Source organism: Podarcis melisellensis (genome assembly GCF_964234715.1).
Source record: "Podarcis melisellensis genome assembly, chromosome: 14".
NCBI lineage: Eukaryota > Metazoa > Chordata > Lepidosauria > Squamata > Lacertidae > Podarcis > Podarcis melisellensis.
This window is the reverse complement of record NC_138546.1, coordinates 26,395,283-26,456,230: the sequence shown is the minus strand read 5'-3', so window position 1 is coordinate 26,456,230 and position 60,948 is coordinate 26,395,283. Positions and strand designations below refer to the sequence as shown.

Sequence of the window (60,948 nt, the reverse complement as noted above, 5' to 3'; positions counted from 1 at the left end):
TTCTACCCTAGGCCCGCCTCTCCCTCTCCCTCTCTTTCCTCCCCTCTTTTGCCCTGGCAGAGGCGGAGCAATTTGTGATTGGCCAAGCGGTTGGCGTGTTGTGATTGGGCTTCCGTGCCGAAGAGCCGGAGGGAAGGAGTAAACAGCAATCCCGGCCTCCGTCCTTCCCATCCTTGCACACGTCAAATAGACGGGTGCCTTGGTTTGATTGACGGCGCGAGAGCTCTCGCTTGCGGCCCCGCCCCCTCATTCCTTGCCTGTGTGGCTCTCGCGGGAAGTTGGAAGGGGGCGGCGTCTCCTCGCCGAGGCTGCTGCTGCTGCTGCTGCTGCTCTCCGCGCGCGCTCATTCACTCTCTTTCTCTCCTGCTGAGTGGCTGCTTGGGCCGGGCTGCCCCAGAGGAGAACGGAGGGGAGCGGAAAAAACCCTGTGTTTCAAGGACCCGTCCGCGCAGGTAAGAGGGTGAGGCGGTAGGGCAGCCAGTCAAAAGTGGGGTGCTGTGTTTGTGGGTGCGGCGCCCTTTTCTCCCCTGGAAGAGCCAAATGGGGTGGGTGGGTTGGAAGAAGGAAAGGGGTGGGTCTCTCTCTTTTGCCTCCTGGGGAGGGGTGTCTCCTCATTTGGGGGTGTTTGGGGAGGAAGGTCTTCTCAGTATTTGGGGAGGGGGTTAGAGGAGGCCAGCAAGTCTAGGAAAGGATTGTGGGGTGGCTTGCTCTCTCCCAGTAACTTTCCTACCTTATGTATTTGAGGGACAGTCCCCCCTTTTTACTATAGGTGGAAGTTGAGGGGGGTCCTCTTTCCATTCCCTCCCCTAAAATTATACAAATGAGGGAGAGAGAGAGAGAGAGGAGGTACCTTTTTCTGAGAAAAAGGGCTTTTGTTTTCATGGAGGGTTGCTCTGCCCACCCCCTTCATAACAGAAATGGTTAGGGTCTGGCCTTCCTTCTGGGACTGGGCTGGACCCATGGCTGCTCCCCAATGCACAACAATCACAGCTGACCTTTGTTGAGCTCTTCCCTTTCCTTGCCCCAGGAGTCAGAGGTTTGGGGTTTTTTTGGGTGCTTCTGGATAACTCTTTTTCTTCCCCTCAGGATACATGGTGGGTAACAGCTGTGTTAGTGTTGGCTGTGTCAATGTGCAGGTAGCCCTTTGCAAAGTGAGGCAGGAGTCTGCCCCAAGAGCCTTACAATGTAAAAAAACAAAACAACCCTCAAAATATGTTTCTTTCAGTGCTCTGCCTGACTAGTGCTAGGGCACCCCAGCTTTCCTCAACCTGTTGCCCGTTAGCAGTCTTGGACTACAACTCCCATCAGACGCTGTGTCATACGGCTGTGCTGGCGTAGAACTTATGGCTGTGCTGGCTGACACTGATGGGAGTTGTAGTCTACAACAGTTGGACAGCACCAGGTTGGGGAAGACTCCTCTAGTTGTGATTGTTCTGAGAAGGTTATCAGTGGCTACTAGCCATGATGGCTATGCTGTGCCTCCAAGGTTGGAGGCAGGAATGCTTCTGAATACAGTTGCTGGAAACCATAGAAGGGGACAGTGCTCATGTGCTCAGGTCTTGCTTGCTGGTTTCCCTTTGGGCCGTCTGGTTGGCCACAGGATGCTGGACTAGAAGGGGCATTGGCCTGATCTAGCAAAACTCTTACATTCTTAAGATGACTGCAGAGATAACAGTTTTGGTGCTGGTAACAGCCAAAAACTTGCAGGTTTTTTGTGGTGTGTAGGAGAAGGAGATATGTCAGGGTTCAATATGTCTGAATGGGCAAATCCAGTGGCTAGCAAGATTTCCACTGTGTCCTGGCCTTGTATGATTCTAGCTAGAGGGACACTTTGAATTTTGGGGTTGCCTGAGACTTTATTTTTTTGGTAGTCTCAGTTGCACCCGTTGCACTGTCTTTGAGTCTTTTAGTGGATACTCTATCTGTTCCTTTCCTTTTCCATGTGAAGTTCACATTTTTTTGGCTGCAGTCTCTGAGAATCTAGATTTGAAATGGAGAGCAGAGCGTTTGGAATTTCACTGAAAAAAGATGTTGTCCACTTGGGATGTTGATGCTCGCATCATTGTTAAACAGTTGGGTTTGTTGCTGGTGCATTGTGTGGCCTAAAGGATGAAAATTTAGCAACCCTGAGAAAGGTAATTAGCAAAGCATATGGAAGAATTAATGGTGCATTAGTAAACTGGAGTGTAGATAATTTGCAAGCCTGACTTAACTAGGTATGAAGTGATGCGCACTTTCTGGGGGTTGTGTTAACTTGCAATCTCCAAGGTTGCCCACCTGGCCAAAAAAGCTGCGCCTTTGTGTTTGTTTCACTGCTGTGCAGGTGTAGTCTGGGCTTGGGATCAAGTTTGTGAATAGCTCTTTGTGTGGTGCCAGCACCTGCACTCTCAGGACCTAGGCAGCAAAGTGAACCTTGTGGAAAAAATGGTGTTGCATGAGTTAGCTGGAGAGGAGCTGTTTGAAAAACAAAGGCAGCTCTCCTGGTCTTAATTTAGCACCTATTACCAAAAACGATGCCAAGTATTCTTTGGGGAGCCGTGGGTGTCACAATGGAGGGGGGAATATGTGGTTTTATAAAGTGGCGCTGCTGTCATTTGACGTAACCAGTGTTGGAAATGCTGTGAATGGTCTGTATTGTAGGTGACGGCAAGGTGTGCTTAGGTCTTGCGTCTTTCCAGACTCGTATGGGGAAAGTATTTCCGTGTAGGAATAAGAATTCCTAGAACTGGTATAGTGTGGCACAGTCTTCATCAACCTGCAGCCTTCCAGATGTTTTGGATGACAACTCCCATCAGATGCAGCTCAGCACATCCATATTCCCTTCAGATGCAGCATCATACAGCTATGCTGACTAGCAGTGTTAGAAGCTCAGATATATAAGCTAATTGCCAAATGGCACCTTAAACTTAAGTTATGGTCACCACAATGAAATGCCCAGGCACCTTTTTTCCTGTGGAATTTGTTATTATTTTTATACCACTTTGTATTTTAAAGAAGAAAATCTCGAAGCAAATAAAACAAATTCAAGCTTCAAGGAAAATATTTTAGACCCTTTTAAAAGTGACATTTTGCTTTCCCCATATTTATTTACCTAATTTATATAGCTTCCCCATAGCGGGAGTACTCCAGGAAGCCAGTGTGGTGTAGTGGTTATGAGTGTTGGACTAGGATATTGGAGATCAGGTTTAAATCTCAATTCAGTCAGGAAGCTCACTGGGTGACCTTGGGCCAGTCATAGCCTCTTAACCTACCTCACAGGGTCGTTATAGGGATTAACTGAGGGGGGGGGGGAGAAACCATGTACTCCTTGGAGAAAAAGATGGGATATAAATGCAGTAAATAAGCTCTGCTTACCTAGGGTTGCCATATTTCAAAAAGTGAAAATCTGGACACAAAAGTTTTTGTTTTTATTTTATTTTGAGCCAAAGTTGCTTTTTTTCCTTTCCTTTTTCAAAATCTCAATTTCAAATTTCTGACTTCTGTACTTCGGCTATGTCTGGATGTACGGCAGCCTTAGCTAAAAGGGCCAGCTAGATGGAGATGTCTGTCGCCAGCCAAGCATCCAGAGATCCAGTTGCACCCATGCCCATTGCAAAATGTGCCTGGCGCCTAGCTAATTTCTTACATTGGTAATAACCAAGATGCTGACAGGGGAACCTTAAGAATCCCTAGTTGAAATCTTGCCTCTTGCATGTGCTTACTAGGTTTGAGAATAGTAATTCCTACAGTAATTTTGTGGTCACATTGAACATGTTCAACTGCTATATAAATGCTAAGTACTATTAATAATGTGGCACCTATGTGTTGATGGCAGCGCATTATCATTCTGTACCAGAGAATCTCTGAATTTGGGCATTTGTGGCTTCTCAACACATGTGTACACAGCAAGACTAATCAGAGGCAGTATCATTAATATTTCTTACGCGAAATTGCCTTTGCAATTTGAGAGCCAGTGTGGTGTAGTGGTTGCAGTGTTAGACTATGACCTGGCAGACCAGAGTTCAAATCCCTGCTTAGCCACGAAGCTCACTGGGTGACCCTGGGCCAGTCACTGCCTCTCAGCCTCACCTACCTCACAGGGGGGTTGTGCGGATCAAATGAGGACTTGGAGAAAGAACCATGTATGCCACCTTGAGCTCCTTGGAGAAGAAGGTGGGATATAAATGCAGTCAATAAATTTGCTTAAGCAGTTTGCTCACATATTGAGCAGCGCCCGAATACTTATCCTGGATGGTGGGAAGCACCGCCTGAGGAATTCAGGTTTCCTCTTCCTCCAGCCAAAATGGGTCAGTATTTCTGGAAATACTTGCTGCTGTGCTTTTCTTGCACAGCTGATTGATAAATGCAGGGCTTTGTCCTGGAGAGAACTGACAGCAAGCAGTCTATTTTCTTGTTGCTGGTTGATGCTGGCTTGAGAACTGAACAAAGCACTTTAAGAAATATATAAAATTTTGTGCTAGGTGTGATGTCGTTTGCCATGATGCTAGAATCCTGGCCGAAAAAGACAATCTCCTTTAACTAGGCATGATGTGAACAGTGGTTTGATGACTGATTTAGCCATTGATTGGCAGCAAATCATGCTTTTTATAGGATGAAGAAACAGCGCCACAATACCTGCATTATGATAAATGTGTTGTGATAGAATTGCACTGCCTTGTGGTACCCAACATTAACTCCAAGGTTCTCACCCCTGATGTTACAGCCCATCGTCCCCTATATTTCTGATTCAAGTCTTCCTGTGTTCATGTTGCAGCGCAGCCAAACCTCATCACCCTAACACAAGGGAGGCAGCACTGAAGACTCTGGTTAACCTCAAGGTTTCCATAATAAGGAAAGTTTATAAGGGGGAACTCCAAAACAGCAGCATATGGCAGGGTAGACAATATGAAGCCCTCCAGGTTGTTTGGACAACAGCGCTCATCAGGCTCAAGCAGCACAGCCAATGGGCAAGGATGATGGGAGATGTAGTCCAAAATCTCTGGAGGGCAGGACCACCTATGGCATAAGGACTCCATGGCATGGAACATTGGCTGACTGAGAGGGGAAAATATGGGAACTGGGTGGCAGGGGGATGCAGTGGAGTAGGTTGGAAAAAGGAGGAGACAAGTTACCTGGATATTAAAAGGATAAAATAGACCCCCTTTATTGTCTAGGTAGGTGAACTCTTCCAGAGGTGGAAGTGAGAGCTACCTATAGACATGAGTGGACAAATCTAAATATTTTAATATAGCTTGGGCTGGGCAGAGGGGTCAACCTCACAACTCAGAGCCTCCCGCTGACCAATAAGAACCAGCTCTGTTCCATGGGTATAGAATACTGACTGACTGTGGATGCAATGAGGCAACTGGGTCTCTGAACAAAATCAACGTTTTGTTGCAGGATCCAGCTTCACTTCTGTTGCCCCAGTGTATGTGGTGCAGAGTCACTCCTTAGCAACCCTCCTTGTTCCCTCTGCTGCACACAGACTCCATGACTGCCTTTTGACATTGTTGTTGTTGTTGTTATGCATTTGTTTCCAAGGAGTTCAAGGTGGCATACATGGTTCTCTGCCTCCTGTTTTAATCCCCACAGCAACCCTGTGAGGTAGGTTAGGCTGAGAGGCAGTGACTGGCCCCCAAATCAGCCAAGTATGGCTTTGAACCTTGGTCTCCTAGGTTCTAGTCCAGCACTCTGACTACTGCACCACACCAGATCTCATTCTGCCTCTCATTCTGACCTGGTTGCTTGTATTTGAGTCACCCCCCCCCCAATAGCTCCAAAACTGCTTCTTTTTCCCTCTCACATCTTGAACCAATCCTTTTATGAGCCACACTCTCACTTCTGTTTCTTGGCCTCCTGTGACACCTGATTCCCTCTTACCATTGTGGACCGCTCTCACCATTCATCTCTTTGTCTGGCTAACATAGACTGTGAGCTCTCCTCCACCCTCCACTGCAAGGCTTGTGTGTGTCTTATGTACAGTGTCTAGCACACGGTGCTGTATAAATGTTAAACTGCGGCAGCACCAGAAGGTTAGCAAATGGGCTTCTTAGTCTTTTAATCTGCACTCCGTTTTCTGCCCTTGGCATGAGATGCGAGACAAAATTAATGTACCGGCTTCCGTTTTTCAGGAGGAAAATACACACCAGTCGTGTTAACAGGTGTGTCTGGTGAAGCTTCAGTGGCTCCCTGATGTTTGCATTAATATTGCAGCCTCTGTGGACAAGCTGTAGGTTAGCTAAAGCACACAGCAGGGTTTAATAAGACGTGGTAGGAGAGAACTTTGCGCAGGCCATGGTGTTGTGCAGTTTATTTGCAGAGCTCAAAATTAGCCGGGGCCCTATAATGATTAGCAGCTGGCCGATAGCCCAGAAAGACGCACAGAGCCTGGATCTGGCAGCCCTTGGCAGTAATTTTCTGCAAGACAATTGTCCCTTAGCTCTTTTTATTATCGGATCGATTCTTTGACAATAGCACTTCTGTTTACAATGCTGATTCTATCAGGGTGCTTTCCGTAGTGTGGCCGGGTGTGACCTGGTTGCTCTCGTAGCTGCACATCTGTTTTCAAACCTGGCCACTTACCTTTCTCTTATTAGACTCCCCTTTCTCAACAGTCCCCACCCCCACCCCCTACAACCCATCTGAGCTGAACGGAGTGTGGAGCTGTGTCAGTTTGCTATGTTCCACATCCACTTGCAGGCAGACGTTCTCTAGGTCATCCACTCTGCTGCAAACAGTGCGCTGCCCCCTCTAATCAATTTGGAGTCCTCTAGGCGCTGGTGCAAACAAAGCCTTGCATGATGCAAAACAAGCAGAAGGGTTGGCTATACTGGACTGGATGAAGTGTCCATCAGGTTCAGCACTCTGCTTCCCAACAGTGTCTAGCTAAGGATACTCCTGGAGAACTCTCAAGGAGAGCATGATGGAGATAGGCACTTACTGTGAGTCCCTAATAAGGCTGGGCGATACCTGGTTTTCAACAGCATGATATATCACCAGCTAAATACCACGATATACTGATATATCTCCATGTCTGAAATAAGGATGAAACGATGTAGAGGCATTGGCTGGCTTCACAGTTTTTCCCCACATTGTGATTTTTGCACCGCGCGTGCACGCACAAACACCCATGTTTCACAATATATTGCCAGGTCAAAAACAATGAAACCGATACCACGTTTTGGGATGATACCCAGCCTTAGTCCCTAGCATCCATTGTGCAGGAGTGTACTACCTTGTATCTGGGATTTCTGCCTTGCTATAGTGGCTAATTACTAGACTGCTCTTGTGCTTGAATCCTGCTTATTGGTTTCCTGCAGGCAGCTGGTCTGCAATTGTGAGAACATGATGCTGGACTAGATGGGCCGTTGGCTTGGTTGTAAAAAAAACCCCTCAAAGCGGTTTACAAAAGATAAAATAATAAATCAAGACAGAATCACAACCCTGCTTTAGACTGATAAACTCACAGAGGAATCGGTTTGCTAGCTTCAGTTTTGTCCAGTAGCCAGTCAAGAGAACCTGTGACCAACCAGATGTTGTTTTTCAAGGTACCAGGTGTGTTTTGCTGCTAGAGGGCTGTGTTCGGTTGGCGGTCTCAAGTTGTGTCAACCTGTTCTGCAGTAACTCTTCTTTTTGTAGTCATTATTATTTCTGCAGGAATAATAAGGTCAAATGAAAATCTGTGCAGAGAATGGAATTACAAACTAAGCCAAGTAGCAGAAATAATAAGTGATTACTTTTCTGGTGGATTTTCCTTTAGTGCAGTAAGCATGCCTAAGAATCTGTGCTAAAGATAGCCTTCCACAATCCTTTTGGATGGAGATAATACATATATTAATGATTGCAAGGATTATGTATGTGAGGAGCTGGGGGGGAATACAGGGAAACCAAATAAATTGGATATACAGTGCGATCACAATTTATGCACATTTAACTTGTTCGATTGCAACCTTGCACGGTAGAAGGCCATCTGGTTGAAATTGTGCAAATTGGGAGACCTTAAGAGCTGTTTTGTGTTGGGTGCAGAAAGAGCTTTTAAGCTCTATGGAGGTTCCAAGGGGAAGGGCCCTCTCTACAGGTTAGATGGCTTCCAATTGCTTCCTCTCCTCTCCTCTAGAGGAAACGAACCAGCAACAGAAGGGGACGGTGCTGGTGCAGTAGACAATGTTGATAAGCCCTCTTCCTCAGTCTTCTGGAAGTTCCAATCCTTCTAAACAAAGACAGTTTTTGGCACCTAACCAAACTCCCCAAAACAGCTTTAGCAAATAGCTTCTTGGTTATAATGCCTTAATGCTTCCCTTTCCCACTTCCCCTTTCTCCTTTCTGTTTAGTCCTATCCGGAAGTCCGTGTTATCCATCCTCCACATCTCAATCTATGGGACTAATCTCCTCCTGCTCTCTGCCCAGCATTGTCTTTGAATTGTAAGAAGCTTTTCTCCTTTTTAAGGCATAAATCTCCTCTTTATGTTACCTTCTCAGATGAGGATGCTTTTCCAAACAACATGCAAGGAGAATAAAATACGAGAACCATTTTCTTACCTCTGCGTTTTCCGCTCTCTTGCCAACAGAGAAGCGAAACCACTTTATTTCACAAGGAACAACTAGGCTTCATGGAATTGTAGAGTTGGGAGGGACCCCAAGGGTCATCTAGTTCAACCCCCTTCAATGCAGGAATCTTGATTAAAGCATCCAAGACAGATGACCATCCAACCTCTGCTTGAACACCTCCAGTGAAGGAGAGTCCACAGCCTCCCGAGGGAGTTGGCTCCACTGTTGAACAGCTCTTACTGTTCTTCAGGTTAACTGTCTCTGAATTGTAATCAAGGGCTGAACCTGCCCTCTTTCCCTGCCACAGATATTAAGGGACACCAACTCGCCTGGCTAAGGATAGGTGAGTCTGTGTAGATTTGTCATAATGAATGTGAATCTTGGCCAGACTGAACACTTTACGAATCTGCTTTCTTCCATGTAAGTATTCTCAGAGCCTTTGAAAGAAGTGGTAAAAAGCACCACTCTTCCAGCAATCTCCTTCATTCCCACATACAGTTCAAGGGATAATAATGTAACTACCTCCCCACCTCAAGACCAAGAGGGTTAGGGGGAGAGAGCGAGTAGGGGGAGCTTAGAGGCTTCTTGGACATCAAAAGGAGACTTCAAAGGTGCTGTTGCACCTGCAGAATCCACAGTTGTGGCCTTGGGCTCTGGATTTGAAGCAAGCAAAGATCATGCATTAGTCAGCTCTTGCAATTTCTCTTCATCTCTGTGCAACCAAGTGGTGACTGTTAGAAAGAGCTGCCTTGTTAGTGGAGCTTTGCTAGAGCCTTTCATTGAGGCTGGGTGACTTGTGGAAATTTCTTTGGGCCAGCCTTGATGGTGGCATGTCCTGCTGTCACACTTGCCCAAGCCCTGATTTTTAATTGTAGATGTTTGGGACACCTTCACACTTGGACAAAATTCATAATGCTAAACCTATTTGATATCTTATGAAACTGTACGCCAGAAGATCCAAGGCAGACAAAATTCATGCAGCACATAGTTAAACTATGAAACTCACTTTCTCAGGAGACAGTGATGGCCACCAACTTGGATGGCTTTGAAAGAGGATTAGACAAATTCACAGGAAGAGAAAGGCTATCACTGGCGACTAGCTATGATGGCTATGCTCTGCCCACAGCCATACTTCTGAATAGCAGTTGTTGGAAACCACTATAGGGGAGAGTGTTCTTGTGCTCAAATTCTCATGCCAGTGAGAACTGGATGCCTAACCAGATGAGCAGTCTGCAGCAGGCCCCAATTATATTCTTACAAGCGTGTGTTTCTGACTTCTATATGCCTGGAGTTGCCACCTCATTATTATTAATATTAATTATTAGTATTTCTAACAGGTAAGATTCAAACTCCTAATCTGCAGCAACCTCTTCTTTAGTATCCTGGAAATTCTTCACCGTGTTCTTGCCCCTCTAGCTACGGCAAACCCGAGAAGCTCCCTGGCTGGTACTCAAAAGAAGCGCTAAGCTCCATTCCAACACAGATGCTGCTGCAGCTTTTTATGAATTAAATAGTAACATGTCTGCGACGGGCTCGGACAGCTGGCTCCGGGCTTTAGTTGGGTTTGTGAAGCTGCCTTAGCAAGTGAGGAGGAGCGAACTCCCAGCCTGCCACGGGGGGCATGTCCTGTTGGTGCAATGATTAATGCACGATGGTGGATGCCAGCGCATCTTGAGTCCTGGGTGGCTGTGTAAAGTAGGTCAGCTATTTTTTAAGTCATGATTATTTTATCAATGTTCCTTTGTAAGGAGGGGGGGATAATGTGTGTGTGTGTGTTTATTTGAAAATGGCAACTTCATTAGCGATCAGCACAAATGGGAAATGGGTGCTTTCCTGTCGCTCAGTTTCCACCTGTGCTACCCAAGCATTTATTTTTTTATTTGCTGCATTTAAAGCCCACCTATTCCTCTTAGGGGTGCAAAGTGGCATACCTGTTTTCCACACCCATGCACCCCACAACAACACTGAGAGGCAGTGACTGGCCCAAGGCCACAAAGTGAGCTTCATGGCTGAGTAGGGGTTTGAACCCTGGTCTCCCAGGTCCTAGTCCATTACTCTAACCTGTACAGTGGTACCTCGGGTTACATACGCTTCAGGTTACAGACTCCGCTAACCCAGAAATATTACCTCGGGTTAAGAACTTTGCTTCAGGATGAGAACAGAAATTGTGCAGTGGTGGCGCAGCGGCAGCAGGAGGTTCCATTAGCTAAAGTGGTGCTTCAGGTTAAGAACAGTTTCAGGTTAAGAACAGACCTCCAGAACGAATTAAGTACAGTGGTACCTCGCAAGACGAATGCCTCGTAAGACGAAAAACTCGCAAGACGAAAGAGTTTTTCGTTTTTTGAGTTGCTGCGCAAGACGAATTTCCCTATGGGCTTGCTTTGCAAGACGAAAACGTCTTGCAAGTTTGTTTCCTTTTTCTTTTTCAATGCATTCCTATGGGAACCCGTGCTTCGCAAGACGAAAAATTCGCAAGATGAAAAAACTCGCAGAACGAATTAATTTTGTCTTGCGAGGTACCACTGTACTTAACCCGAGGTACAACTGTACGCCATACTGGCTTTCCAGCATTGTCCTGTTGTGATTGCAAGCACTGGCAGCATTGGGGAGCTTGGCACTGAAGTCTTAGAATCACAGAATCATTCTTCTAGAGTTGGAAGGCACCACAAGGGTCATCTAGCCCCACCCCTTGCAGTGCAGGAATCTTTTGCCCAACATGGGGCTCAAACCCACGACCATTAGGAGTCTCATGCTCTGACTGAGCTATCAATCATGAGCCATCTTACGCCTGTTTACTCAGAACCACTGTGCACAGCATCAGTCACAGCAAACATGGCCAATGGCTAGGGATGATGGGAGCTATAGTCCAACAATACATGGAGGACCAAAGGTTCCCCACACCTGGTGCGTAGGATTGCAGCCTTAACCTCCAAAAGCCTTTGAACAATTCAGTATTTATTATTATTAGTTAGAGCCTCTTCTTCAGCCAGAAAAGTGGCTCCTTGTATGATTTACATGCATAGTTTGTGAAAACAATACAGTCTCTACGCACCAGCTTAACAGTCTAAAAGACACGGCATGCAAGGGAAGAGGGACAGGGAGGGAAGAGGGGAAGAAAAGCAAACTCTGGTATCCGTCCTTAAAAGCTAAATGGTTCTTATAATCAGCAGGAATGGAAACAGTTCAGTGGCAAGAAGCCCAGCATGATTGAGCGGGCCTTTCAGGGGCACAGATGGAGGTCAGCCCTGCTTCCCATCAAAGGTAGCCTGCTGGGATGGCAGCTACCAGCTCCTTCCACCACAACCCTCTGCCTCCGATTTCGGGAGGCTTTCTCGATTTCGGGAGACTTTCTTGCTGAATTTTCAGCAGGCAATTTCATTCTCTCACCCTGCCCTGAAATCATCTCCTCCTGGGCTATGTTTAGAGGAGTGGTCCCCCTCCCCTCCATTTGAGGCAGAGGACTCATTAAAAATGCAGCGTTTTCTAGGCCACGAAACTCGCTGTTTTACTCTGGAATTAGGCTTCTCAAAGCAAATCCTTTTATCTGTTCCAGCTCAGCAGAACAAGGAATGTTGGATGCTCTCACATTTTGGGAGTGCTCAGGACTCTCTCCCCCCGCCCCTCCGCTTTTTCAGATGGCAATGAGATTTGCTCAGCTTGGAGATCAGCTGATGCCTTGTCAGGCTTGGTATTTAAACTAGACAGCAGCCTGGCATCTGACTGGCTTCCACACCTCCTGCTTCTGTCTGTCATGTGCGAACCTGGACACATATCCTGTTTAATGGATGCACTGCTTAAGTGATTAATTCTCGGAAGTGATTGGGTATGTTTCCATTCGTTTTCTTTCCCCAGACTCTGGAGGAAACAGACTTTTCGGTTCTCTGCTCAAAACCTTATAGTCAGGGCTCAGTGCAGAGTTCTACATTTTATTCAAGAGCTCTCGGTTCTTGTGGCTGTACCAGGGGGCCGAGGCATCTGCTTCATGGAGGAAGAGGGCTATCAATGGCTACTAGTGACAATCGCTATCCTCTGCCTCCACAGTTGGAGGCAGCCATGCTTCTGAATAGCAGTTGCTAGAAACCGCAGGAGAGAAGGGTGCTCTTCTGCTCCAATCCAAAATGAGCCACCTAGTCCACCATCCTGCCCTTGAGACTGACCTAGAAACTCCAGCGGGTGCAGAATGCCGCAGTGAGACTCCTTACGGGGTCCTCGCCGCAGGATCACATTCACCCGGTGCTATACCAGCTGCACTGGCTCCCGGTGGAGTACAGGATCAGGTTTAAGGTTCTGGTTTTAACCTTTAAAGCCCTATACGGCCTAGGACCCTTGTACCTACGGGACCGCCTCTCCTGGTATGTCCCACGGAGGACTTTACGGTCTTCAAACAAAAACATCTTGGCGGTCCCGGGCCACAGGGAGGTTAGGTTGGCCTCAACCAGAGCCAGGGCTTTCTCGGCTGTGGTCCCGATCTGGTGGAACGCTCTGTCACAAGAGACTAGGGCTTTAAGTACGCAGTGACTGGGTTTTAAGTAGGCAGTGTTCGTCAGCTGTGAGGATCTTTCTCCACGTACTTTTATCGACTACGTTGTACAGAATTTGTTGGGAGTGTGCACACAAACAAACACCCTCTTTAACTCTGTTGGCGGCCTCTTTATTTTAATACGTAAGATGCCTTGGAGGAATTCTAATCTGGAAAGGTAGGTGGCATAGGATTGTATTAGATCTGAGCCACGAGTATTTGTACAGGGTTTTGCAGGAAATTCTGGAGATGGGCTTTATGGCTTATTTGAATGCATAATCCTGGGCTGCAGATGTAAACTCTCCCCCCGTCCCCACCTCCTCTGTTCTAGAAGACATTAATGTGCTGGCCTTTAGCCTCTGCTAGCTTTTAAGAAGTTAGGAAGGTATTAGCTCCTCCAGTTCTTCTTAATTGTGTTACACTTTGAATTACAAAAAAAAGTGCATTCTTTAAGTCTTAACTGAGACCCCACGTTTCCATTTTAAAAAGTAAGTCTCTAGTCCTAGGAAGGAAGTTGTGGGGTTTTTTTGTTAGTGCTTTTTATGGTGCATTCTTACTACATTTGTTTTTTGATGAATTTTCTGTTGGAATGGCAGGATATAAATATTCTAAATAATCCATTGTGTGCCCTTGCATGCTGGCACGGAGCTTGGTAGATTCTACATTTTACTTCCTAGAAATAGCCTAGATGCATTTTCATGGCTAACGTCATTACTGAGTGTTAGCTCACGCGTACTAATTTAAAGCAGGTTGTATTTCAGTTGATTGCTTGAACAACCAGATAACTCTGCTGTGCTATACTGCCCTGTTACAATTCTGGAGCCTTTCCAATCTGGGTTCAGGCCCAATTTTGAGACTGAGACAGCCTTGGACAGGTGGAGTGTACCAGTTTCTGCTGGACCCTTCGATAGCTTGTTTTTTAAATGGCTCTTCGGTTGGCAACGGGGGTGTGTGTGTGCAATGGCCCTGAGAAATGGGGAAGCAAATTTTGGACCCACACTAGAAACTATAGCTGGTGCAAAATCTAGTTGCTTCATAGACCATTGCATTCCAGATCTGTATCATTTGCAATGGCTTCCTGTTCGTTTCTGGGTTCTATTAAAGGCACTAGGACAAGGAAATTTGGAGCACCTGCTTCCTCCCACGTTGCTGTGTGCGGCCCTTATTCACGTAATGTTTTACTTTGAAGATCAGTGGGGGGCACAGTGAGAGCCTGACCAGCCATGGGTGCCCTGCCGCCTCCACCAATCGTGAAGAAGTGCCACCCATTTTGGGCATGTTCATTTGGGGCAAGGTGTCACCCCAAATCTGTGCAATTTACCCAAAATGTGTTCTGATGGCAGTGCCTCTTCTCCAGTGATGGGTGCAGCAAGGGCTCACAGCAATGGCAGGAGTAGGTAGGTGGCAGCACTTTTTGTTCCACTTCAAGTGGTAAAATGGGAAACACTGCTCCAGGGCACAGGAATGGGTCTTTTAGTTGTCCTTTTTTCAGAGTCTTGGTATTAGTTGCATCCATTTAAACTTTCCTGTAAGCCATCTTATAAGAGCTAAAATGGGAGCGGGATGTCATTTAAACAATTCGGTAGGTTTCTCCTCGTGCCTTAGCCTGGAATCCAAGCAGAATTAATGCTCCCTGAAAACTCATTGGCCATTTCATGAATTGTTCAAGAGCATGGGTAGGCAAATTAAGGCCCAGGGGCCGGATGCAGCCCAATTGCCTTCTAAATCCGGCCGGCGGACGGTCCGGGAATCAGCGTGTTTTTACATGAGTAGAATGTGTGCTTTTATTTAAAATGCATCTCTGGGTTATTTTGGGGGCATAGAAATTCGTTCATTCCTTCCCCAAAATATAGTCCGGCCTCCCACAAGGTCTGAGGGACACTGGGTCCCCTGCTGAAAAAGTTTGCTGATCCCTGCTCAAGAGGAACAATAATTACAACTCCTTGGGGTTGATATGATTCAACCATTAAGGGAGGACTCTCCGCTAAGAACATAAGAGGAGTGTGCTGGATCAGACCAGCAGTCCATCCAGTCCTGTTCTTACAGTAGCCCACCACAGTGTTAGAAATTAGCCAGGCACATTTTGTTTCTGGTGCTGGTCCAGTTGCGAATACGTGGAGATTTCTGGGCACCAGGTTGGCAACCACAGTTCAAAAACCTCTTCCTTAGTTCATAGTTAATTCCATTTCCACTGTATATGTTTCTTCTCCTTGCATACTCGGACTTGTAAGAGCAAGCTACAGTCAAGCAATGTAGTTGAGACCATAGAATTGTAGCATTGGAATCATCTGGCCCAAGCCCCCTGGCGAATAGACATTCCATTATGGCAACCATAACCTAGATTTAAGCTGTCATTTGGCACCATATCTGAGTTTCTGACACTGCCCACCAAATGCCAATTATGGGAAACCTACAGGAAGGATCAGAGGGCAGTGGCAACTGGCATGTAGAGGCATAATGGCTCCAACTTGGAGGCTGGACATAGCCATTGTGGCCAGCAGTCACTAATAGCCATCTGGATCTTGAATTTGTCTCTCCTTCTAAAGTCATCCAGGTTGGTGTCTGTGACTGCCTACTGTAGGAGAGAGTTCCTGAGTTTAACTGTGCAGAGCATTCAGCATCATTGGATAGCCCTGAGTTTTAGCATTATGAAAGAGAGATGAATTTTTGTTTTTTGGCACTTCTATCATGTCTCCTTTGACTCTCAAAAGATCCCTTCCTCCTCCCGATTGGGCCCCCTTTTAAAGATCTTTGACATTTCTCTTCCAAATGGAGTGGTTTTAGGTTAGATGGGAAATGCAGGCGGGGGGAAAACAACTCCAGTTGCATTTTGCTGTACTGTATTAAAATTTAAAGTGCTTTTTGGGTTCTTACGGTTGGAAGGGTGCTAATTAATTCATGATTTCACTAACAGCTAAAGTGTTCGAAAAGTCAGCTTGTTTATAGTTTCTGAAATCTCATAGGCTGTACGAAGTTGAGAGTCAATTGCAGCATGAAGTTGCAAGTGGGGAAAACTAGTTGAGGCTTTGGGGCACTTCAGTTTCTGACTTAAAATAAATACCGACCCGTGATTTGTTTTTAAAACTACGTTTCTGGATTGTGGGGAAAGAAGGTTGCTGGAGAATGTCTCCTCCGAGAAAGTAAAGGAGCTGGATTTCTGGAAAGTGTCAGCTGTTTCTGAGAATGATGTATGTGCAGCTTTTAAAGCCATTTCTAACACATCTTGGAATGCCTCGCTTAAGTGTGATATATGCGGTGAACTCTTCTCTTAAAAGCCTTGTGCAACGTGGCATTCACACCAGTAACAGGCACGACCTCCATTTCAACTCCAGCTGATTTCAGGCACTCAGACAAAATGTCTTTTAATTATTGTGGTTTCTACCTTGGTGCTGGGGACATTTTGGACCTCCAGATGTTGCTGGACTACAACTCCCATCATCCCTGACCATTAACTGTGCTTGCTAAGCCTGATGGGAGTTGTAGTCTGGCTGGCAGCAACTGGGGTCCAGAGGTTCTCCACCCCTGTTCTGTACCAAATTGGGTTCCATGGTGGATGAAAGGTGAGATATTAATGTACGGAAATAAGACATTCTTTGAAAACCAGCTGATACGTTTAACGTTCTTATTATAGCACTGTGTTTTCAGGTTATATGCCGCCTTGTGATGTTTTATATGAAAGCATGGCTTTAAAATATTAAAATAAATAAAAGTTTTCTGGATTCGATCTGGCTCAAGGGTAAGCAGTGACTAGTACCAACCTGGGCAAGCAAATTGGGGAGTAGTTTTTCCTATCACATGTCTGTGATTCCTTCATCGCAGGGGGTTGGTCTAGATGACCCTTTGTGACCCTTCCAGCTCTACCATTCTATTATCCTATGTCCAAATCCACCCAAGCCTGCTTAGCTTGTCTTTCCACAAGTCTTGTCTACTCTTATGAGTTTCTGACCCCTGCCTTACAGCTGGTCAACCAGAGCTGAGTATTGTAACAGTGGAAACATATCATATTAACTCTCCCAACAATCCGTAGGAGCTACCTACTTTGGGCACTGGGGATCCAGATGGAATTTGTCTTCAGATTTCGCCCCGAGTCTCCCATTGTTAACATGAGAATATAAAGAGCCTAGCCGAGGCATAAATGAAACCAGGGCTTACAAGATCAAGGAAAATGAATGTTCTTCTTGGTAGAGAAGCCATCTTTGCTGGATGAATATCCAAGCAATTATGAACTCTGCTTCTCCCTTTGATATATTTTTCATGGGTGTGAAAGCTACCTTCTACTTAGAAGATTTAATTGGATTCTGTCCATACAGACTGCTTGAAACTGAACTCTCTAGTTAAAAAGAAACATATCGTTGCCCATGTAATAAAATAAAATAAAACCAATGTATTTCAAAGTAAGCTAAAACCAGTAACCTCCTGGCTTTATCTACGAAGCTGTGATCTGATAAGTAGATCTTAATCTTTAGCTGCACAATTTATTGGGAACTTGGGTCCTTTGCAGGGCCTTTTAAACGAACGGGACGTGTGCAGGAGATGTTCCTGGCGGATTATGGGCAGAGTTTTTCCATGTCCTGTCCCTTGCCTTGTAGATAAAAGGCTTTCCCTCTCTCTTGCGAAGTTTCTTCCTTCTAACAGAAAAACGCTGGGGACTGGACCAGCAGACTGAGTCACTCTTTGCTTCTTATGGCTTGAGCTTCACAAAGCGAATTGTGTTTCTTCTGGTCTGTGTGTGCGTATCTTCCGACAAAGCAAATCCTAAATTGGATTAGACCCGAAATGCTGCCTTTCCCCTCATTTTCAGAGAGAAATAGAATAGGAAGAATCAAGCTGAACATGCTTTCCTTTCCCAGTCTGCCACCCAGCCATTAATGGAAACTGTCCAGCGTACCTGAAGCATTATTTGCTTGAAGACAGAGGGAGCCTAAAGGTTTTGATGCTAGTTGATTGGAGTCATCTAGCTCAGTATTGTCAACTCTGGCTGGCAGCAACTCTCCAGGGTTTCAGACAAGGTTCTCTCACATTTCCCTACCTGGAGATGCCAGGGAACATTTTGCATGCAATGCAGGCACTCTAGGACTAAGCTCCCCCCCCCACGAAAAAGGGGGGAGAGCCTTCAGATGGAGAATATCTGTGGCCCTCCAGAGGTTTTTAGACTCCTATCATTCCCGGCCAACCAGACTAGTGGTCAGCAGTGCTGGAAGCTGGAGTCCATCACTGTCTGGAGGGCCACAGATTAGCTATGGAATTCAGGTAATCTTGGCTTACAGTGTCTTTTTTTGGGATGGTAGCAATTGATGATGTGCTTCTCTAGTGATGAATTTTTCACTGAAAGCTAAAGATGGTTGAAAGAATGGGAGCATGTTGGGGGAATGCTTTTTTATAGCAATGGAAAGAGGACTTTTTTGGGGGGGGGAAACATCAATCACAATTGTGTGTCTTTGGGGAAGATGTTATACTGCTGGGCTGTAATCATTAAAAACCCACATATCAGTGTTTACAGCAGCTGAAGCCTCTTTCTCCTTGGTTCTGTTTCTTTGCTCCAAATTATATAAGAAATGCTGTAAAAAAACAAACCACCAAACACTTGGTTGTGAGGATTTTTTTATTTTTTATTTTAATGGCTGTAGCTTTTTCTTTTCTCCAGCCCTGGAAGGGAAACTTAACAATTTAATGGTGCCTGATGCACTAATAAAGATGCCTGCGTGGTTACGTTTAATCCTTTAAAGAGCAGAAAAGAACACTGAAGTTATCAGCATTCCAAAAGCAAGACACACAGACTTAAATATATGCAAAGCCTCAGAGAGGCTGGAGAAATGTACTGTGTTGCAGGAAGATCCTGACAGCCCCCTTGCATCTTTTTGCAAAGTGAGATCTGAATTATTAAAGCTGCCTTTGTTTATTAAATTGAGCCTCTAGCAAAAGGGTTAAAGCAGAGAAATGGCACATAGACTTTGACTGTATTGGGCATAATTTTTAATGGGTGTTACACTATTTTTTTTGTGTGTGTGAGAGTCTATTACTACCTTAGGGATGTTTCAGCAAGATGAGAAGAATGCATTTTGCATATTGGAAAATGGCAGCAATTTTGCCGCCTCGAGTGGGGAAGATGGTGAAAAAAGACTAAAAAAAAGAGGTTTTGTGAAAAATGTGCGCACACCCACCCAGGTTTTTGGAATGAGGTTCATAAGTACAAAACGACATTACTGAAAGTTTGTTTTCCAGTTCTGTGCTACTTTAGATCATTGGGCTGCCTTCATTTTTCTGTCGTTTCAACACTGGAGCATGGAATTCTTTTTGCAGTTCACTTTGTGACACATAATTTTTCCTCTCTGCTTTGCATGCCCCACTTCAGTTTTTTGCCCTTGTGCCTTGAGAAATATGCAGATGATGGAAAATCTTGGCCATTGCAGGGGCAGAGGAAGGACCTCTCCTTTACTTGGGATCTGCAAACCAAACTTTTTCAGGCTCCATCTGTTCCTGTGCTCAGAAGTATAAGAGATGAGGTTAACTTGTTCCAAGAGCAGAGAGAGCTTGGCTCGACAGGCTTGTGTTAGTTTTTTCTTCGGTTTTTAAATCTCTCTTCCCCACCACCCACCCTTTTTTAAAATAAAAATAAAATATGTAGACTTTTGAGTGGAACTCTGTAACTGTTTATTTAAAGCAAGAATCCTTTAAATATGGTTGGGGGATTTGAATCCAGTGTCTCCCAAAACGTTTAATGAAAGCCCTGCCTTTTATGACACCACCGAGCAGCTGCTGGGATTAAATCTTCAATTAGGTAGGATTGCGGCAGGCCAAGCAGATTAAACTCCTTTGCAGCTGAAGCAGCTGCCTTGAGGAAATGACATTTATGCGCTTGATCCCTTTTTGAGTTCCCCGTGTCAAGCCTTGAAACATATCAGCGGGGCTGCCTTTGAGAGCAGAAGGGAGCTGCCACTGCTGCCGAGGAGGAGGAGTTGCAGACAGCAAAACACACATTCAGGGGATCTTAACTATCTTTATTTATTTTTATTCCCCCAGATGGTTACTGGAAACCTTCTTAAAAGCTTGGATTCAGAGATGCATTAGTGTTTAGAGGCCTCCTTTTGACTTAAGGTAAGATGGTCTTAATCAAATCATCCTCTGGCCGTCTCGGTTTTTTGTCTGAACTCTCCCCCCCCCCCCCAGCCAGACTGGACTGGAGATGCTCTGAAATCACATAGGATGGCCCCTCCTGCTGCTTGGCATTTAAACAGTTAATATTCATTTTGTGTTAATAAAACTTCCCAGCTGCTTAGGTCATGTGGAGAAGGAGCTTGTGGTGGAAGGAAGGGCAGGCTGATAATCCACAAGGAGTTATAGTAGTATGATGATACTGTTGAGTTGGGGGTCTGTTGTGCATATAATTCAGAATTGCCTTGTTTGTTCAGTAAGCAGATTTGCAGCAGGGAGGGTGGTAGAGAAGCAGGGTTTGCAAAACGACCCCCCCCTTTAACACGTGCTAACTGGTGAAATTGACAGTCTAGGCTAGGTAAGCAGCAATTACAGGTATGCTGCAACATGCAATTACTGATTTCCCTCTTGCGACCTGAGAGCCTTCCTGAACCAAACGTGAATCTACTTGTTCAGGTTCGTAAGTGTTAACTGTCCAAAATCTCAATTTAATTGCTGCAAGGCTAGCAATGGGATTGCAAGGTAATGTTCCCTTTTAAAAGTTGAAAATTTTGTAGGGCCATGTGTTTTAAAAGACCACCAAATTTAAGCAAAATTAAACATAACAAAGCATGAAGATTCTTGAAAGCGTATGAGCTGTGATTACCATTTCTAGAGAATTAGTCGTCTTTGGCAGTTTTTTAACCACAGAGCTTAACTTGAGAGAACTGCTTATAATGGTGTGGAGGAACCTTCCCCACAAGAGTCTAGGAAGCATAATTAAAACACTGAACCTAGGCAGTGTGGTTTCAGATGTCAGTTCAATTCCCTTCCATGTTTATAGCTTAATAGGAGGATGGGGTTGGAAGCAGGAATTAAGACTGACAAAGAAACTCTTTAATCTAATGTCCCATATGATAGCCTTGTCATTTTCTGTTTAAAATCTCCCATGTGTTTATTTTTCTTTTCAAAATGGAATATTATCATTTTTTAACAGGGCATTTTAAATAGTGACCTTGTGTGGGCAGAATCTACACACTTTCTGTGCCCTGTGACGCTGTATAGCATTGCCAGATAACTTATGTTTTTAAATGTTCCAAATTCCTTATTTTCGAAAGGAGAAAAGTGTGATACATTTGTTCATCTTAACTGCTTGGCTAAAAAAGGAAGGTAATGAAGTTTTTCCCTGGAAAAACAGTAAATCGTTGTTAGAATTAGAATTGTGGTGTTTTCCTGCATTCCATACCTGAACAATTCAGCCAGTATTTTGGAATTTTTCATCAGGTATTTGCTATGTTCTTTGCGGAAGAATCAGTTTGGGTTCAGACTTAGCATAGTTCCAAAACATCAACTGATCATGGGCTTCATATTAACCTGCAACAAACGAAGTTCCAGTATGTGTATTTAATCTGCAGACAAGCTCCCCCCTCCCTTCTGCTGTAGGTTTAAAATGCATCCTATAAGTGCATTTTGCAGCCTGCTTATGGAGCCTCAATTCTGAGGTGTCTTTTGTGGATGAAAGCGCTTGCTGATCTGAATTTCGAAGGTTGATGAAATTAAACTGCAGGAGGACTGATGGCAATCTACAGAGCTTTAATGTTATGGCATTATACATATTTAGAAGCGGATTGGATTGAATCCCACTGAGGGAAAGCAGCCTTATTCATAGACCCCTGTCCTGGGCATGCTTTTTTTAAATAAAAAAGCCTGATGGATATGCTCAACATTATGATGAACGTGTTGCTTGCTGAAAATCATTTTGCTGTCAAAAGGACCATATCAGAGACTTGATTGCCTTAAGTGTAGTCTTGCGGGGCTTCTTTGAGGGTGGGGGAAAGAGAGAGGGGAGGGGAGGGATGATTGCAAAATCGCAATGCTTTGTGTAAACTGTTCTTGCCTTCATGAATTATTCATTTAACCCCCACCCCAAAGCATCAGACTGCTTGCTATATTGCAGAATTTAATACATCTTAAGTGACACTGAATTTGTTAATATGGTCGAAGGACGAGAACACGGGCTAGTTAAAAATATCTGTGCCCAGCATGCATCAGCAGGGAAGAAGGGCTTGTTGACTTGAACTGAAAAGGGTATAAATATGTGCTATATATGTGTGTGTGTGATATATCTGCATGCCTAATATTTTTGCCACAAGCAAAAGGATAGATTGGGCATTGTTCTTGAAAGCTTTGAGCAGACAACTTGGATGGCTTTAAAAGAGCATTGAACATGGCTACCCATGACTCCTAGCCACAATGCTCTGCATCTATGATCAGAGGGGTTGTGCCTCTCTGAATTCCACTTGCTGGGAACTGCAGGTGGACAGAGTGCTGTTTGACTCATGGCTTTCCAAAGGCATCTGGGTGGCCACTGTGAGAACAGGATGCTGGACCAGACGGGCCTCTTTTAGCCTCATCTTAGGCAAGGCCAGTGAGGCGAGGTGAATAAATTTGCCTCAGGCGGCAGATCCCATCCCTGCTGTTGTGCTGTTGCCAGCTCTGCCAGGACTTTACCTGTGCCACAGATCCCTTCCCCTCACTGCTGCTGCTGAGCCCTAGCCGCTGGCATGGCAGCGTGAGCACAGCGGTGGGCAAGGGTGCAATTGTAGCTACAGGGCTGGCAGCAGGGAGGGAGCCCGGATCTACAGGGTGAGGGGGCTGGCGGGGCATTTTTCCTGCACTGTGAAGGTACCCCAGGCTGTCCCGGGTCTTACGTCATGGTACAAGTGCTCGATGGATGGGGGGGGTCAGCACTGTCCCCATCATTGTGGCCTTGGTCAGACCACACCTGGAATACTGTGTCCAGTTCTGGATGCCACAGTTTAAGGATATTGACAAGCTGGAATGTGTGCAAATGAGGGTAAGAAGATCACAGGCTGGAAACCAAGCCTTATGAGGAACGTTGGAAGGAGCTGGGTATGTTTAGCCTGGAGAAGAGGAGACTGAGAGGAGATAGGATACCTATTTTCAAATATTTCACATGGAAGAGGGAACAAGCTTGTTTTCTCCTACTCTGGAGGGTAGGACTCAACCCAATGGCTTCCAAGCTACAAGAAAGGAGATTTCAACGAAACATCAGGAAGAACTTTCTGACAGTAAGAGCTGTTTGACAGTGGAACAGGTTCCCTTGGGAGGTTGTGGACTCTCCTTCACTGGATGTTTTTAAGCAGAGGCTGGATGGCCACCTGTCCTGGGTGCTTTAGTTGAGATTCCTGCATTGCAAGGAGTTGGACTTGATGACCCTATATGATCCTGTGTTTTGAGAGTACCACACCCTCCATCCTTGATGTTGTGTCCAAGTGCTCGGAAATGGGTCTCCTTGCCTCTTGGGTGCCTTCATGTTGCAGCTGCTACAGTCAGTCAGAGGCTTCTCATGGCACAGGGTGCCCTTCGCAGACTTCTGTGTCAAATGGGGCTTAGGAAACAAGCAGCAGTTGATGTGCCAACTTCCAGCTTGTCATTAGAATTGCCACTGGAGGGAAGGTTATCAAATGACGTTTCTTCTGCCCCCAAATGCATGGTGAAGAACTTCACTGGATGTTTTTAGTTCTAGTTGCATTTCAGTGGTTAATCCACACTTGCCTGTGCACTGTGAAACCCATGCTTTGCTTAGGCTTGTGTGAAGGGATGTCTAAATCCCTTCCGATTGGCTCCAAAGCCCCGAGCGTCCTGTGAGTGGGACGGCCAGGTTGGCTCTTGACCTGTTTGATCCCATTTTGGAGTTCCGAGATTCCAATCTTGGTGTTCCAATTAAAAATAGATTTATTGGAAGAATCTATTAGCATTGGTGGCATCAGTTTCTAAATAAGCTCGCCCACCTATCACGAGAGCCGAGCAGACTGGTAACTGGGGAGTTGGCCTGGTTGGGGAGGCTGTTTCACCAGGGAAAGCTGTGCTTTGAGTCGGGTGGCCAAGGGGTGGGAGTCCAGCACAATCCTCCTTAAAAGGGAAGTATTTCGCAAAGATAGGAATCTAGGAAGCTGCCTTATTCCAAGTCATGCCAGTGATTCATCAGATCTGTCTTATACCCATGATTCCCATGTGAGCAGTACTGACCCACAGGGATCACCCAGAGAGGCATGAAAAAGCAAGCGAGTAGCAGTGGGGCTCTGGAGGTGTGACCCTCTGAGTGCATTGTTCACTTTTTTTCAATTGACCAAGCTAGAATCTAGAGCGAAACACCTCCCTCGCTTCATATTTAAAGTTTTAGTGCTGTTGGCAATTTCCAAGCTACAGTATTTCCTTTGGTCGCATTTGTTTCCATTCACAATTCTGAGTTTGTTGCAATTCACAGCGAGGTCACAAGATAGGGTAGTGGAGGAATAACTAATTGAGCTACAAAATGACATTGAGCTGAAGCCAAGGTTTTAAGAGTTTTGGTTGCAGAAGGGGAATTTCTGAATGCTATCCTGCACTATGGTCGGCGGTTTGAGAAGCTCCGTGTTGCATTTCCAACATCATATTTGATGAAATGTGGTTTTCGTGTGGTCATCCGACTTCTCTTCAAGCAAAGAAATCAGCTGCCAATTACTAAACATGGTGATTTAAGACTCCTGCTAAGTTACTTTAAACCAGATGTAGGGAAACCTTTATCACTTCAACAAGCCAGTCCTGGACATTAAGAATTTACTGAAGTAGTCACTAAATGTGGCATCTAAGATTCTTGCTAAATAACTATCAGACTTGGAAATACTGGTATCACTTGATCAAGTTCATCAGTTTTGTTGAATTAAGTAAACCAAATACTTACAACTGGATTTTAAATAAATGTGCAATTAATCGTTACTGTTCTGAATGGTATTGTGTTATTATCTTCTTAATGGCTTGTGCCAAACACTATTATGAGTGATGTTTTTTATAGCGTAGGGCCGGAGCTGTTTATGGAACCAAGGGTGACAGGGTTGCCATTAACAGTTTGGGAACCACTGGTCTACACTAAAGGACAGCGGCTTTTCAAGATTTTGGGCAGGAAGCATTCTTACCCCTACCTGTTGATGCTGGAGATTGAACCTCTGCCACTGAGCTGCAGCCAGATGCAGAGGGGGAGAATAGATAGGTGCAGGTGAAACAGGATTGGCTATGTCTGAACAAGCACAGGCCAAGGAGTTAGCTGTGTGCCAAGAGTAAGTGTGTGGTATGGGGCAAAAGCAATTGGCAGTTGTCAGCCCCACCTGCCCTATAAATTTAAACCAGTACAGTGGCGTAGCGTGAGGGGTGCAGGGGGGTGCAGGCTGTACCGGGCGCAACATCTGGGGGGGTTAGGGTTAGGGGACGCAAATCCACGGGTTAGGGGGCACAAATTACTTGCCTTGCCCCGGGTGCTGACAACCCACGCTACGCCACTGAACCAGTATCATACCACTAAACAGCCATGGCTTCCCCTTATATAGAATCCTGGGAACTGTAGTTTGGTAAAGATGCTGAGAGTTGTTGTGAAGCCCCTGTTCCCCTCATAAGAGTGTCAATTCCCAGAGTGGTTTAACAATCAGTCCTCTTCCCCAGGAAACTCTCGAGAACTGTAGCTGTGGGAAGGGGGAACAGTGCCCTGCTAACAACTCTCAGCATAAGATAGTCCAGAGAATTGCAGAGCTGAGGCTCGTATCCGTGAGCTCAGCTTCCGTTTCCAGCAACCCCTCACTCTTCTTCTCACTTTCCTCATCCTACATTGTGGAATTCCTGCTTCTCTCCCTGCCACACTGTTGTTTCTTCTCCAGGCTTGCAGATCGACTCTTTGCAAACGGCTTAGAACACATCGCTCATTTTCTTTCCTTCGGCATAAAAAAACAAGTCTAAGCAAGACTGTTCCAACATGTGTGCCTGGAAATTTCCACAGAGACTAACTCGTTGTCTTGCCTCATGGCTTTGGCTCAGCAGTTTCCCTGGGAAGGTGGGAGCCTGTCTGGATTTGCAGGGGCAGCGTCCAGGCTGACGCTCCTCCCGCAGTTCTTCTGGAAACTGCCACGCCGCTATATTTCTGGAATGAGAGAGATTCTTAGCACAAAGACCCTGAAAAGAGCAGTATTTGAATTGGGGTGGGGAATCCTGTCTTGGTAATGTAAGGCAGCGCTGCTTCTCTGAGATGAATGGAAGCTCTTGCCGTTAGTCAGAGACTGGTGTGAGGACCGAAGTCTATCAGTCTAGAATCAGTGTTTCCCAACCTTGGGTCTCCAGCTGTTTTTGGACTACAACTCCCATCATACTTAGCGAGCAAGACCAGTGGTCAGGGATGATGGGAAGTGTAGTCCAAAAACAGCTAGAGACCAAAGGTTGGGAAACACTGGTCTAGATAATGGGGGCACCTAACAGTTCAGGCGCTTATAAGAATGGAGGCCCTGTTGTAATGCTGTAGAATTTCAAAGGAAACCAAATATAGCTGATGCTATTAGGAAAGACCAAACATTTGCTATGATGGTGGTCCTATATGGAAAGACCAAAGGTTCGCCCACACATAGCTAGGGCGGTGATGGTTCCTAAAACCAAGGGGAGAGGAGGGAGGGAGAACCAACTTATGAAAAGCTCCCTTGACTGGAGGCTATTATTAACTTTCTGCATAGCAGCCTTTTGCAGGTTCGTTGTCACTTGTCGGAAGGCAGGACACATTTTGAAAGCAACTCTGCTAATATTAACTCCCCAACCCCAATATCATTTCAAGGCTGGCTCTTCAAAGTGGTTTTCCCCCCCGGTACATTATGAAATGAAAATATTTATGTATTTATGCTTTCTGAGTTGTCAGCAACTCTCCCTATACAGTTCTTTTTTCTTTTACAATCAGCATTTTTCTCTTTTGGAAAGGTCATCCAGGCCAGCATATTTATTCACACTTCCCTGAGGACTTGAAACTTATCTGCCCTGTTTTGGAAAACCTAATTTGTTTGGCTGGACCAAGCAAAGCTCAAGCCAAATCCTGCATCTTCTGTAGGAGTTGCCATTGACTCCCAAGTGCATGCAGGTAGTGGTGTTCCGCATTTCATTTATTTATACATAGCATATTTATTTGTACCACGACCTTTCTGGGATAGAATCACAGATAGCCTAAAAATGCTTTTAAAAATTAAAATAAAGCAGCTTCACAAATAACCTTAGTTTAAAACATATTAGATGCCATCGAACAATCTCATAGCAGCAGTAGCAGAAACTATACTGGAACTGCCAATGTTCTGTTTGGTAGACAGGACCTGGCTTCTCTCTCATAGGAACATAAGGTGAGGTTGGCTGCTAGAACAGACCAATGGCATATCTAGTCCAGCATCCTGTTCTCAGAGGCCAACCAGATGCCCCAATGGGAAACCCACAAGCAGGACCTGATTTCAAGGGCCATCTCCTCTCCGGTGGTTTCCAGCAATTAGTATTCAGAAGCATTGCTGTCTCCAACTATGGAGGCAGAGCATAGCCATTGTGGCTAGCAGCAGTCTTTGATAGCCGTCTCCTCTGGGAATTTGCCCAGTCCTATTTTAAAGCCGTCCAAATTGGTGGCCATTGCTGCCTCCTGCAGGAGTGAGTTCCATAGTTTAACTGTGAGTTGCATGATGATGTCCTTTCTTTTATCCTTTCTGAATCTTCAGCTTCACTGGATGTCTCTGAGTTGTTATTTGAGGAACCTTGCCTTTATCCACTTTCTCCATGCCGTGCATAATTTTACAAACTTCTGTTGTGTCTCCTCTTCTCAAACTAACAAGTCCTAGTTACAGATAGGTAGCCGTGTTGGTCTGCCATAGTCAAAACAAAAAAAATTCCTTCCAGTATCACCTTAAAGACCAACTAAGTTAGTTCTTGGTATGAGCTTTCGGGTGCATGCACACTTCTTCAGATATCTGAAGTGTTCATGCAGTGTTCATGCACACGAAAGCTCATACCAAGAGCTAACTTAGTTGGTCTTTAAGGTGCTACTGGAAGGAATTTTTTTTGTTTTAACAAGTCCCAGTAACTGTAACCTTTCTTCATAGGGGAGTGACTTCATCCCCTGGATCATTTAGGTCGCCGTTTTCTGAACTTCCTCCTCCTTCTGCATGCCTCCTGCCACAGAGATCTGCCTGTGGCTCTGCGGTTTGAGCCTCGCCCACAACAATCTGAGCTCCAAAGGGCTTGTTCTCAGCAAGTGGTTAAACTTTAAACTGCTAAATTTTAATGCTCCCAGATTCTTTTCAGCTGCACAGAGGAGCTGTTCCTGCAAAGTCTGGGTGTGTCAGCGGGCTAGAGCTCAGCTTACTCCAAGTTCTGTGCACCTAGTCATGGTTGTGCTAATGTAGAGTTCATGACTAAATCCTCCTTTTAACCAGCTGGCAGTTGATCAAGACTCCTCTCTCTCTCTGTGTGTGTGTGTGTGTGTATGTGTCTGTCTGTGTCCCAACCCTTGCTTCATTTCAAAGTTATTCCTGGAAGTAGTCCTTCGGCGTTTGCATAACTCCATGTGTGTCGCTCTTGGGCATATTTGCTAAATGGCGAGGCAAGCCTCTTTACTAACTTTCTTAGCTGGAGGAGTTTTAATTAAAAAGCTGCACACAGTGATGGATATGGTGCATGCACGATGGATAAAGTCTTGTATAATTTCTGAGAAGTTTTCGGGCTCTCCTGCCAACAGGCGCATTTATAATTTCCCTCTTTCTTTCTTTTTTGCCCAAAGTAATATTTATGTGATCAAGATTACGGATGGAGACGTCGCGTTGTCTGTTCCAGCACATATTTTTGCATGTATTTTTGTTAGGCTAATGATGCTCTTACGGGGGACTATAGAGCGGCCGTTAGGCATTGGTTTGCAATCTCCTCCAAGCTTGCAAATCGATGAGCACTAAATACAGTGCAACACTTTGCCTCCTCCAGGGGAAAAGGGCAGCAGGCTTAGAAGTGATCAGGTTAGCTCTTTTTCTTTTTTGCCAGTAAGCAGTGGTAGTCAGGAGCAGGGTGCCAGTTGTTCTGGGAAGAGGCATCATACTGTGAGCAAGTGTGTTGGCACAAGCTCTCGAGTTCTTCCTCCCCTCTGCATCATTCAATATAGATAATCCAGAAGACAAATACAACTGCCTTCTTTCATTGACAGGAAACCTACCTTAGCTTGGCACTGATCTTGGCGGATGCAAGTGGGTGAGACGTGCAGTGTAATAGGGAGGGGCACGTCTGGATTTTGCTTTTTGCCGGTCCTAAGTTCAGTTCTCCATACTGCCACATCAATTCGCATTAAAAAAACACTCACAAAAATTCATCAGTGCCAATTTTCCCAAGTAGAATTTCCCTATCAACATTTCAGTGCAGGTTATCCTAATAATTTTTTTTACATTCAGTTTTGCCTAATATTCACATTGATGCAAAGCAATTTCCACCCAAACATTTTTGCATGTTATTTTTGCTAATATTTGCATTTTGTGCGCAGTTTCCCCCCAATTTATTTGCATCTTTGAACTATATTGAATAAAAATTGAAAGTGAATTCTGAAGAATGGCTGTGTTTAGGTTTGCATAGTGTTTCAGAAAATGTGAATGCAGACTGAATTTGGGTTTTTTTCTCTCCCATCCCTACTATGTAACAGAAGCATTCAGTAACAAATAGCACTCAATCTCTTTCAAGTGGAGTTCCTATAGGTGTCAGAGATGCTGGAGAAGGGCCATACAGTAGCACAGAGCACCTGCTTTGCATGGAGAATGTCCCCAGTGTCTCCAGGTAGGGCTGGCAGAGCCCTTGCCTAAAAGTCTGGAGAGCTGCTGCCAGTCAGTGTAGACAATACTGAGCTAGATGGACTAGTTGCCTGACTCAGTAAAAAACAGCTTCCTGCGTTCTACTTTAACCTCGGCACCTTAACCTATGCGAACTCTTGCCTACTATATCATTTATGGAATTTCTGTACTCACCCTTCAACAGTGTGTGTATTTTTGTAAAATGCCCAAGAAACAAATGATCATGATTTCATTGCAATGATTTAAAATGGTTAGGAGGTTGGGAAGGCACTCACACCAAAAAATTACAGCAGATGTCCATACCTTTCTCCACCCTTGAGGTGTCTGGATACTCAGTGGTCATCCAGGAGTAACTGAATGCCTACCATCTGTTTCAGCACCTTGCCCTAAAAAGAGGATATTGGGATCCTTGCAAAATCTTCTGGGTCTAGAGATGTTTTTTTCAAGGCATGGCCTCCCAGTGCCCCCTGCTTCAAGGTACCTGGGACCCCACCATCCCTCCCATTTTAGCGGAGACTCCTGGACCAGATCTTAGCCCACTCCATCCCTGCCCAGCGAAATAAAGCAAGCTACGATTTAGAAGGTTCTTTATATTGGCTGTAAATATGTATTTAGAATTCTTAAACAGCTACAGTATTTAAAAAGATCTGTGGGCTATGCTGCCTGGCAGAGAGAGACAGCTCTTGGATGCTCTGCCTTATTACTAATTTCTGGATGTATTGGCCTATAACGGATAGTGGTAATTATTTGCAAGTTCCAGCGGTATGAATTATAGCAGCTCTTTTTATTAAAATGACACTTCAGTCATGAAAAATAATCATTCCATTGCTGGTGGAAAATTGGGAACGCTTTTAATTGTTCCCGAAACCTCTGCAATTACTGCAGAAGCAAATCTCACCGTAATGTAAAAATCAATAAAAATAATGCAATTTGTATCTGAGTGGAGTGCTTTAAGAATTCTTGATGCGCAGAGCACTTACACACGATCCAGCAGCCACGGGGCTCTGAATTAAGCAAAATCCATGGGCTTTGGAGGAAAAGAGGACCTGAATTGTATCAATTCTTACAGCAGTTATCTTTCTCATGCCTCTTATCTCCCCCACCACCAAAAAAAATACTTTAAAAAAAAAAACTTCCCAGTGTGCAAACAGTGTAAAGAAGTCTGCAGAAAGAGATAATTAAATGCATTGGCATGAAACCGTGGATTATTTTTCTTTTAAAAGATTGGCTTGCTTAGGCTTCATAACCCTTCCTTCTCCAAAATCCTCACGATGGGTAACAGTGCCTAAAAGAAGGTTTTAAAACATCAGATTTGAAAATTAACCAGACCGTAATAACAAATTGACCGGGTGGTTTTAGCTCACCCGCTAAAAGTATTTTGGAGAGGATATTACAAATGCTTCTCCTACGGTATATTCTCAGGGATGCTTACAGCCCTGTAATGTAGCCCAATATTACCCCCATCCTTCTGGGTGGCAGGAGGATGCAGTTGGGAGGCAAGCCCTGTTCAAATGACCACTCCTTCCCTCCAACCTGTATGGAGTGGGACACAAGATTGCCCCCATCAGTGCAATGTCAGAAAGTGTAGAGCTGCTTGTGTGTAGTGCCTCCCCGTTTTCTGAAATTGTACCAAATGTGCAGGTGTTGTGAGTGGGCCTGAGAGGTGCTTCCTTCTCTCTTGCCCCCTTCACCGACTACATGCAAGCAGTCCTCGGCTGCATCAATGGCAGTCTAGTGTCCAGATCAAGGGAAGTAATGGTTTCACTCTATTCCACCTTGGTCGGACCACATCTGGAATGTCGTGTCCAGTTTTGTGTGCCACAGTTTATTGACAAGCTGGAATGTGCACAGAGAAGGCTGACCGAAAGGGTCTGGGGTCTAGAAGGCAAGCCTTTCTGACAGTAAGACCTGCTCCCTTGGAAGGTGGTGGATTCCTCTCCATTGGAGGTTTCTAAACACGGACTGTCATCTATCAGCACTTCTTTAGTTGTGATTCCTGCATTGCAGGGTGTTGGACTAGATTGACCTTTCTTGTCCCTTCTACTCAACAATCCTATGATTCTGTGCTTTGCCTCCTGGGCCACTCACAGGCTGCTGGTGCTGGCAAAGGGATCTGACTGTGATTTTATTGGTATAGCACACAGGTGATTTCAGGAAGTATCCAGCAAAGTACAACCGTACCTTGGTTCTCGAATGTAATCCGTTCCGGAAGTCGGTTCGACTTCTGAAATTTTCGAAAACCAAGGTGCGGTTTCTGATTGGCTGCAGGAGCTTCCTGCACTCAAACAGAATCCGTGTCGGATGTTCAGCTTCTGAAAAACATTCAAAAACCAGAACACTTACCTCCTGGTTTTCGTCGTTTGAGAACCAAGGTCCGACTGTACCTCTGTTAGCACAAACATTTCCGTTTCTGTAGCGGAACTGCCTCTCCTCTCCCTGTGTGCCCCTCCTCAGATTTGTTGGTGGGACAACCTAGCACAGATTTTGAGGTTGTGCAGCAAGAGAGAAGGGGGCATTCCTTTGTGCTAACAGAACTACTTCTGTAGGATCCTGCCCTTCTTAATCTCCACTTTATTATTTTATTAATGCATTGATATCCCACCACTGTCTCCAAGGAGCTCAAGGCTGTGTGCATGGTTCTCCCCTTCCTCATTTAATCACCACGACAACCCTGTGAGGTAGGTCGACTGAGAGGCAGTGAATGGCCCGGGGTCACCCAGTGAGCTTTGTGGCCAAGGGGGGATTTGAACCTTGGTCTTAGTCCAGCCCTCTGGTCTTAGTCCAGCCCTCTAATTGCTACAGCACAGTGACTCTCACCCTTGCACAGCCGTGGGTGGGGAGGTAATGTGCCTTGGTGGCAGAGTACAGGATTTGTACAGAGAATGTTCCAGGCTAAATTGTCTACATTGCTAGCAGGGGAAGACTTTGCTCAAGACCCTGGGAGAGAGCCGATCCTGTTCTGACTCAGGAGGGATTTGCATACGAAAGGTCTGTAGCCTTCTCCACAGCATCTCCAGGTAGACCTGCCAAAGCCCCTTTTCTGAAGCCCCGAAAGAGCAGCCACCACTCAGTGTAGACCATGGGTAGGCAAACTAAGGCCTGGGGGCCAGATTCGGCCCAATTTCCTTCTAAATCCAGCCCGTGGACGGTCTGAGAATCAGCATGTTTTTACATGAGTAGAATGTGTGCTTTTATTTAAAATGCATCTCTGGGTTATTTGTGGAGCGTAGGAATTCATTTTTTTCTCCAAAATATAATCCGCCCCCCACAAGGTCTGAGGGACAGTGAACTGGCTCCCTGCTGAAAAGGTTTGCTGACCCCTGGTTGTAGACAGTACTGACCTAGGTGATCAGAGATTCAGTAGAAGGCAGCTTCATCTAAATGTCATTTTTCAGCGGATTTCAGAGCAGCCCTTAACGCTGGAGGTTTGCAGGACCAGCTGCTCTTCAAGGAGTTTGTCTCCCCATCTCTCTCCAGTGGCAATGGAGATTCCCACAATGGAGGTGACTCCACCCTGTAGTTTACTCATTCTTAGGAGGCTTCTGTAACCTCAGGCACAGGGGGCTGGTTATTGATTGCTTTTGATGCCTGTCTCTCCCTACCCCCCCAAACTCAAATGCAGCAGGATGTGCTGCAGTATCATAGCTGAGCATCTTTTGAGCAGCTTGTAAACAAGCCTTTTGTTTCCAGAGATTTCCAGGCAACTTCAAGGTTAAGATATTGAGCTGCTAAGTAACTCCCACACATTCAATAAATGCCACCTGTAATATTCCTGGAGGCAGGCTGGAACCTCCGGTAATGTATTCATTCCCCTTCCTTTCTATTTAAGTGACAGCTGTCATTGCAGGGTGTGTGTGCCCATCCCAAGCAAGCCCATTCGTTGAGGTTACCTGAGGCCACGATGCTAATCCCACCCCCCACCCCAGCGGCTGGCTGTTGCTCCTTGAGTAATTCTTGGCGCTTTGGCAGCTGCTGCAGAGAGAACATGGTGGCCTTATTGTTTGCATGTGACTAGATCTGCACGGAGGCGTTTAGAGCATGGAGTGAACTTAACCAGAATGTAAGAAGAGCCCTGCTGGGTCAGGCCAGTAGTCCATCTAGCCCAGCATCCTGTTCTCATAATGGCCAACCAGATGCCCCAATGGGAAGCCCACAAGCAGGATTTGAGCACAAGAGCCCTCTCCCCTCCTTTTGGTTTGCAGCAACTGGTATTCAGGGGCGTTACTGCCTCCCAGCTGTGGAGGCAGAGCATAGCCATCCTGGCTAGTAGCCATTGATTGCCTTTTCCCTCCTGAATTTACCCAGTCGTCCCTTAGAGCCATCCCAGTTGGTGGCCCCTGTGTGAGTCAGTTCCATCGTTTATACTACGTGAAGGGCTTTCTCTTCTTTGATCTGTCCTGAATCTTCATTCAGCTTCATTGGATATCCACGAGTTCCAGCGTTATGAGAGGAGAAAATCTTTTCCCTATCCACTTTCTCTGTGCAGTGCATATTTTTAATAAATTTCTTGCATGTTGCCTCTTGCCCTTTTCTCGTGTAAAAAGTCCCCAACGCTGCAACCTTTCATCACAGGGAAGTTGCTCCACCCACTTGATCATGTTGGCTGCCCTTTCCTGAACCTTTTCCAACTCTACAATATCCTTTTTGAGATGTGGCGAAAGGAATTTCTCCCATCAGCTGTTTAGATAAACCTGGAACGAAGCCACCCTTGCCGCTTGCTGAAGAGGAACCTACATCAATGTGTAATGCCCTTGAGATGTTTTGATCTACCATTCCTGTCCCCCCAGCTGCCCCACGGGTTGGGGGGCTTGCATCTGAGCTCACTCGATGAGCCATTTTGGCAGGCGAATGGAACACCCTACTCCTCAGTCACATGATGTCATGGCGACGCCCCCTCAGGTTCCACCTTGAAAGGCAGGTGGCATGATGGTATACATTGAAGAAAGCACAGAATAAGCTTTATAAATAGCAATAATAGGTGCAGCTTTGAACCCCTTGGAGGGCAGTTAATGAGGTTTACCAAGGCGGCTGTTTGGGGACTTGCGCCTGGTCTATAAATAGGGGTGCAGCGAAGCTGACGAAACAGCGCTAAGGTCTTTCATCTGTTGCGGAGACTTCCTTCATCAATCTCCGAAGCAACAATGTGGTGCTTTGCTGGCTTCAAGGGGGCCTCGTAATGCATTTGCAAGCAGCTGGCAGAGTTTGGCGTTCTTGTTTGTGCCATTAGCAAAAGGGGGTGGGGGTCTTAATAGTCTAATCCATCTGGAGAGCAAGTAGATTTATTAGGCTCCACACTAAATGGGCTCATAATTACGACAGCCATTTCCGCTCACTCCCATTTCCCACCCCCACCCCCCAGTACATGAACCAAAATGGTTCAGAATCTCGCAGCAAGGAGAAAATTGCACATAATTTGCAATTTTGACATGGATTAGAACCTCCAGCCACATTTTATATGATTTGGCATTTTTTTTTTTTATGACACATACAACAGAGCCATCATTTTCAAGACAGCCCTGGCAAATCTGGAACCATACTTGCAAACCAGATAACACTGATACAGTCTTCTTTACTTGAACTTTGTTCTTTTAACCTATGTGCAACTGTACTCATTCTGTGTGCTTATAGTTTTGTTTTTCATCTTTTAATTTTCACCTGTCGTTATCCCTGTCCTCTTCTGTTTTCTATACGTTATAAAACGAAATAAGAAAAACTTACAAACATAAATAAATAAATAAATAAATAAATCTCACAGCATGTTAGATAGGCAGCAACTGAATTCAAAGAAAGGAGTCTCCCATTTGTCTGAATACTTTGTGGCTCTGTCTGCACAGAGGTCCAGTGTTTTGAGTTGGGCACCCCCGATTTGCACTTTGTGTTTCTCAAGGTGACTGGATTCTAGCTGTGGTGGTTTGGAATTGTTCACGTTCAGTTTTAGCAATAGCTCAAACCACCCCTTGAGATCTAGACGCTGGGAAAAGAGCATTTCAATAGCATTGCAGATTTTTTAAATTATTTTTTTAAGATGCCTCAGACCGGAGTTGGCAACATTTCACTGGCCCTGAATTTATACACCTCGGGCCTAATGTCTGTTGGAGTGCGATCTTAGTGCAGTGTTAATGTGTCCCATGCTGGCTCTGTGTGTGTGAATGAATGAATGGGCTTGAAATGGGCATTCGGCAGAGTGCTTTGACAGAGCAGGTGGAGGTTTGCCAGAGGAACAAAATGGGTCTACCTGGGAGGAGGGAATTTTTTGCTGTGGAACAGGGTTGGGCAGTTTTGCATCTTACGCAGGCGCTCCGTTCCCAGGGTTCTGCATATATGTAAAAAATTGTATAATCAAACCGCTCCTAGGCAAGCATCCCTCTCCTTCTGGAGCCAGCCACTGAGTGGGCCTTGCCCCCCCCCCCCCAGCAAGGCAGAGAGTTTAAAAGCTCAGGGTAGCCCTTGCACAAAAATAGCTTTTAAGCTTTCTGCCTCACTTGCGTTTAACTTGCAGAATTTCAGCCAGCCTTCCACCACATATGGTTGAAAGTGTGCAAGTTAAATGCATGTTAGAGGCGATCGTACTGTACTCTCTGTTTCTGGCAAAGCAGTCTCAGTTCAGTCTTAGATCTATGGTCCCGTTTGCCAATCTTCTGCCGCCCAGATGTTTACAACTCCTAGCAGCGTCAGGATCAACGGAGTGTGCTGGCTGGGGCGGGGGAGCTGAGGAGAGTTGCAGTCCAAAAGATCTGGAGGACACCAGGTTGGGAAAGTGGCATGTTCCAGTTCAGTTTTCTGAGGTTAGTCCTTCCACACTGAGTGCCAGGCACAGCAGCCCTGGTCACATTTCTCTTCCTGCAGCCCCTTCTGTGCCCATCAGTCCATCCCCACAGCTTGCGAAAAGAGACAAGATGAGTCTGGGTACATAGCAAAAAACAACAACACAACCCCACACGCACACCAAAGGAAGAAGCCCAAATAAATGTCTTGCCTGCTGCTCGTTGATAACTTGTGATGTAGGGACTCAGTATTGAAATTCACAATGATTTCTATTAAGGGAAAAAATTCAATATTTGGTAGAGATCTGCTGATGTTTCACTTTTAAATTAGGTGCTCGAAGGGACCTCTTGCTAACGACTGCGTTGGATTGCCATCACAAAATTGCAGAACCGTTCCTGGGCACTCTGTCATTCTGCTAAACAACTTATGGGTGTTTCTTTCAAATGCTACACAGATGGAATATGGCTAACAGCCGTAATTAAATAGTAAATCTGTTCTAAAGAGTCAGCCAGCACAGAAAGCCCCTACATAGATTCAATTATCGTAACTCTGTTCATTTGTATTTGTATGGTATTATAACTTTTTTTCTTCCTCCACTGCACAAAGAAAATCAGTGCATTGTTTAAAATTCTGCTCTGGGTCTTTATCAAGTCAAGATGCATTTAAAATGCTAGCTGCAGAAAGATTAAAAGGCAGATTAATTGTAAATAAGCCATTAATTAGGCATTTGCATTCAAATCAGCGTTTTTTCCTTTCCAGAGAGAAACAGCTGAACACTATTTGGATATTTTAATACTGCAGGAGTTCATGCGAAATCATTGCATAATCTTGCCTCCTGTCTCAAGCTCTGGGCAAAGCTGCCCCAAGACACTTTGGTACCTGGGGAGGACCCCAAAATAGTGCCCCCCTCCCTACCAGGGAAGAGCTACATCAGGAACAAGGGGACAGAAAAGTCTGCTGCTGGGGACATTGGTCTCACCTTGCCTCATGGGTGGGTTGGTCCCTGCCCTAGGGCACTGCTTCCAGTTAGTGTGAACCAGGTGTGGGGAGTGTTTGGCCTGCCTGATGCTGCTGAATTACGATTACTATCAGCCACACCAAATGTGGCAAGGATGATGAGTTTTGTAATACAGCAACCCCCATGAAGCCAAAGATTTCCCACCCCTGGTGTAGACAGTTCTACTGAGCTAGCATTTCTTTATTGCATTTATATCCCACCGTGTCCTCCAAGGAGCTCAAGGGTGGTGTACAAGGTTCCCCCACTTCTCATTTAATCCCCACAACAACCCTGTGAGGTAGGTTGAGATAGCAGTGACCAACCTGAGAGCTTTGTGGCTAGGTGGGGATTTGAACCCTGATCTCCCAAGTCCTGGTGCAGCACTCTAATCATGATGTTGCATTGGCTCTCTACGTGTGAAAACACACACACGGGAAAAGGACAGGGAGGGATGAGGAAAGATGCAAACCCCGACACCAATTCTTAAACAGCTATTCTTACAATGACCAGCTGGCACAGTTCAGGGGTAGGGGGTGCCTGATGGAGCTGGGCTTTCGGCAGAGCTGATGGAAGGAGCCCTGCATTGTGGTGCTTCCGCGATCCAGTTGCAAATAACTTGGGAGCATTTCTGTGTGCTGGGGTAAAATGAGTCCCTTTCTGTACTCGGGTTTTTTTTTGGTTTTTTTTTTAAGTATCCATGCATGTGCTAGTTGCTTGGCGAATCCCTTAATACTCAGGCTTGCTGAGAGCAGTGCAGATAGTGGGAGGATGAGGAAGGAAATGCTGCTTTGGACGGACCCTCCAAGTGCCAATCTCCCATTCCTAGGGCTTATAAAAACACTGCTTCTGCATGTATCTCGCCTTTGCCAAGCCCCCGGCTTGGTGGCCTCTGTGTTCATTTCAGAGCCAGATTAGACTGGCCCAGATTCTTGAGTGTAAACAAGGGCCTTATCTAGGTGTAGCAGAAATCCCTGATCTTTGCGTTGAAAGGCTGGGTTTTTTTCCTTCTTGCATCTAAAAGAACATTGCGGTGAGGTGCCTGCAGAAACATAGACTCTTTTGGCTGTTCATTTTGGAAACATGCTTTAACGTCTCTTTTTATTTTTAGCCTTGAGAAGCTGTTCTGGTGTTTTGCACCACCTGAATTGCCTCCAGTGGATCACTGATAGGTAATAAGGGGAATGGAATCTTTTTGCCCGATCCATATTGCCCACTGTGATCAGAAGAGCTTTACAAGGCGGAGAGCATCTAACATTCTACTCACAGTAGGCCTATTGAAGTTAACAGACCTAAGTTAGGAGCGAGACTCCATCAGCATGTAACATCTCTGCTCAGAGTTCTGCACTGGTTACCTGTTTGCTACCAAGCCATGTTCAGGGTGTTACTATTAGTATACAAAGCCCTTAACTTGGAGCCGAGATCTCCTTACCCCAGATAGGCTCACTTGGCCACTCGGAAATGGGGAACTGTCACTGTTCCAGGTACCTCATAATTTTGGTTCCACATTTGTAAGAAACCAATCTTGTTATTGTGGCAGCGCAAAGACCTTGGAACTCCCTGCTTGTTGACATCAAGCGTCTTCATTGCACTCTTTCAGGAAAAACAACAAGTCTGCAAGTTGATTTTGCAAATGGAGGCTCTGGTTCGGCTATAACCAGGCACATCGCCCAAAGGCGAGTATCTCCTATTTCTAAGTTAATTTCTGGTAAATTCAGCATAAAAAACCCCAGAACCCTTGCACAGCTTTTGCTGACCAAACACCTTTGCCTACGATTCTGGCATGGCTGTGACGCACACACAACCCGGTGATGAACTCATAAATTCAGCTCCCTCGCTCGCTGTCTCTGATCTATGCTAAGGAGGGCAATTGCCTCCTTCTTTGAAGTGCTAATGTAATTCTGACAGTGGCCGCACATTGTACAAGCTGTTCACCATCTCATTTGCCATTAAGGATGCAGGTGAATGAGCCTTAAAAAAGAAAGGGGAAAAGCATGGTGAATTGTCACCGGCGTGGGATGGTGGCAATAAGCCACCATCTGGATCTGGAACTAGATGAGAGCAGAAAGCCAGCTGCAGTAGTGAAACACGGAAGTGTGGTAGGGGCTCCTCTACCTCCTTGTGCCCCGGCATTGTAGCGGCCTTGTACCTGCAGACTGTTGGTCCATTGACTAGTGTCTCCTACTCTGAAGGCCAGCACCTGTCCTGCATTTCAGACAGGAAGCCTTTCCCAGCTGAACCTTGAGATGATGGAAGCTGAACCTGGGACCTTGTGTATGCAGCTACCCAGTGATGACACTTCCTGCTAAAGAAGTCCTAGTTCTTCTCCTTGTTGTTCATTTATATAGCACCATCCATGCACATAACACAATTAAAATAAGACATTCTATCCTAAAGGACATGCAGTCGGCATAAGAACCTAAGAAGAGCCTGCTGGATCAGGCCAATGGCCCATCTAGGCCAGCATTCTGTTCTTGCCTCAATGGGAGGCCTCAATGGGAAGTCTGCAAGCCCTCTCCCCTCCTGTGGTTTCCAGCGACTGGCATTCAAAAGCATTTATGGCTCCAACTGTGGAGGCAGAATGTAGCCTTCAGTAGCCCCCCTCTGCCATTTGTATAACCCTCTTTTAAAGCCATCTAGCTTGGTGGCCATCACTGCCTCCTGTGTGAGTGAGTTCCATAGGTTAGCTACGTGCTGTGTGAAGATGGGCTTTCTTGGTTATCTGTCTCGAACAGGGGTCAGCAACCTTTTTCAGCTGTGGACCCCGGTCCACTGTCCCTCAGACCATGTGGTGGGCTGGACTATATTAAATGATAATAATGAACAAATTCCTATGCCCCACAAATAACCCAGAGATGCATTTTCAATAAAAGCACACATTCTGCTCATGTAAAAACACCAGGCAGGCCCCACAAATAACCCAGAGATGCATTTTAAATAAAAGCACACATTCTACACATGTAAAAACACGCTGATTCCCGGACCGTCTGTGAGCTGGATTGAGAAGGCCTTAGCCCCTGGGCCTTAGGTTGCCTACCCCTGGTCTCAAACCTTCCAACATTCAGCTTCATTGGATGGGTCCACTGAGTTCTATGTCTAAAGCAGTTGATCTTGAGTTCCAGGGCAATGCACTGGCCACAGAACCATAGAGATGGAAGGGAGCATAAGGGTCATCTAGCCCAACCCCCTGCAATGCACAAATCTTTTCCCCCAACGTGCGGCTCAAACCCACAGCCCTGAGATGAAGAATTTTATGCTTTATCGACCATGCTAACCATGCTATCAGTGCTTTCTGGGTTTTTTCTTCTTCTTGATTAAAGGCTGCTAATGCCTGGAACATATTAGGTTAGCCTTGCCTGGCTGATGGGAACTATCGTCCAAAACATATGGAGGGTGCCAGGTTGGGGAAGCCTGTTCAGAACCCTTCCAGGCTCCTCCAGGAAACCTAGAAGTCATATTTCTTACTCTTTGAGTGTCTGGATTTTTTTTTATAGGTGAGCATGCAGCCACATGAATGTGGAAGCACATCCATTGCCCTTATATATTATAAATTAAAAGAGATGACTCTGAAAGTGCTATTCTGATGCCTGTCTCCCTGAGTGCTTTTCCTGTTCCTTCAGTTCTTCATCTGTGTTTACACTGCAAGGGTCTTAACTTATTTAGGGGTGGAGCGAAGCCAGTGGAGAAACAGTGGGCTGTTTGTTGCCTGCGTGTAGCTGTTTCCTGCAAACAGAATAGTTAAAGAGGATCTGTTCTTCCTTCTCCTCCCTTGAGCGCCACACCACACACCTCCAAACAAGAAGATTTCTCATCTCTCACCGGCAGCCATCACAGCTGGATGCTGGAAAACAAACAAAATCCCTGAAGCCCGGGCCTCTAAGTGGGATAAGTAACAAAAACAACAACCCAAGCAGTCTTCAATATTTTAAAAGCAAGCCCTGGGAAAGAAAGAGAAGGGCGGGGGCGGGGGGAGGGAGAACAGGCCAGCTCTAAAGGAGAAACCATGAGGGAATCAACTTAAGGAAGCTTTGTCAAAGTTTTTTTCTGCTTCCCATCTCGCTTTTTTTTATCTTCTTGTGTGAGCAACAAGGTTATAGAGAATTGCGCTCAAGGCAAGATGTGTAGGCACACCACGATATATAGAAACCTGGCAGTGTTCTCTCCTATAATGTAGCTCATGTAACTAAATTCAAAATGTGTTTTATATTTTCTTTTCCTTCGCTGGAGGTGGGATGAGAGACAGCAGCAAATTTTTGAGTGTTTTTAATTTTGCAGAAAATGTGTTTATTTTTGTTGGCGTTTCTATAAGAGTGAAATTGGTGGGGTTTTTTTGTTTAAAGAATTAGATATACCCTGTATTCTTCAACAATATGGGACGTTTTCCTTGTTAAGTGTGAAACGGCTGGGTGGGAGCCAACACAGTGTGGAATTGTGAAATGAATGAAGGGTAAATAAACCAAGGTCCCATCAACTTGAGACTGGCGAGATGTTACCTGTCCGATGGGGGCAGGTATATATCCACTGATGTCATAGCCCGAACTTCTCCTCTTCCTTTGAGGTGAAAGGATAGCATGTAGATGGTTGCTTTCATCACTTTCTGTCTTGGGTAGCAGGTGGTATCAAATCCGCCTCAGTGTCCTAGCTGGGACAGTGTAGAGTAGTGGTTAGAACCCAAAGTGGGTGGTACTGCCCCCTGGCCCTGGCAGGCAATGGGGTTAGGGGGCAGTAAGAAGCAAGGGGATGGCAGTCGGGCTCTGGAGGTGTATATGACTATCCCGCTTTGTAAAGCTGGTATCACTGGAAGAAGTTTATCAGTTTTGTTGAATTGATTATACTAAGCAATTTTAATTGGGTTTTGAATAAATGTGCAATTAACTGTTACTATTTTGAATCCGATTGTTACTGTCTTCCTTGGTGGGCTGTGCGAACTGCTATTATAAATAATGCCTTTTATGGGGGAAGGGAGGGGCACTATGGAACCAAGGGGCAGTGGCCTGAAAACGTTTGCGAACCACTGCCCTTGTTGGACTAGGAACTGGAAGACCAGGGTTCAAATCTCTGCATAGCCATGAAGCTATGACCTTGGGCCAAGCAAAGCATCTCAGTCTTACCTATCTCGCATGGTTGTTGTGAGCATAAAATAGGGGGAATAATTTATCAGCTGCTTGGAGAGGGCAGGGGTCTGAGGTGCGATATAAATGTAATAGATAAAGCTCAGATTAGCAAGCAAGTGTAGGGCACACTGTTAGTGTTGTGAGCAAGATCCCAGCATAGCGGGCCACTGTGTGTTTGAAACGGGTCAGGTATTTCTTGCTGTGCTTTAGCAATGTGTGGACCAGCCCTAGCTTGGAAGTTTTCCCGCAAGAGCCTCTGATGAGAGTTTATCTTGCCCCTTCTATGTGCTCTGGATATCATCTTGCTCTGTGTAGGAATGGAAGCAACTCTGGGTCTTTCCAGGACAGCTGTGAGGCAGGCATGTGTGTGTGTGTGTGTGTGTGCGCGCACACACAAACACACACAGCAAATTATGCAATAGTTAGCTTGCCTGAAGCAGTGCATTTTCTTCCAACACCTCCTTCGTCACCCTTTCCAAAATAGCTTGCCAAGTTGCGTCCCAAGTACATATTTTATAGCTTGTGTTGAGTTGAAGATGTCCAATTGAACCTTAAGTACCTATTTAAGTCACTGAGACAGGCCAAATAAAGGGTCAAGTGGGGAGATGTAGTTGTCGCCACAGCAGAGCTTAAACAGGGCTCTGTCCAAAGGGGCTTTGGTTCCTTTCCCAATTCAAGGCCACCAGCACAAGAGTCCCTCTTGACCTGCCCAGCACCCTTGGTGTGAATTGGCAAAAGCACAAGGCAGCTAAGTTCCACCCCTCCGCCCAGATGACTGCGGAAACTCAAGGCTGAAGAAACTATTTTCATTGCAGGAATGGCATTGAGGACAATGGTGTTTCTGTCCAAGCAGCCTTCTCGTTTGCCAAAGAGGGGGAGCTTTTCTGGGCATGCTAGCGTTTGGTTCAGCCGGTTACGGTGTGTATCGGTGCTTTTCAAATTCCCTGTGCTTGAGGAACCTTTTCTGCCTTGATGCACCTGCCATCTTTGTTAGCCATGGAACATCTGCGCATTTCTCTTCCGCTGATAGCCAGCTGTGCTGTAGCATTTAAGAGTCTCCTACTGGGACCTGGGAGAGACCAGGGTTCAAATCCCTACTCGGCCATGAAGCTCACTAGGTGACCGTGGGCCATTCATTCACTCTTGCCCTAACCTACCTCGCAGGGTTGTTGTGAGGATAAAAGGGGGCGGGGAGCTATGTACACCACTTTGTGCTCCTTGGAGGAAAAGTGGGGTATAAATGCAGTAAATAAATACTGAATTTAGGGTCAGGTTCTAGGCTTCATGGACTACTTGTGCAGAAAACTGGAGACACTCTCTCTCTCTCTCTCTCTCTCTCTCTCTCTCTCTCTCTCTCTCTCTCTCTTATCCCTCTCATGCATTTGCAAGGGAAGTTGGGTAGCAGCAGGCTGCCTCTTTCCTAGCTAAGCTTCCCTAATGAATTTCCTGTTAGGAACATAATAACTGCCCTGTTAGATCAGGCCAAGAGCCCATCTAGTCCAACATCCTGCTCTCACGGTGGCCACTCAGATGCCCATGGAAAACCTGCAAGCAGGACTTGAGTTGTTTCCAGCAACTGGTATTCAGAAGTTTCGCTACCTTTGGCTGTGGAGGTAGGACATCATGGTTAGCAGTTGCTGATAGGCCTCTTCTCCTCCATGAATTTGCCTTTTCCTTTATTAAAGCCACCCGAGTGGGTGGCCATCCCTGTCTCCAGCAGGAACGCTATGTGGTAGCTCTGTTGGTTAGAGCGTGGTGCTCCTAACGCCAAGGTTGTGGGTTCAATCCCCATATGGGACAGCTGCATATTGGGGTTGGACTAGATGATCCGCAGGGTCCCTTCGGACTCTATGATTCTATGAATCTATGGAGGAGCGAGTTCCATAGTTTTAACTATGCACAGTGCCTTTGTTGGTCCTCTCCTTCAAAACGTTCAAAGTAAGTGACCTTATATGTGCGGGCTGTGGCTCCCCCTTGTCCTCCCCAAATATCAGGGAGGTGTCCAGATCCCCGCTGGCAAGTCCTCCGAATGTAGGGTTGCCATATTTCAAAAAGTAAAATTCCTGACACTCGCAAAGTTGTTGAAAACACCAGAATTGTTGAGTTTTGGGGGGGAAACCTACCCCCAAAATTGTAGGTTTTAAGCTATTTCCGCTGCTTTTCCCATCATGTTGCAATACATCCGGGTTTTCCCTGACATTTTGCCCCAGATGCCATTTTTAAACCCCAAAACCAGGACATGTCAGGAGTTTTCCTGACGTATGGCAAGCCTATCAGAATGAAACCTCTGGCCCTTCTTTGTTTGTTTCAGGTATGGTGTGAATATGCGCTGCTTGGCGACCCGGGTCAACTATAAGACTTTGATCGTCATCTGCGTTCTGTTCACCCTGGTCACGGTCCTGCTGTGGAATAGATGCTCCAGCAACAGGGCAGCCCCACCCTTCCTGCGTAGCCCTAGCAGTGCCTTCCGAGCGGACGGACTGGAGAAGCGAGTGGCCGCTTCGGAGAGCAACAAGGATGTGAACGGCCCGGCCAAGCAGCAGCAGCAGCAGAGCGAAGAGGCCTCCCCACAAGAGCAGCAGAAGGCGCCCCCTGTGGTCGGGGGTTTCCACGGGAACAAGGCGCTGGGGCTGAAATACGAGGAGATTGACTGCCTGATCAACGATGAGCACACCATCAAAGGCAGGAGAGAAGGGAACGAGGTCTTCCTGCCCTTCTCCTGGGTGGAGAAGTACTTTGAGGTCTACGGGAAGGTCGCCCAGTACGATGGGTACGACAGGTTCGAGTTCTCCCACAGCTACTCCAAAGTGTATGCGCAGAGGGCGCCTTACCACCCGGATGGCGTCTTCATGTCTTTCGAGGGCTACAATGTGGAGGTCCGGGACAGAGTGAAGTGCATCAGTGGTGTCGAAGGTGGGTCTTTCGTTGCTCTTCTCCCATAAGCCCCAGGGGAGGAAGGGGAGCTTGTGACCCTATAGATACTGTTGTTAGACTGCAATTTCCATCATTCTTGATGATTGGCTCTGCTGGCTGGGGCTTATGGGAGATACTCCACAGTTACTCCACAGTTACTACATATCTGTGAGTAGTAGAACCTGACTTTTCAGGACATGATTCAACTTGCCCACGGAATCCACATGATTCTGTTTGTATGCTTTCGGGTTGCTTTTCTGAAAACAAGCAAACAAAACAGATAATATCTATCTTTCCTATTACCTACAAGCATTCCTAGACGATAAAGCCTATCTTGCATTTTAGTAAACTGTTTTAAATCATTTTCCAAATCTGTTGCCTTTGGGGGGAATGTCCTTTTCAATGTAGCCTGTTATCTGTCCTGCTTATTATTATGAATCTCCTTTTGCTTACATGTCTCAAGGCAATTCGCAGACATATCTTAGGGACCTGGGAAGCTGCCTTATACTGAGCCCAGACCATTGGTGCATTTAGCTCAGTACGGCCTACACTGACTGGCAGCAGCGCCCCAGGGTTTAAGGGTTCTCTTTCCGCCCTACTTGGAAATGCCATCAAGAACTGAACATGGGGTTTTCTTCAGGCAAAGCAGATGCTCCTATCGCTAAGCTAGGGTTCTTACCAGTATCATAAAATGATATTGGAAACAGGTTTAAAAACTACACAGAATGAACACCTGATCTTAAAAAGCTTGTTGAATCAAAAGGTTTTCAATTCCCGCCCCCCCCCCCCCGGAAATTAGAGATAGGGTGTGCCTCTTATATCTCATTAAGTGTACAGTGGTACCTCAGGTTAAGTACTTAATTCGTTCCGGAGGTCCATTCTTAACCTGAAACACCACTCTAGCTAATGGGGCCTCCTGCTGCTGCCACGCCGCTGGAGCACCATTTCTGTTCTCATCCTGAAGCAAAGTTCTTAACCCGAGGTACTATTTCTGGGTTAGCGGAGTCTGTAACCTGAAGCGTCTGTAACCTGAGGTACCACTGTATAGCTAATAGATAGGATTTTACACTGGAAACCTCTTAGAAGCCAGCTTGGCAATTAAGTAGTATATAGTTTTTTTATTATCAATATTAATGTTTATAGCCGTACATAACTAAAGAGCAACCGTTTCTAAAAAAAATATATTCCTGGCCTGGTTGCCTGCAGGAGATTTCTTATTCACCCCAGGCGACTACTTGCAAGCCTAGTCTGGTGGGATCACTTCTTCAGTGGAGAGCCTCTCCTGTCAAGTAGATTGCAAGGCAGTGAAGGAGTTCATTTTAGGTTTCCTCCTGTCTCATTCCCACAATGTCATTGTGTTGTCTGGTGTCCTGTGACCTGGAGAATTTAATCATGTCATCTTTCTAAATTAACAGCTGCAAGCGAAGCTTTTATAGCAGGCGTAGGGCTGGTTCCTCTCTCCCGGATCCCGAGGCCTGCGCCTCTCGCAGAGACCCCTCTTCATTAATAAGCAAAGCATCTTTTAGCATTTGAGATATTACATAGCGCTCTTTAAATAGTTCCCCTGGCGCTTTTGCCCTTCAGGCAAACACATCCATCAAGTGACTATCACAGACACTTATCGGCATTATGAAGTGCGGATGATACGTGGAAATGCATTTTCTTTAATTTTGTTTCGGTAATCTTTCTGTCACGCTCGGTTTGAGGCATAACCGCTCTCCGAGCTAGACGCTGCTGTGTTAAGGGGAGAAGCCATTGTTAGGCCTAAGTCTGCAAGAGGGTCCAGCTGGTGGAGCTGACAGTGGGTGACACTAGATCTGCCTCGAGGGGAAAGGCCTTCATACCTCTGCGGTAGACCACCTGCTCTGAAGGTCCCAGGTTCAGTCCCTGGCAGCCTCTCCAGGTGGGGCTGGGGAGAGCCTCTCACCTGAAATCCTGGGGTGCTGCTGGTCAGTGTAGACAATACTACGCTGGATGAACTAGTGGCGACAGAAGGGAAAATTACCTTTAGATCAGTTGTCAGAGTCAGACTAAAAGTGCAAGCCCCACTGAGTGGAGTGGGATTGACTCCTGAGTTGGCCTGTTTCGGGTTCCAGATTAATTGGCACTTACTTGCTATTTTATCAAGCAAGCTGGGCAGGATTCTTCCCACCGGACTTTATTTTATTATTATTTTTGCATTTATATCCCACTTTTCCTCCAAGGAGCTCACAGCACTGTACATAATTTTATTCCTTCCCATTTTACCCTCACAACAACCCTGTGAGGTGGGTTCGGCTGAGATTGAGTGCCTGGCCAAGGTTATCCATTGACCTTTATGGCTATGTGGGGATCTGATCCCTGGTCTCCCAGATCCTATTCCAGGACTCTACTCCAGTACACACTGGCTTTCAAATAGACATTGGTTGTGGTGGGATTCAAGGCTATGCCTCCGAAGAGACTCTCAATATTAAACTTTTAAGCATCTAGGTAGCCAGGTATGAAAAAGGCTGTGTTCATGGCTCTCCTGACTTAGTGCTCCTTCCCCAACCTTATACCCTCTGGAACTACAACTCCCATCAGCCCCAGGAAAGCATGGATGCAGTCCCATCAGCCTCAGCATCATACGACTGTGTTTGCTGGGGCTGATGGGAGATGTTGTCCAGGGCATCTGAAAGGCATGCGATGCCAACAGTAGCTGGTTCCATTGGCAAATGTGTCATGGCCCTAAAAATGTTGGCGGCCCCTGGAGTGTAAAGGGTTAGTCTAGTGGTTTCCAAAGTGGTTGGTACCCTCCAGGAGGTGGTGGTGGGATTCTCTAGGGGGCTGCTCAGAGGCAAGGGGGGTGATGGTGTGCGTGTGTGTGCGCATGCGCATGCGCGCACTGGAGGTGTGATTGTCAACAAAATGTGAAAATCTGGTATCACCGGATCCAGTTCATCAGCTTTGTTGTATTAATTAAACTAAATGGTTTTAATTGGATTATGAATAAATGTGCAATTAATTGTGGGTTGTGCAGACCTCTATTCTGAGTAATGCTTTTTATAGAGTAGGGTAGGGGGGCACAAGAGATGAGTTTCTGGAACCAGGTGGCCTGAGAAAATTGGGATCCACTTTGATAGAGGGGAAATAAATGGAGGCAGGACTAAACTGCAGGATCAACAGAATCCCACATGTTTTTACTTGGTAGTCTTCAATGGGGCTTATTCCCAGGAAAGTTTGTACAGAACTGCGCAATTCTTAGATACAGTTCTATATTCATTTGTGGATCGTGGAAACCACTTCTCTGAATTAAGCTTTTGGTAGGGTGAGGGGCACTGGGGCATAGAGCTGGACGATATATTGGTAAATTATCTGAAACCAGTATGGCGTTCAGATCGTGATGTATTCCCAGCTCAAATTGCCTGCAGACAGGCAAAGGGGCAGGCGAACGGAGGAAGAAGCAGCTGAGATACATTCCAGAACATTGTGATAGACCAGCATACCATGGTATTTAGCTGCTGATATATCAGTGTTGAAACCAGATGTCGCTGGCCCTACTGGGGATGAGTTTATGGAGCCAAGGGGGCGGTGGCCCAAAAAACACGGGGTTAGTCTGACCCCACAGGGCTCTTCTGCTGTGCTCACATTCCTATGCTGTGTCTTCTGCCCCTGTGTCACAGGCGTGCCACTCTCGACGCAGTGGGGGCCACAGGGCTACTTCTACCCCATCCAGATTGCCCAATATGGGCTCAGCCACTACAGCAAGAACCTGACTGAGAAGCCTCCTCACGTGGAGGTGTATGAGACGGCCGAGGAGAAGGACCAAAACAGCCACACTGCAGACTGGACGGTACCCAAAGGCAGCTCTGTCACGACGGTGCTGGACAAGTCCAGGTTCACAAATGTCAAGCAATTTGTTGTCCCAGGTGGGTCAGTTCAAAGGGAGATGGTAGGTCTGGCCGGATCCTGCAGGGCTTTTCTCACATTCCCATGACATAGGGTGTGGCTTTATATAAACACACACATTCACTTCTCCTTTATTCCATTTCTTTTCATGCTGAAAGGTGTGTGCAGGGGGAAACATTCCCCCCACCCGCCCAGAAAATTATTGATTATCTGCAGCATTTCTTCTCTTTCCCCCACACCCAGAAAATTAATGATTATATGCAACATTTCTTCTCTTTCTCCCCCCCCCCCGGTTTGCTTTGTATGAAGACAGCCTCATTAATAGGGGCATAATGTATTTCCCCCAACTAATCAATAGCCATTAGAATTAATGAGTCCATTACTTTAAAAGGCAACGAAGTAATTTTAGTCAGCGCCTTAGGCTGGGGTCTCTAAGGCGAAAGCAGTAAAAGTCTCCCTTCCCTTTGTAGTCAGTGGAGCATCCAGGAAGGCTGGATCTCTAAGGTGTGCTCCTCTCCCACTTCATCAGCCGCGGAGTAATCCTTGGGATCCTCAAAGGCCAGTGTGGGAGCAGGATGCTGGACTTGGGGGGGGGGGCTTTGATCCAGCCCAGCAACCAAGCTGGACTCGATGGGCCACTGGCTCTTCTTATGTTCTTATTCGCCAGAAACATCTAACTGGCCGTTGTGGGGAACAGGACCTTGAACTGGACAGCTCTGGCTTGCTCCAGGGTGCCCATACTTGCATTTGTAACTAATTAATAATGAACAGAATCAAAGTTGAAATGCTAATTTCATGCTATTGATTTGAATGCCCTTGGCAGTGCATGAGAACAGGCGTTGTGGCTGGCAAGCTGCTTTCTTGATGCCTATCTGTCAATACTCAGGGCAAAAGAAAGATCTGTCCCGTGTTGTAGTTTTGCTCCGTAACCAACCCCTTACCCTTTTTATTCCCCGTCAGAAAACTCTGAGGGCGCCTCTCTGCAGCTGGGGAACACAAGGGACTTCATTATTTCCTTCGACCTCAAGTTCATCACCAATGGGAGCATCTTGGTGGTCCTGGAGACCACAGAGAAGAACCAGCTGTTCCGCGTGCACTATGTCTCCAACACCCAGCTGATAGCTTTCAAGGATAGAGACATTTACTATGGCATCGGGCCCAGGACTAGCTGGAGCACGGTCACCCGAGACCTTGTGACCGACCTGAGGAAGGGGGTCGGTCTCTCCAACACGAAGGCCGTCAAGCAGACTAAGATCATGCCCAAGAGGGTGGTCCGCTTGGTGGTGAAAGGACACGGCTTCATCGACAACGTCACCATCTCGGCCACGGCCCACATGGCGGCCTTTTTCGCCGCTAGCGACTGGCTGGTGAGGAACCAGGATGAGAAGGGTGGTTGGCCGATCATGGTGACCCGGAAGCTGGGGGAAGGCTTCAAGTCCCTGGACCCCGGGTGGTACTCTGCCATGGCGCAGGGCCAGGCCATTTCCACCTTGGTTCGGGCCTACCTCTTGACGAAAGACCACACGTTCCTCAGTGCGGCTCTGCGGGCCACGGCGCCTTACAAGCTCTCCTCAGAGCAGCGTGGCGTGAAGGCCGTCTTCATGAACAAGCACGACTGGTACGAGGAGTACCCCACGTCGCCTAGCTCCTTTGTCCTGAACGGGTTCATGTATTCCCTCATTGGGCTGTACGACTTGAAGGAGACAGCGGGAGAGAAGCTGGGGAAGGAGGCCAAGCTCCTGTACGAGCGGGGCATGGAGTCCCTCAAGGCCATGCTCCCTCTCTACGACACGGGCTCAGGGACCATCTATGACCTCCGCCATTTCATGCTGGGGACAGCCCCGAACTTGGCCCGGTGGGACTATCACACCACCCACATCAACCAGCTCCAGCTCCTCAGCACCATCGACGAGACGCCCCTGTTCAAAGAGTTCGTCAAGAGGTGGAAGAGCTACCTGCGAGGAGGCAGGGCGAAGCACAATTGAGCCCAGCTCACAACCAAAATGGAGTTTCCCCCCCGGCTGCGGTGTTTGGCAGCCGCCATCTTTGAAGCAGAGTGAAGGTGGTTGCCCAAACCCTCTGTGTGTGTGTGTGTGTGTGTGTGCGTGCGTGCCTACTTGTGTTTTGTTTTTTTGAACAGACTCTATTTTCAAATAAGTGATCCTTAAAACTCATCTTTTTTAAACGATTGCATTCCAGTGGATGAATCCTTTATAGAGTGGGGAGGTAAAATTACAAAGTAGGCATCTGATCAAAGGACAAAGTTTAGCAAACTTGTTTACTTTTCCACAGCGGTCCATTATGGTACTTGTGCATAATAGAAAATGTTTTCTGGTGGGTGGCGGGAAATCACAAAAGCTAAAATGTTTTTTATAGCCCAGTATTGGTCAGAAAAAAGTAGAATATGGCCTCTCTCTTTTTTTCTTTTTCTTTAAATGGATGGGTGCAGAAATGGAATTTTCACTTGGGGGTGGAGTGGAAAACAGTGTGCCATGCCAGAAATCTCTCTTAATTCTTATCCCAGAGAGTGGGTGACGTCTTTATTTCATTCTACATATATTTCCCTTTGGTGGGAAATTTCAGAGCTGTTTGTGTTGAAATTCTGTATATTGCAAAATACTTCAAATGTCCAGTTTCTTCAAAGATGTACAAATGGGATTAAAAAAACAACACCACACTATTAGTGGTGAGGATTCACTGGGGAATTTCTGTGAAAACTCTGTGGCTACTCGGGAGAGCTGGTACAGGGGATATCTGTGCCTCAGTACCACTCCCATTTCCTTGCACAGGGACCTCCCAGTGGGCAAGTTCAAATGTGTGTTTTTCTTACTCTGTTCCGTAAGCACCCGACCATTACAAGCAGGACCAGCTGTCAGCACAAAAACGTGGTCGCCTTCTCTCAAACTGGTTCTGCCGCCACCTTTTCAAGCTTGGCCAATCCCTTTCCTTGCTTCCAGATGAGCTGAGACCTCTTCTGGTGAGAACTGGAGGCTCTTTCCCTCCTGATCATTTACAGCAGGTGTGGGGAGCCTTTGACCCTCCGGGTGCTGCCGAACTACAGCTCCCATCAGCCGCAGCAAGCATGGCCAGCGGCTTAGGGACAACGGAAGCTGTCGTTCAGCAACATCTGGATGGCCGAAGGCTCCCCACATCTAGTTTTTACAGGGTTTCCTTTCCATGTAAGCCATTCTGTCCCCCGGGGGGGGGGGAGGCCCTGTCCTTCTGGTGTTTGGGGTGCCACCCCCCACCATCCCCAAGCACTCAAGCACTGGTTGTGCTGGCTGGAAGTTGTCCCCCAAAACATCTGGAGGGCACCAAGCTGAAGAAAACTAGTCTAGGGTACTGTTGAAACCAGGTACAATTCATGTGGGTGAGGGGGCTGGAAATAATCTTTTTTAAGTGGCATTATGTTTGAACACTCTGGAAGTTTTTCTGCAGCAACTTGCTCTTGAAACTGCTACTGGTGGTGGGAGGGGAGGGTTTTTTTTTTAATGGTTTATTTTGTTTTGGGGAAGTGAAATGAGTATGTATTTATATTTGTCTGTCTGTAAGTCATTCCACTTCTGTCGGCACCATGGTCAACAGCACTTGATTCGAAAAATTCATTTTTTCCCCCTTGGGATCACGGATATTCATTTGGCTTTTTTTCACCATTGTAAAAACTGGCCAGGGGCACAGTCTGCTGGGAAGCTGCACTTGAGAGAGATGGGGATAGATGCCTTTTTCTCCATGGACCAGCCCTCTCTTTCCAGTACTACTGTATTGTCCAAGCTTGTTCAGTGGAGCTTCCATTAAGGCTCAGGAAGAGCGCTAATGAGGTGGTGGCTCGATTCTGGCTTGGAAATCCCCTTCCCAGGCTTAGAAACTAGGTCTCTCGCAAATGTCTTGTGCTGTGTGGTATACCCTGCCTTTGGCAAAACACACTCCTGGTTTCCAGTTGCTGAGAAGTTGGTAGTTGGAGAAATCCAAGCAGAGGACCCTGCAGATTAGGGAGGTCTAATCCAGACCAGAGGTAGCCATTATTGGACTCCAGTTCCCATCAGCCCCAGCCAGCATGGCCCAATGGCCAGTGATGATGGGAGTCAGAGTCCCAACAACACTCAGAGGGCACAATGTTGGCTACACCTGAATCCAGAGGGGCCATGACTTACCAACCCTGCTGTGGCTTTTCATTTCAGTAGGCACAATTGCTGCTGGTAGATACTTTGGCAGGCTGCCTCAACTTGCCCAGAATCCCGTGTCATTGGCAGCTTGCCCCTCTGTTCCTAATGCCACGCTTAGATATTGAAATCCCACACTTGTGCATTTCAAGGAAACCAGGCGTTTCAGCTTGGTCATTTTTCTTTGCTCGCCTTGCAGTGTATACAGAAGCACGGAAGCCTGCACTATCATTTTACTGGGGAAAGATGTGGGCCGTGGTACTCTCAGATGTTCTGGGCTATCACCCCCCCCCAAAAAAAATCTGCATGGCACCAGGTTGGTGAAGCTTGCCCTGAGGCACGCTGGTCTGTTGGTACATTAGAAGAACATTTGAATTCCTAGGTGCTGGCAACACAGTTGTAAGAACCAGGGCTCCTACATAGGTCGTCCTCCACTTCCACTGATCTTGGTAAAAGGCAGTTCTGGAGGGGCCCTGGGTTCTTCCAGAGCAAAAGTTTGGGTACAGCTGTTTCTGACTGTATGTGTTTCTGAGGGGGAGTGGGACTGGAGCATATGCAAACCACCAAGAGAAAAATAGGGGCATCTGAGGAGTCAGGAGTTTTGTGGGGAGGGAGTAAATTCAAGTCCCAGAAGAGAGAAGCCTTAGAATTCCAGTTCTCTTTGAGAGCCTTGCTTTCTGTGCTGATAGCCAGCATATTGAACTGCACTCCCCAAACCAGTCACCTCCAGATGTTTTGGACTACAGACAGCCTCAGCATCATATGGCTGTGCTGGCCGGGGCTGATGGGAGTTGTAGTCCCTAACCTCTGGAGAGCACCAAGTTGTGGAAGGGCTGGTCTGTGTTGCGATGATACCAAAGTAGGTCGATTCCAAGACCTCCTTTCTCTCTAGCAATTGCTTCTGGATGTGAGAGTGCGACTCAAACCATGGCCAACCAGATTTGGAGCAGCCAGAGCAGACACCTTCGGGGTACTGTTTGGGTGGAGCATTAGTGCCTTGACCATGCGGCCATAACTTCCTCTTGCAATAGGAAATGAGTATACTTTGTGGCTGGCTGATGGTTCTGTGCTTACGACTCACTGTGGCACTCCCAGGGCTTCCAGATTTGTGTAGGCTTGTCATATTCGTTGGCCCGAGATTCGTAACTGGAGCAAGCTGGTATTTGGGAAATGAGTGCTGTTCTAGTTGGCACTCAGATTGGCAACCAGCTGCTCTCCACATGACCCTTTCACTAGCTGCTCATGGTGGGTGTGATAGAGGTCAAGGAAGCGGAATCTCAGGTAGGCTGTGTTTACTGGGAATTGGCTTCTGAGAAATAGGGATCTTGATTATTTTAGTACATTTTCTTTGGCCCAGTATGGACAAAGCGGGTTGTATCCAACTCTGTCATACTCAAGAGTAAACCTGTTAAAATCAGTGAATTTAAGTGACTCATGCCTGCTGCTTTCAGTAGGTCTCCTCATGTCGCTTAGTTGGATACAACCCAATCCTCCTGAGCATCTAAGCATGGCCAGGTGTACCTCTCCCCAACCCCTCCAAGTGCAGAGTGGTCCTCATTTCCATTTTCAGAGCCATGAGCCGCTCGGCTTCTGAACATACAAAGATTTATTTCAAGCCAGAGTTTGGAGCTGATCAGCAAACTCATTCAAGATTATGTGCTAGTTTTGGTGCCGATCCAACACACTGCACCATGGTTAGCTCCCAAAAGGGAAAAGTGTGCGTGCATCAGGGTGGGAAGTTCACAGGAGAGCAGGGAAGTGGATTACAAGAGCCCCAGCAGACTCCCAGTTTCATTCCTTTGCAGGTGCCACATCTACATTGGGCCCCTGGGCTATTTTTTTCCTCGTTTGTATACATGGGGTGTGAGTGTCCAAGTTGCTGTGTCTGAAGGCCAACTATGAGCAATGAGGGAATTCCAAGGAGGCAAAACCGAAGTTTAGTACTGCAAGTTCTCTATTTTTTATTTTAAAAAGGTAGGGGACAAGAGATGTCATGAACATGGAGGCTAATGTGCTGCAGTTCACAGAGTGAAGCCAATGCCTTTTGTTCCCGAGTAGACACGACCCTTCCCCCCCCTTTTGCATTATTGTGCGACACACAAGCACAACTGGTGTCGAGTTTTTCTTTCCGTCCTTTTGAGGCTTCCACTGAAAATTGCTGCTTTTCGTCCACCTTGCAATTGTATTTCTGACCCCCCCCCCTTTTCTTTTCTTTTTCTTTTCTTCCCTTTTTACATGCGGGGTTTGAACCATGGGTTTAAATATGCAATAAATTGTTTACAGGATGCCCTTTGGAGGGCAACAAGTCCTTTGTAAAGCTGTACAGACTTTGTGGGTTAAGCACAATGTGCACAGGTTAGTTTTATACGGGGCAAGACATGATTTTTTGCAGTGGGAATGGTCCTATTATGTTTATATATACATATACATATACATATATATATATATATTAAAAAGTAAACCGATCAACTTTGTGCTTCATGTAAAGCTGCTTTATAAAATTGTAAAATAAAAGAGTTTTTAATCTTACGCTGTCACTTGGTGTTCATTCGTTGTGTCAAGAGAGGCAAAAGCCCCAGACTGAATAGAGTCTTAACGGGAAAGCGGACTTTGGAACCAGACGCTCCAACCTTTTTTAAAGGTGGATTAGAGGGCGCATTTAAAATCCCGTCATATTTTGCAGCATAAAATGGACTAAGGAGAATGTCTTCTGTAGACGCAGAAACTGATTCTAACGCATTGGGTCTTGGTTATTTGTAGCTGTCTGAGGTTGCAGGGATTCTAATATGTGTTGTTATGTCTGCAGCAGGGTCTCTTGTCTCCAGTGTCTCATGAAAGGGGAGCTTTTTAGCCCCTGAGAAGTCTTCTCGCCCTTGGTTGCCAATCACAGTCAAAGGAGGTAAGTCTGAGGATCAACACCTAGGGTCACCCTGGAGAAAGCACATGGGAAGATCACCGAGGAGTTGTTGTGCATGCTCCAAAGCTAAGCCTTTAGGAACACTGAAAACATGGCGCACAAGCTCTGTTATCTTCAGAGGAACTTCAGGGAAAACACATCAAGTCATTCCAAAGCAAGATATCTGAGCACGCCCAATCAGTTACCCATGTATGTGCAGAGCAAATCATTGATCTAACTGAAAAGGCAACACAGGCAGATCTGTGTTGATCAATGCAGTGCAACCCTAATTATTATTATTGTATAATTAAAAGATTATACAGTAATCTTAAAAAGTCATATAATCTCATAAAGGGGGCATGGCAGTGAGGGTGTGCAGCTGACTTGTGAAGGGACCCTGCATTTCTGAACTTGCCACTAGGCTACTGGCCACGGGATCGTACTTAAGGTAGCACTGTGGATTGGCTTAGATGCTGGACTATGACCAGAAACATGCATTTGGCCCTGAAACTCACTTAGTGGCCTTAGGCCAGTCACTATCCTTATCTAGCTTAGCCTAGCTTAGCTAGGAGCAGCCAAAGTGGTGTCAGGGTACTTGGGACTACAATTCCCATCAGCCTCAGCCAGCACGGCTGTCAGGGATCATGTGACTTGTAGCCCGCAACATCTGGCAGATCCAATAATGTTGGCTACTTCTGCTCCACAGGCTGGTTTTGAAGATAAAATGGGGGCAGAAAGCCATTGCGTGCTGGTTGCCCTGAACTCTTTGGAGGAAGGGTGCAGATAAAAATTTAAACCCTAAATATTTAGGAGTTCTTTGCTCTCTGCACAACGGAGCTGTCAAAGTGAGCATTGTACTTTTGAGGGGCCGCCATTCCGCTTTGTCTGAAACCCGCCTCCACGACGAGAACACAAATGTCTCTGCCTCTCTGGGTGACAATATTGATTTTCATCACTCTTGGCAATTTGTTAAGAAGGTCTGCATGGAAAATTGAAGGGAATTTAAATATGTTGTCTTGGTGATGAATCTGAATGTTTGCTGCTCAATTTGTGGTGAAAGGAGATACATTTGCCATCTGCTGGGAATGATTGATGGCTTCCATGACTAGCTCTGGTGCTGTCAGCATGTTAAGCAGCTTGCCTCTTTAATGAATTGCTGCCCCAAATGGAAAAATGGGAGGACTTCTTTAACAGAGAGAGAGAGAGAGAAGAGAAGAAGAAAAGATAGTCCCCATGCTTAGGATTTGGGCACGGCTAGTTTTATGCACACGTTTTCAACACATCTGCCCAAGCTTTTCCATATCTCATTCAGATGTACCCTAAAAATGCCAGTAACCACCCAGGATCCCCTCCAGAACAAATTAAGTTCTTAACCCGAGGTACCACTGTATATATAATTCAGGTAAATGGAGGCAATACAACACCAAAATGGTCTCATTTGGTAACCCCTGTTAGAACCCTGGGAGAAAACCCTGTTTCAGTAGTTCATAGAATCATAGAGTTGGAAGAGACCACAAGGGCCATCGAGTCCAACCCCCTGCCAAGCAGGAACACCATCAGAGCACTCCTGACATATGGTTGTCAAGCCTCTGCTTAAAGACCTCCAAAAAAGGAGACTCCACCACACTCCTTGGCAGCAAATTCCACTGTCGAACAGCTCTTACTGTCAGGAAGTTCTTCCTAATGTTTAGGTGGAATCTTCTTTCTTGTAGTTTGGATCCATTGCTCCGTGTCCGCTTCTCTGGAGCAGCAGAAAACAACCTTTCTCCCTCCTCTATGTGACATCCTTTTATATATTTGAACATGGCTATCATATCACCCCTTAACCACCTCTTCTCCAGGCTAAACATGCCCAGCTCCCTTAGCCGTTCCTCATAAGGCATCGTTTCCAGGCCTTTGACCATTTTGGTTGCCCTCCTCTGGACACGTTCCAGTTTGTCAGTGTCCCTCTTGAACTGTGGTGCCCAGAACTGGACACAGTACTCCAGGTGAGGTCTGACCAGAGCAGAATACAGTGGCACTATTACTTCCCTTGATCTAGATGCTATACTCCTATTGATGCAGCCCAGAATTGCATTGGCTTTTTTAGCTGCCGTGCCACACTGTTGGCTCATGTCAAGTTTGTGGTCAACCAAGACTCCTAGATCCTTTTCACATGTACTGCCTTCAAGCCAGGTGTCACCCATCTTGTATTTGTGCCTCTCATTTTTTTTGCCCAAGTGCAATACTTTACATTTCTCCCTGTTAAAATTCATCTTGTTTGTTTTGGCCCAGTTCTCTAATCTGTCAAGGTCGTTTTGAAGTGTGATCCTGTCCTCTGGGGTGTTAGCCACCCCTCCCAGTTTGGTGTCATCTGCAAATTTTGTCAGGATGCCCTTGAGTCCATCATCCAAGTCGTTGATAAAGATGTTGAATAAGACCAGGCCCAAGACAGAACCCTGTGGCACCCCACTAGTCACTCTTCTCCAGGATGAAGAGGAACCATTGATGAGCACCCTTTGGGTTCGGTCAGTCAGCCAGTTACAAATCCACTGAGTGGTAGCATAGTCAAGACCGCATTTTACCAGCTTCTTTACAAGAATATCATGGGGCACCTTGTCAAATGCCTTGCTGAAATCAAGGTAGGCTACATCCACTGTGTTCCCTTCATCTACCAGGCTTGTAACTTGTAATTCTGTCAAAAAACGAGATCAGGTTAGTCTGACATGACTTATTTTTCAGAAATCCATGCTGAATATTGGTGATCACAGCATTCCTTTCTAGGTGCTCACAGACTGTTTGCTTAATGATCTGCTCCAGTTGAGGCAAACGAAAGGATTTGTTTTTAAAAGGCCCCTGAATTATTATTATTTGGGGGGGGGAGCCTCAGAGATTTTTGACTCCTATACTTGGCATGCCCAGTCTTTTAGGCTCAATGCTCCCTGCCACTTGCCCCCACCCACCCCAGCCAAAAATTAAAATCCAAGCTCCTGACTGGGTGGGGACACAGTGCATTTGACAAATCTCCACCCTCCCATAGTTCTGTCCTCCATCTTTGACACCTCCCCTCCCACCAAACCTGTCCCCAGCTTTCTATCTCTGGCAAACTCTGAGCGTGACAAAGAGTTGTTGGCAAACGGCAATTGGGGGTATTTATAGGCCCTTGTTGGTTGCTTGTCTCACTTTTTTTTTAAGGAATATTAAGAGCCAAACCAATCTGGGGGCTTCACTGCCCACAAGGAGGAGGATTCATGCAACACGTTGGCGATTAATGTACACAGAACAATTATACATACTTTATCAACCTTCTGAGAAAAATACAAAACATTAAACAAAGCCACAAAGTCTTGCGAACCAGACATTATGAGTTTATTTTAGGCTGGGTAGTTCACAAGTCTTTGTGGCTTTGTTTAATGTTTTGTCTTTTTCTCGGAAGGTTGATAAAGTATGTATAATTATTCTGTATATATTAATCGCCAACGTGTTGCATGAGTCACACTACTCCTATCAGCAGCACAGGTTGCATTTTTCCAGCACGAGGAGGAGGATGGCTGTCTCATTTTCACCAAATTCAGCGGAACCTTCTTGCTGGAAGATTCCAGACTCAGAGAAAGGAAAGTGCTTCTTTTACACAGAGGATAGTTGAACTGTGGAACTCCCTCCTACAGAAGGCAGTGATGACAACCAACCTGGGTGGCTTTAGAAGAGAAGCTCACAAATTCCTGGAGGAGAAGGCTAGACCATGACGGCTGCGCTCGGCCTCCACAGTCGCGGATGACTCTGGGGTTTCGGCGCTCATCTCGCTTTATTGGCCGAGGGAGCCGGCGTACAGCTTCCGGGTCATGTGGCCAGCATGACTAAGCCGCTTCTGGCGAACCAGAGCAGCGCACGGAAATGCCATTTACCTTCCCGCCAGAAATGCCATTTACCTTACCTATTTATCTACTTGCACTTTGAGGTGCTTTCGAACTGCTAGGTTGGCAGGAGCAGGGACCGAGCAACAGGAGTTCACCCCCGTCACGGGGATTTGAACCGCTGACCTTCTGATTGGCAAGTCCTAGGCTCTGTGGTTTAACCTACAGCGCCACCCATGTCCCTTGTGACCTCCACAGTGGGAGGCAGCAATGTTCCAAATCCCAGTTGCTGGAAACCACAGGAGGGAAAAGGGCTCTTGTGCTCAAATCCTTCTTGCGAGCTTCTCATGGGGGCATCTGGTTGGCCACTGTGAGAACAGGATGCTGGACTCAATGGGCCACTGGCCTGATCCAGCAGGGCTCTTCTTCTTTTTTAATCATAATATTTTCTTCTTTTTTTCCATATAGGAAGTTACATTTGTTACTTGACAATTATATTCCAATTCAACAAAACTAATGGCTTCCCGTTCACCCAATGTCAATGTTTATAACTCAGATCACATACAAT

At 46.2% G+C, this 60,948-nt stretch overlaps 1 protein-coding gene across 4 annotated transcripts; it reads left to right on the top strand.

The window, feature by feature from the left end:
• The first annotated feature begins 316 nt into the window (after positions 1-316).
• GLCE (glucuronic acid epimerase) lies at positions 317-56,188 on the top strand. Of its 4 annotated transcripts, XM_081888562.1 has the most exons (6): positions 317-452; positions 20,066-20,140; positions 34,411-34,580; positions 45,023-45,624; positions 49,266-49,511; positions 50,452-56,188. In XM_081888562.1, the coding sequence occupies exons 4-6, from the start codon at positions 45,036-45,038 to the stop codon at positions 51,474-51,476; spliced, it is 1,860 nt and encodes a 619-aa protein (XP_081744688.1). In that variant the 5' UTR covers positions 317-452; positions 20,066-20,140; positions 34,411-34,580; positions 45,023-45,035; the 3' UTR covers positions 51,477-56,188. The 4 variants fall into 4 exon arrangements, with proteins under 4 accessions (XP_081744688.1, XP_081744687.1, XP_081744690.1 ...); XM_081888561.1 differs by lacking the exon at positions 34,411-34,580; XM_081888563.1 differs by lacking the exons at positions 317-452; positions 20,066-20,140 and adding an exon at positions 33,541-33,633.
• Positions 56,189-60,948: the final 4,760 nt, after the last annotated feature.

Coding starts and splice junctions, on each gene's coding strand:
- GLCE (XM_081888561.1), top strand. CDS start 45,036: ATGCGCTGCTTGGCGACCCGGGTCAACTATAAGACTTTGATCGTCATC. Junction 45,625..49,265: donor GTGCATCAGTGGTGTCGAAG/GTGGGTCTTTCG, acceptor CCTGTGTCACAG/GCGTGCCACTCTCGACGCAG. Junction 49,512..50,451: donor CAAGCAATTTGTTGTCCCAG/GTGGGTCAGTTC, acceptor ATTCCCCGTCAG/AAAACTCTGAGGGCGCCTCT.